We start from the raw sequence: 72,089 nt of genomic DNA, 5'->3' as shown, positions 1-72,089 counted from the left end.
CAGGCTACCCTGGAGAAATCCTCTACAAACTTCCTGTAATATCCTGCTAATCCCGAGCTCCCGATTTCCTTTGGCGTTCTTGGCCGCTTCGCATTTATCGCTTCTATCTTGCTGGGATCCACCATAATACCATCCTTTGAGATGATGTGACCCAGAAAGGACACCTGATCTAGCCAAAATTCACATTTCGTGAACTTGGCGTAAAGCTGGTTCTGCTGAAGTGTCTGCAATACTAGTTTCAGGTGCTCTGCATGTTCTTCCTGAGTTCCTGAGTAGATAAGAATGTCATCGATAAACACAATAACAAACTTATCTAAATACTCCCTGTCTGCTATAATGACCGGCACTGCTCTGAGCCAGTGCGTGGACGCCATGATCTCTCCTGAAGGTAGCGCCGTCAAAAACTGACCGCTGAGTATCTCTGGGGGTACCTCTAATTTTTCGGAGAACATCCTGGCTATATATGAATGGGTTGCCCCAGTATCAAATAGAACAGTAGCACTATACTGAAAAATGCTAATCTGACCTGTGACGACTGTCGAGGCATTTGCTACGTCCTCTCTGGTGAGTGAGTAGATCCTCGCATTCGCCATAGCTGGGGGGCTTCTAATCTGCCCTGGCTGATGACATGTAACTGAGATGGCTGGCCTGCATACTGAATCTGCTGTGGCTGAGGAAGACCGGCCTTGTTCGGGCACTGCTTGGCCATGTGCCCTTCTTGTCCACATTCAGCATCCTCGTGCCCTTGACAAACCCCGGGTGGAATTTCCCACAAGTAGCACACTTTGGATAACCGGGTCGCTTGCTAGATGGCCCTCCTCTTGGGTCACTCCGATTTGCTGCTGTTGGAGTTCCCTTTCCGGTTGGAGCTGTGGTGTTTCTGAGTGTGAGAGCTTCCTTGGCCTTTGGACTCGAGGAGACTTGCTTGCTTCATGCCGTCGTAATGCTCTGTGGTCAAGGCACGCTCACTAGCTCCTCCGTGGTCTGTGGCCTATGAATGCCACCGCCACGCTCACGCGATCTCGGGCCTCGGATCTTGAGCATCAACCGGACTCGTTCCTTCTCGGTGCTGACTAACTCTGGACATAGACGAGCCAACTGTTGAATTTCTTCACGGCTTCCTCCACCGAAAGGTTGCCCTGACGAAACAGTGAACTCGTCAGAGTGGCGGTTTGTAACCCGCATGTGAAAGAACTCCTCGAAGAATTCCTCTCGAAGTCCCCCCATTTCATTGGGCGCTTCGTTCGATCCTTTCCCACCACATGCGTGCATCTCCTGTCAGCGGAGGCACACTTCACCTTCTCGTGTTCTGCCCAGTCCAGGATGCTCTCCAGTGTTTTGAACCAGGCTTGAGCATCCCATGGTTCACTAGTGCCTGAGAAGTTCTCTGGCTTGACTCGCTGCCACTGGATTAGATAGGCTTCCTTCCTTGGCTCAGCTGCTGGGGCTGCTGGTGCTGGTGCTGGTGCTGTAGGCTGAGCTGGTGGAACCTCTAAGACTACCGGAGTTGTCAAATTCGGTTCCGGGGTGACTGTGGGGGTACTTTGCTGATTAGCCTTTAAGGTGGCTATCTCCGTAGCTGAGCCACTAATGCTGTAAGGTCTGGAGGAGGCACTGAACTGCCTGCCTCTTGCTGGGGCTCAGTAGCTAGTGCCCTTCTAGCTGGGCGTCCTCGTGCCATTTCTAATGACATAGAGAACATATGTATAACTAATACTATCACAGTTATATAATTTCTGACATCATGTTTAAACTATCATGTACTAACCGGCAATAAGCATATAACATGAACTGTAACTATAAACAAGAACAATTAAGAGAGTAGAGGTATTCTTACTTGGAAGGCTGCAAGAATGATGATGTGTGTGTAGGAAGTATGGAACCTCGCTCGATACCACTCTGTAACGACCATATACGGGTACTAAGTCAGGCGAATCGCTACAATCGCTAAGCTATCCGGAAAGTGGGCTAATTAAAATTTTGCTAACTAATTGATTCTTATAAACTAATCGCCTTACATCGATCTCGTCGATACGGTCACAAGACCACGGATCGGTCTGCGTCCGATCTGAAGCTTCATTGCTTTTCTGGTGGATCGGTCATCGATCAGAGTGCCTGATCGGTCGGTAGACCGATCGGTGGCTTCAGTGCTCGCACCTGGATCGGTTGGTCGACCGATCCTTAAACCCTGCGAATCTGGGTTCGCTCTTGTCCGTCTTTGGATCGGTCGGCCGATCCGGTATCTGGATCGGTCGGTGACCGATCCGTGCACTCGCGCCCTTGGAGCTATCGTCTTTGGATCGGCCGGACCGATCCGGAGAGGATCTGATGTTATCAGCTGGATCGGTCGGTGGCCGACCGATTCGACCTCCGATCGATGCGGAGACCGATCGAGTTCGATTTCAAGTCCGGACTCGATCCCAAAGACGCTTTCGTACAAACCCATACACGGCAAACATTTAAGCATAATACACATCCTACTAACATGTGACTAACATTCTAACAACCTAAACTAGTAATCTAACTTAACATGGGGCATAGTTTAGGAATTCATGGCAACCCACAACTACAAGTGCATAGAACATGAAAGTCACAACCAATGGGTAAAATGCTAAAGTAAATGCTAATGAGTCAAATGCTCAATTCGCTATGTCCCCTAAGACCTTTTATTCCAGTTCCTGCCACACACACCACCTTCGCATTGACCCCCAGCCTCCACTGCTAGTCCATTTTCCTTTTACCTGTATCTGCAGTATAAGTCAAATAGTATCTTGAAGCCAACGAGCTTAGTAAGAAACCATCTACCTCACAAAAACATGCAACGATGCAATCATGGATTTAAATCATGCTATTTGAAAACATGCACTGAAAAGCTAAACCATGGCATACTGAAATCTAATGGCATAACATATAAGCATGGCATATACACTGGAATCATGGCATAGCAAGTAATAACACTAAGCTAATCATAAGTTAAGCTAACTGGAACTAAAGCTGTAACTGAAACAAACTCCACTAGCATATCTGATTTTGAGTTTGAAACTAATACATAATAAGTGAAAATAATAAACATGCTGTAGGGCCCGGCAACCGTACTTTGCTGTGCGCGCATCCCTAACTAGACCCGGGTTTGCAAGTCCCGAATTTAGTAGGGTTAACTAGGTTATCTAAACCTAGGGACGACTGTGGGAGCCCAACCCAATGGATATCTAATCCAGTACAGTGCCAACTGAAAGTAAAATAATCTGTTTTGCTGAAACTAGGTTATCTGAACCTAGGACTAGGTTATCTGAACCTAGAGGCGACTATGGGAGCCCACCCATTGGATATCTAATCCATATAAGCTGAAATAACTATTTTACTGGTTTAAATGCTTCTAATGCATTTATCTAAGCTGTTAAAATGCCTAAGTTGCATTTTAGCTGATCTAATCATTTTATCGAACACTTGGTGTGCCTAAACCCTCCTCTCCATTAGGGAATCGCTTCTAGGCACCCAACAGCATCTGTGATCCCCAACTGAAGGAGAATAGACGTATTCGGCCCATCTAAAAGCGCTAAACTAATCCCTAATTGGCGAAGAGAGCTAAATACACCCTAGGTATCGATAAAAATCTGCATACATCCTAACTAGAGCATAAAAACTCAAGCGGAAACTATTATACTGCAGGTGAGGGGTTTCTTACCTTCTAATCGTAATTTCTTACGATTCTATTCGCTAGAACTCCGGTGGAGGTGGTCCTCTCGACGATCCGATCACGTCTTCGCGTTCCTCTCGCGGAGAAGAACCTCTTTCGTGTTGGAGTCGTCGCCGGAAAGTGAACCTATGGACCCTTGCCTTGGTGTGCCGTGCGTGAGGAAGAGGAAGAGGAAGAGGAGTGGGCGGCGGTGAGGGTTTGGAGAGGATCGGCGTGAGTTAGGGTGAGGAGAAGGAAGTTGCCGAACCAAAACTAAAATAAACCAAACCCCACTTAAACCCTCTATTTATATTAAGTGGGTAACCCGAACCAACTCTAATATAAATTTAATTGTCTCCCTTTCCTTTCAGCACGGCCCTGCTGGGTTCAACTGGTTACTAACATTATCCTCTACACGATAGGTCTCGGGTTCGATTCCCGCTTAGACCGTTTTCGTTTATATTTATTTTTGCTACTTCCGCTACTCGGAAAATTCCGGAAAAATATCTAAAAATTCCAGAAAAATCATACTATATTTCTAAAACAGTTTTGAGAATTTTTCGGGCGTTACAAGAGGTTCGACAGTTGCTTCCGAAAAAGGTCTCGTCTCATGAGCTTTGTTTCAGACGTTCCTTCGTGTAGCCCCAGGAACTTTTCTCAAAGTTCCTTTGCTGATTTATAGGCTCCAATTCTGTTGATTTCTTAAGGTGGCATCACGCTTAGCAGGTAGAATTCGGCTCGTCCATTCACTGCAAAGTCCTCTTGCTCTTTCTTTCTCTAAAGGTTCTCTTCTTTTTGTTCAACTTTTTGATCTTTTGAAACTTCAAAACCATATTTGACTATTAATAAAACTGTAAAGTCAGTTTTAAAAAATACCTCTATTCTCTTTTTCCATAGGGCGAACTCACCCTTAAATTTTGGTGGGTAGATACTCGGTTCGGCTATCATCTTGTTTGCTTCGGTCGATGGTTAGTCCTTCTAAAGCGGTTGGACTCTGATATCACTTATTGGTCTTGGTGCGACTGGTTAGAGGGGATGAATAGCCTGAAATAAGAGTCATAAATAATTTCTTGCTTTTACTTAGTAAAGATGCATAATTTAATTAAGAAAAAATAATTAACATAAAAGAAATAACAACTTATAAAAACAATAAATAAGAATGCTGGGATTTTTACTTGGTTACAACATAGGTAATTGTTAATCCAAGATAGTTTGTAAAGCTCCACTAAAAATATCTCCTTTGTTGAAGGCGGAGAAACCTCTTACACTCTTTGAAAAGCTCAGATATTAGGTAGGAAATGAATACTGAAGTTATTGTTTAAATTTTAGCTTTAGGGGTCTTTTTATACCCCTTGGAAAAATCCTATCTACTGCTCGAAGGCGCCTTCAAATAGGTCCAAGGCGCATCAATGTGATAAGTTTTATCCGCCAAAGATAAAAGTTTATCTTCGGTTAACGACTATTGAAGGCACCTCCAACAGGCCGAAAGGCGCCTTTGACATTGTTCATGCGAGGCTCCTTCCAAGCCATTGAAGACACCTTCCATGAGGCAAATCATCCTTTTAGCTGATCTTCTTCACATGGGTGATGCTCTAATTTTCCAGAGTTGAGCTCACCAGAACCTAATTCCGACCTTCTCCTCAAGGAGGCTTCTGAAGGGATATGCCTGATCTGATGTGTGCTAAAAACACATTTCATAAACTTGCACAGTGGAAGACTTAACAATAAATAAACTATTTTATTACATCACACATACCACACGCATGCAAGATACAATCGGACAAATAAGATGTCGCACCCCAGAGGAGTCCCTGTCCGAGAAAAATTTCGGCAGCATCTCCCCTGTATGGTGGACAATCTGAAACTTTTCTACATCTCATATACCTCAGCCACAGGCGGCTGGAATAATAACAATAAATAAAAGCATTCACCACGCAGTTTATAATAGTAACATCACAATACTACACTGACTCGAAATCCACGCTACTCCACTACACTCGTAAAACTCAAATCCGACGAAACTCACCTCTTCTACCGTCCAGGCAGGCATGTAGTAAAAACATATCGAATAGAACATCCATCAATATCAACAGAAAAACATACGATGTCCAAGTATCCAAATAACCAAGTACACACATAAGCAAATAAAAACCAAACCAAATGGTAAATAAATCCTCGAGGTCTGCAGGGATCTAGCACTACGTGCAGTGAGGACTAGCGACTGGAACTCCCTCCGGACAGCATCAACCTGAAAATAACAACAATGGAGGCGGGGTAAGTCCAACATTCAGCAGGTACAATTGATATGCAAAGTAAAGAAATAACACCTAGCACTAATCATGCGTACAGTCTCCTGATAAAAATAAAGATAAATGCAAACCGAAGTAGACAGGAGAGAATCTATACTAACCAGGACCCGGTATAAGGACAAACAGTCCGAAAGGTATAGAAGACCTGTATGCATGTCAAACATAGGTATCCAAACAATATGCAGCATATAAATGCAGCAAACACAATCACAAACAATAAATGCATCATGCATATTATGCCAATGTCATGGTCACCCCTGACGCCAGTCAGCCAACTCACAACAAAAGTGGAACCGAGTGGGTAGGGCTGTGACGACCGTGCACTCTGCATCACTACCCCTGATGAGTGACCGAGTGGACGGGATGCTGTCGGAGTACACACATACTCCTACCCCAAATCATAAATGGGGGAGCGCAATGCTCTCATCTCCCGGTACGCTATGACGAGGAGGGATCTCTAACGTGCTACACGCTGTGTCACACTACCCATGAGCGGACCAACGGAGCACCGGAAGAGCCAAACTGACGTGCTACCACGCTGTGTCAGGCTACCCATGAGCGTCACAACGGAGCACCGAACAGTGATGAAAATTGGCAAAGTGCTCAACAATAATGGAGCAATCTATCGCACAACATGAAATCATGCAAATGGTGCATGTCACTAAGCATGGTAATATACTAAACCAACCTCTGGACATATAACAATGGGCACCATAGCGAATAAATCATATCAAGGTATACTGATCAAATAAGGTATCAAACCTAGGTCCTGACATGGTAAAACATGGTTATATCACTACCCCTATGAGCATGTGTAATCAGGTACATAACAACACGAAATGCAAAACAAACAATCAATCAAGCAGGTAACAGGTAATCGGGTAGTGATCAACCGAAACAAATGAGGAACATAATTAATGCAACTTGTTAATTTCATTACTATGCATATCAAAGACAATAAGTCAAAAGTACCCGCCTCCAATAGGAATGTCCAAATCTGACATCGAGCAACTCATCTCGCGTCAAAGTCCTAAGTCACGAACAAATAAATATATTTTATTTAGCTATAATTTACATAAATAGCTAAATAAATTCTTAAAAATTATTTAGGGCAAAACCCTAAACCAACCTACTAACCATATATTCCAAATTCACTACAAAATGTATCACGATCCTACACTTTGCCTCAAATCACAACCGTTGATTGTTGCCGATCATTTACTGCTGAATTGCGAGCCGCCGAAATAGGGCAACTGCTGGAAACAAAACAAACAATCAAATCAACAATTTCCTTCAAACCATGTTCCCAAAAACATAACCACTACAAACCTATACAGAAAATGCTACTTCATTTTCTACAAGTCTGATGCCAACCACAGCTTGATTAACAAACTCACCTACTCTGTATCGGAGGTAGCTGCTAGTGCTAAGGCAGAGGTAGGGCAGAGGGGTTCGCTGTGGAGAAACAAACTCGCACTCGGAAGTGGCACGCCAAGGAAGAACTAGGGTTTGATTCGTTGTTCTTGGCCGGATGTAATCCAAGCAGAGACGCACTGACGAAGATGGGAAGAAAGAAAAGGGCCATGGCACTGTGGTGGTCGGCGCTGGGACTCCAGGGGAAAGGCAATAGGTCGGCTGTCGGCGTGATGCTCGTCTCAGGGAAGATCGTCGACAAATGAAGGGGTCGGCTAGGGCAGAGAGCGAAACCGCCGGAGCTCTTGTGGCTGATGCTCGGCGTCGGCAGAGGAGAAGATGTAAGAGGAGAGGAGGAAACCGAGAAGAGGAAGTGGCCGCGGGGTTTAAGGCTTCGGCGAGGAAGAAACCGTCGGCCCGGCAGTTAGGGCTCGGAGGAGAATCGGGCGCACGGCTGGTTTCGGGGAGAAGCAGTGAACGGCGAGAAAAATAAAAGAGAAATAAATATAAAAAGAAAAGGAAATATATTCCTTTCCTCACTTAAATAGGGTAGCCTAAACAGGCTTTTCCGGCCCCATTTTTGTCCCCGTTAACTCGTCCATACGAGCTCCGAAAAATTCCTGAAAAACGTCCAAAAATTTTGAAAAATTCCCTTATTCATATTCGCCTATTTCCGGTATTTTACATAAGATCATAAAATAAAACAACATTGAATAATAATTATTCTAAGTATACCTTACGGATGACTTATAACCAGAAGGGCATCAACCTTTTGTCATGTTATCGAACCCCACCTTTATTTGTATCCACGTCGAGCTCTTCAAGACAACTCCAAGAGAATAAGCTTCTCCTTCGGAAGGTACTAGCCATGAGCGAAGGAGAAGGATTAAGAAGAGGAAGAAGAAGTAAAAGAAAGATCTTCTTTCTTTGGGTGGTTCATGGCAACAAGAGGAGACCCCTCTTGTTGTGGTCGGTGGCAAGAGAGAGCGAGAAAGAGAGAGAGAGAGAGAGAGAGAGAGAGAGAGAGGTATTGGGTTTAGGTTTCCAAAAACTAATCAAGCTAATAATGAATTGTGTATTAATTCTCTCTTAACCATATCAATATATAGTCCTCTTTAATGAGTTTCATTAGAAGGTTCAAATCCAACCCATTATGCCTTAACAAAAAATTATCTCATTAACCCCTTGGTTGATTCACAACTAAATCAAGTTGGTTCATTGATAAACTAAATTGGTTCATGACTAAACCAAATAGGGTCCAACTCTTTCATAAGAGATGTGACCTATCCGCGCTTCCATTCTGACAAATATTTCCATATTTGCCTTATGTATGATCCAACCAAACATTTATCTCTTGATCCGAGAATCATATTCTCTAACTTATTTTACATCTTTTAGAGACTCATAGTGTATATGACCTAATAGGTTTTCGATTTATCTTGGTCATCCATAATTAACTATTTAATTATGGAATAATCATGAGTAACACCTAGTAGTATATTATAATCCTCAATTAACCAGAAAATCACAATTGATCTCAGAACTAATTCTAAACTCTTCAACAGCTACAATGAGTCATGTCTCATTCCTTTCACTTGTCTTATATCCACTTTGGTTCAAGACATGGTCAATGTGTCTGCCTCCAGTAGGCTAACTACATCACACCTAACCCAAGAAATACTTCCTTGTTGTACAGATTCAAATTACTTGTACATGTATATAAGAGTCTCATACCCCTAACATGTGATGTTTTGGCTAAAGACTTTTAGTAATAATCGTAACGAGTTGTCATAGTGTATACGTCTCCTTGCAAGGAGTAGTGAATCCTCTATGGACTATCCAAACATCTTTGAGTACTTCAACTTATACCAATCATCTCAGGTTCACACCTCTAAGAGATACTTGCTTAAGATGTCAAAGTATAAGTCTTCATGACCAAGATGACTTGTATGCCTCAAGTTGAAGGAAACTTGCACTCAAGCAGTAGTAAGAACTTCACATACATAACCATATATGTAGAGAACCATATGAAGTCTTACAGTAAGTCACTCCAATGAACTAGTTACCATAACTAGCATCCACATTTAACTTTCAACATCTCAATGTCTCCAACTAGTGAAAAACATTTGTTTGGCCAAACCAAGGACTAACCCGTACTAGTCTTATAGACTTGATGATATCCGAATACACCAATTTGATGACTAGGGAAATTTTAATATGTTTATAATTGCATATGTAGAGATAATCACAAGTTGTGATTCAATCATAAGTTCTCTCATGCTATGAATTGTATTACAGATATTCAGTAAATAAGCTTAAGACTATTCAATAATATAATATACACTCAAATAGTGAATTTATATTTATCAAATAAATAGTAGAAATCATAAGACGATTGCCTCAGGATATCCCTCAAAATCTAACACTCCTACTTGGCCTAATGTCAATCACCACGGTGTTCTAAACTGTAAGCCTAGATGTGACTCTCAAACTTACTTTATGGTAGATCCTTTGTCAAATAATCTGCTAGGTTCCTTTTAATGAGAATTTTCTCGAGTTGTATTTCTTTCCTACTAATGATCTCCCTAATCAGATGATAGCGGCGAAGCATGTATTTGGATCGTTGATGAAACATAGATTCCTTTGCTTGTGCAATGGCTCCAGTGTTGTTGTAGTAAACAGGTAATTCTTCAACAGTGAATGGAACCACACCAAGTTTGGTAACAAACTTCTTGATCCAAACTGTTTCCTTTGCTACTTCTGAAGTTACAATGTATTCTGCATCACATGTAGAATCTATAGCAGTATCTTGCTTAGAACTCTTCCAACTAATTGTGGCTCCATTTAATATGAATATGAATTCAAATTGGGACTTGGAGTCATCCTTGTCCGTTTGGAAACTGGCATCCATATACCCGTGTATGATCATATCACCATCTCCATATACCAAGAAACATATTCTTAGTTCTTGTTAAGTACTTAAGGATTGTCTTGATAGCCACTCAATGATCCATTCCTGGATCTGACTGGTATATACTCGTAATACTCAGAGCATATAATAGTACATAACATAGCCTACATGATAAATCCTATTGCAGACGCATAAGGTATCTTATTCATGCATGTCCTCTCATCTTTTGTGCGTGGGCACATAGACTTCAAAAGGTGAATTCCTCATAAGTATGAAATCTTTCCTGGATTTAGAAATGCTAAATCATTTTAGGACTCTATCTATATATGTCGACTGTGAAAGACCAAGCAACCTTTTTGGTCTATTTCTATATATCTTCATCACTATGATGTAAGTTACTTCTCCCATGTCTTTTATAGAGAATATCGTGGATAGCCAAACTTTCACTGACTATAGAACTGGCACATCATTTCCTATAAGTAATATGTTATCAATATATAATATTAGGAATACGACTATATTCCCACTAATCTTTTGATACACACAAGGTTTGTCTGGATTTTACGAGAAATCAAACTCTTTGATTATCTCATCAAAACAAATATTCCAACTCCTAGATGTTTGCTTTAGTCCATAAATAGACCATTGAAGCTTGCATGCTTTATTCTTATTAACGAATGTGAAACCTTTGGGTTGTATTATATACACATTCTCAAGCAGATTTCTATTAAGGAAAACTATTTTCACATTCATTTGTCATATCTCATAATTATGATGCGCTGATATGACTTGGAGTATCCGAATAGATTTAAACATGACTATAGGTGAGAATGTTTCGTCATAGTCAATGTCTTGCCTTTGATTATAACCTTTCACCACCAACCTTACCTTGTAGGTAATTACATTACTATCCATGTCAATTTTCTTATTAAAAATCTACTTTCACCCTATTAGCGTAATGCCTTCAGGTGGGTCCACCAAATTCCAAACTTGATTTTCGTACATGAAATCCATTTTTGACTTCATGGTTGTAAGCCACTTGTCCTTCTCTGAATTATTCAAAACTTCTTCGTAATCAGTAGGTTTCTCATCCTCAATGAGTAGCACGTTATTCAATTCTCTTAAGAGATCAATATCTCTCAGGAATATTGCATATCCTGCCTAATCTATAAGGAGGTTATGTCATAATCAGTTACGGTTCTTGACTAGGCATCTCATTAGTGTCTATTAGAGTTTCTTGAACTTCATCAAGTTCAACTATACTCTAACTTGCTTCCTATAAGAGAAACTCTTTCTCTAAGAATTGAGCATGCCTTGAAACAAACACCTATTGTTCCAAGGGGTGATAGAATTGGTAACCCTTAGATGGTGTTTGATTCTTTCCTAAGAATCAGAATGGAAATAAGTATGAGCATGAGTATCACTTTTAAAATAATATTTAATTAGTTAAATATTTTCTATAGGAATGAACCTAAATTTTCTTTTTTACCCTTAAAGAAAAAATTAGATGTGAAAGAAAGTTGAATGTAAGAGAAAAATATGATGAGAGAGAATGGTGAAAGAGAAAGTGTGATGAGAGAGAAAATATGATTGGAAAGAATAGAGAGAGAGAAAGTATGATGATAGAAAATGAGGAAAGAGAGTATGGTGAGAGAAAGCATGATCACAGAGAATAAGGAGAGAGAAAATATGATGAGAGAGAAAGTATGATGGGAGAGAAAGAAGAGATAGAAAGTGTGATGAAAGAAAATGAGGAGAAAGAGTGTGATGGAGAAATTGAGAGAGAAATATGATAAGAGAGAAAGTGTGATAAGAGAGAAAATATGGTCAGAAAAAAATATGAAAAGAGTGTGATGGGAGAAAAAGCATGATGAGAGAGGATGATGAGAAAGAAAATGTGATGAGAGAAAATAAGGAGAGAGTGTGTGATAGGAGAGATTGAGGAGAGAGAATATATGATGAGAGAGAAAATATTATAAAAAATGATAAAAGAGAGTGTGATAGGAGAGAATGAGGAGAGAGAAAGTATGATGAGAGAGGAAATATGATGGGAGAAAATAAAGAGAGAGAAAGTGAGATGAGAGAAAAAAGGAGAGAGAGTATATGATGGGAGAGATTGAGAAGAGAGAAAGTACAGTGAGAGAAAAAGTGTAATGATAGAATGAGGAGAAAGAAAGTATAATGAGAGAGAATAATGAGAGAAAAAGTTATATGAAAGAAAAATCGAATAAATATATTAAGGGTATTTCGTCCAAAACTTAATTCTCATTCTCATTCCCATCAAAACCTAAGGGAGGAGGTGGGTTCCATCGAAACCTAAGTTTTTGGGTTTCATTCCAAAATTTTAATTCCATTCCCATCAACCAAACACAAGGTTTGGAAATGAATCCATTCCCTCATTCCCAAACCCCTAAATCAAACACCACCTTAGTTTCCTTAGGGTATCCAATAAATAAACACTTATCAGACTTAATGCCCAACTTGTTTAATACAGTCCTCTTCACATAAGCAAGACATCCTCATATCTTCAAATAAGATATAAGGGGTTTTTTACTAGTCCATACCTTATATGGAGTAGTTGAAATTGCCTTCATCGGAACTCCGTTTAGCAAGTAAATAGCTGTCATGACTACATAACTCTAAAAGGTTTTGGGAAGACTTGTACGATCTATCATTGATCTAACTATGTCTAACAAGGTTCGGTTATGTATTTCTGATACACCATTGTGTTGTGGTGTATAAGGTGGAGTCTATTGAGACAATATACTATTATCCCTTAGATAATCTTGAAACTCTTAGCTTAAATACTCACCACATCGATCAAAGTATCTTAATACTTTTACCAAGTTGTTTCTCTACTTCACTTCTGAATTCTCTAAACTTTTCAAAGGTTTCAGACTTGGGTTTCATTAGATACACCTACACATAATGAGAGTGATCATTAATGAAAGTAATGAAGTAGCTATAGCCACATAATGCGTGAGTTGACATTGGTCCACATACATTGGTATGTATGAGCCCAAGTAACTCATCAACTCGTTCACCCTTTCCAGATAAAGGTAACTTTATTATCTTGTCTTTTAAACATGAATCACATGTATCAAACGTATCTAATTCAAATGATTCAAGAAATACAATCTTTTATAATTCGAACATGTGTTTCTTGCTTATATGGACAAGCTGACAATGTCATGAGTAAGAGGTTAATTGATTATCTATTCGAGCATGTTTATTGCTCGTTTCGATATTGAATACATCAACAGATATATCATAATGCATAGATGTCATTACATAAAGTCCCAGTTCCATAAAGAACACATTCAAAATTATATAATAACAATTGTTACTAAAAGTCAAATGAAAACATTTTTATTCGAGTAAGCAATAGAAACAATGTTCTTTATTAATGTAGGAACAAAATAACAATTATCCAGTTCTATGGCAAGTCCATTAGGAATCTTTAATAACTATGTTCTGATAGCGACTATAGCAACCTTTGTTCCATTCCCAACTCGTAGACTTGATTCTCCCTTGATGAGTCTTCTACTATTTTTTAGCCCTTGTATGTCATTACATATATGAGAGCTACACCCAGTATCCAATATCCAAGTGTCTGAGGAAATAACATGATAATCAATAATGAAAATACCTGAAAGGATGGGGCATCGATGCCTTATTCTTCTTCACAGACTCAAGATAAATCTTATAGTTTCTTCGCCAATGTCCCATTTTGCCATAATGATGGCATGGGCCCTTTTGTGCTGATTTTACTGTTTTAGCTTCCTCTTAGAACCTTTCTTAGAGGAGTCTACTAACATCACAGTTTTCTGTTCACCTTTAATAGAAGGTTCCATAGTCTTAAGCATATTAATTATCTTGGTGATGGTCAATTCAAAATTGTTCATCCGATAGTTCATCTCAAATTGTGAATAACTTTTTGACAAACTATGCAAAATTAAGTCAATATTTAACTCATGATCCATCGTAAAACTGAGTGATTGTAAACGCTCTATGTAGCCGTTCATCTTTAGTATAAATTATACTGCTAACGAACACTCCTGCATCTTTGAGAAAAAGAGAAGTTTGGAGACCTCGAACCTTTCGGATCTAGCTTGCTCATCAAATAGCTCACGAAGATGATAGACAATATTATAAGTATCCAAATACTCATGTTGTTTCTATAGTTCAGGAGTCATAGCGGCTAGTATGATGCAACTTGTAATTACATAATCATTCTTATGTTTATGATGGGCCAACAATTGATCCGTAGTTGCATCAGCATCAAGAATTGTGGGAAGAGTCTCATCAAGGGCATAAGCTAGCTTCTCAGCTTTGAGAATAATTCTCAAACTTCAAAACCAGTCTAAGAAGTTCAGCCCAGTCAGTTTGTTCGAGTCCAAAATTGAACACAGATTAACAGAAGTAATAATTAAATGATTAACCTAAAAATACAAAAAAAAAAATAGAATGTATTAGAGACATAATTTTATTTATGTAAATAATTTACAAGTAATAAAAGTCTGCTTATTTATAAAATTTAAATACCCTTATTTTGAATTCGGGAGATTGTAGGTTTTCTCTAAGTGGGTTAATATCCACTATAGATAAGAACAACCTTAACTTTGGTCAACAAGTCATTCTTAGATATAGTGGTTGGTAACAAGTTTATCGATTGCATATCGCTTATATTCAACTATCACATTATTCTAACAACTAATTGATTTTTTACATAAATATTGGGTTGTTAACACATTAACTGTTAGGTTGCAAGATTGCAAATAAAGTTCCACATTGAAAATACATGAGAAAGATCATAGATTTATAAGGGAAAGATATCTTCATTAGCATGACGCCTTTTCGGTAGAGCCCAAAAATAAAACCATGAGGGCTTAGACCCAAAGTGGATAATATCATGTGATTATGGAGATATCTAAATTCTTTTTGGTCATAACAATTGGTATACAAATCCAGACTACCAAAAGGTATAACCACTGACTGTGCACAAGAGTTATGGTCTAGTTGAGCCATATGAGTATAATATCGACCTCGAACAAAGGAAGCGGGGGCTCCTATATCTGAATCAAGAGGATCATACATCAAGCAAGAAGTCTTAGTTGTGGCTAGGCAAGGAAGTCCTAGTATGTCGAGTGGACCAAGGGGCAGGAAGACCTTGTGGGTCGAGGATCGGATGTGGGAAGTCTATAGTCCTTCGTTTGAGGGGGGAATTGTTGGGTTACAAGGAAATAAACAAAGTCCCATATTAAAAATATATAGGAAAGATAATAGATTTATAAGGGAAAGATATCTTTATTGGTATGGGACCTTTTGGATAGAGTCCAAAAACAAAACTATAAGGGCTTAGGCCTAAAGTGGACAATATCATGTTATTATGGAGATATATTTTAAGTTTAAAACCAACCCGTTAATCATGAGATTGCATCTCCATTGTTTGAATATATTTAATTTCAAGTTGAGCTTGACTTTGGCCAACAACTGAAACAAGAACTTAAACTCTAGTTCTTAATATATTAATGAAAGGTGTAGGTTTTAATATTGTGTAAGGAATTTGGTCTCATTTTCATCATGCAAATATTCTATCTATATGACATTATATGCATGGCATAAATGATGACACAACACATCACACGCATAGCATATATGATGACACATCACACGCATGACATATCATACATACAACAAGATCTAATTACATCGCACACATGGCAAAATCTAATCATGCCATAATTAATGCATTTACATGACATACAATGTGGCATGAATATGACATAAATTTAAATATGTTATAATTCTATTTTAGAAATAAAAATATATTATAAATCTAATTTTAATAAATCAAGATTTATTTAATCAAATTAGGAAACCAATTTCTAAATTTAATTAACATATAAAATCTTTCTATCAATCAAGAATCTTTAATTGATTTTGAAAAAAAAATAAATTAATTTCCTAATAATTTAGGAAATAAATAATTAATATTTTTTAATTTATTATAGAATAATTCAAATCTAGATTTTTTTTTAATTAATTTTTTAAATCTTTCCAAATTTGGTACAATTTAGGGAACTTTCCAAAAAAAGAATATTTTAATAAATCTAAAAATTCTATAAAAGACTATTTCTATAATTTAATTTAAAATATCTCAAATCTAGATTTTTAAAAATTTCAGAATCTTTCTAAATTTGGTATTACCTAACAAATTAGAAAATTTTTTTAAAATAAAATATTTCTTGGAATTCCAAAAAATTCTAGAAATGATCATTTCTAAATTAACAAAATATTTCCAAATTTATTTTTTTAAAATTATTTCATAAACTTTCTAAAAGTGGGATTTCCTAACAATTTAGGAAACTTTCAAAGATGGAAAATTCTTAATAATTCAAGAAAAATCTCAAAATTAATTAGAACACTAATTACTAATCGTAAAATAATTTTATGATCATGTCACAGCACGATCAGGTTCTGATACCACTGAAGGGATATGTCTGAGTTGGTGTGTACTAAAAATACATTTCGTAAACATGCACAGTAGAAGACTTAACGATAAATAAACTAATTTATTATATCACACCACAGACATGCAAGATATAATCGCGTAGACAAGATCATAAAATAAAAAAATTAAATAAATAATTATTTTTGGTATACCTTACGGATAACCTATAATGAGAAAGGCATCAATCTTTTGAGACGTTATTGAACCTCGCCTTTATTCGTATCCATGTCGAGCACTTCAAAACAATTATAAGAGAACAAGCTTCACCTTCGGAAGGTACTAGCGATGAGCGAAGGAGAAGGATCAAGAACATGAAGAAGAAGCAAAAGGAGGATCTTCTTCCTTTGGGTGGCTCACGACAACAAGAGGAGACCCTCTTGTTATGGTTGGCGGCAAGAGAGAGGGAGAAAGAGAGAGAGAGGTATTGGGTTTAGGTTTACAAAACCTAATCAAGTCAATAATAAATTATGTATTAATTCTCTCTTAACTATATCAATATATAGTCTTCTTTAATGATTGGATTAAAAAGCTTAAATTCAACTCATTATGCCTTAACTAAAAATTAGTTCATTAACCCCTTAGTTTGGTTCATAAATAAATCAAGTTGGTTCATTACTAAACCAAATTGGTTCATGACTAAACTAAATTCGTTCATGACTAAACCAAATAGGGTCCAACTCTTTCATAAGAGATGTGGCTCATCCGCACTTCCATTCTGATAAATATTTCTATATTTGTCTCATGTATGGTTCAACCAAATATTTATCTTTTAATCTGAGAATCCTATTCTCTAACTTGTTTTACGTCTTTTAGAGACTCAAAGTGTGTGTGACTCAATAGATTCTCGATTTATGTTGGTCATTCATAATTAACTACTTAATTATTGAATAATCATGAGTGACACCTAGTAGTACATCATGATCCCCAATTAACTAAAAAATTACAGTTGATATCAGAACTAATTCTAAACCCTTCAACAGTTACAGTGAGTCGTACCTTATTCCTTTCACTCATCTTATACCCACTTGGTTCAAGACATGGTCTATGTGTCTGCCCCCACTAGACTGACTACGTCACACTTAGCCCAAGTAATACTTCCTCGTTGTACGAGTTCAAATTACTTGTACATTGTATAAGAGTTTCATACTCTTAACATGTGATGTTTTAGCCAAAGACTTTGAGTAATTATCCTAACAAGTGGTCATAGGGCATCTGTCTCCTCGCAAGGAGTGGTGAATCCTCTATAAGCTATCCAAACACATTCAGACACTTCAACTTATATCCAATCATCTCGGGTCCACACCTCCAAGAGATGCTTGTTTAAGATGTCAAAGTATAAGTCTTCATGACCAAGATGACTTGCATATCTCAAGTTGAAGGAAACTTGCACTCAAATTGTAGTAAGAACTTCACATACATATTCATATATATAGAGAACCATATGAAGTCTTACAGCAAATCACTCCAATGAACTAGTTACCATAACTAACATCCACGTTTAACTCTCAACATCTCAATGTCTCCAGCTAGTGAGAAACAACTGCTTGGCCAAACCAAGGAGTATAACCCATGCTAGTCTTACAGAATTGATGATATCTGAATGCACCAATTCGACGACTAGGGAAATTTTAATACGTTCATAATTACGTACATGTAGAGATAATTACAAGTTGTGATCCAATCACAAATTCTCTCATGCTATGAATTATATTGCGGACATTCAGTAAATGAGTTTAAGACTATTCAAATATATAATATGCACTCAAATAGTGAATCTATATTTATCAAATAAATAGTAAAAATTATAAGGTGATAACCTTAGGACATGCCTCAAAATCTAACAGCTTCTTCCCTAGCTTCTTGTCCCTCGAACATTGTACACATCTTTCTCAACCACTAGTGTACTCTTCCACAGCTTCCTGTCCCTCAGATGCTCCGAGCCCGTCGGCTCCTTTATCGTGCATTCCTTCTTATCTACTACATCTTCTACTCAACTTCTTATGCTCCTAAGTCATGTACACTTAGACACAAGATAAATACAAACAGTACCTAATTTAACTTGATTGACCACATCAAAACTATCATGAGTATTTACACTAACAACAAAAAGGAGTAGAAGCTTGGTCATTGGTTGTCGAAGCAATCTTTCGATGTAGTAGGAGTCTTCTTAGAGTATCACATGAGTATAAAAGTCGGAGCGAATGATGTTTTAAAGCTTCTGGTCAAAGTCTTTTTATAGGCCTTTTCCAAGCACCTAGAACACCCTCGGGCATCTCTAATAAGGCCTATCCGATCCTAGGACTTCACTAACTTATCCACCTCCGAGAGCCTAGACCACTCTCGGACGCCTAGAGCGCTGTCGTGGTTGTGCCTCAATGAAACTCTATCTCTGAAAATTTATCCATCTCTGGGCACTCAGACCAGTCCTGGTGCTTGAATCGTGATGTGTGCCGACTTATCAGAGTCTGCCACCTCAGTTAGTCGCCTGCTTGGTTTGGTCGCTTACCGGGCGCCTAATCCAACTCCGAGCCTCCGGACCTCCGATTCCTAGACCTCTTTTTCTAGCTTTTTGATTTCCTGCATCACAAGGTTAGCACAACAAGCAATAGCATTGAAAGAAGAGTAGTAATATATTTGACAGTCTCTGAACTATTTAGTCCTGACTTTGAATTTCGCTGAAACTCTAGGTTGGACTGACATCTATTATTCCCTCAATTAGGAATACGCCCTCATTGGATCTTTCCTCTAGTTTCTTACCTTCACTTACCATTTACAGTCACCTGACTTACCTCTTGACCCACTAGGTCTTCCTACTAGTTGTCAGGTTTGCAAGCCCAACTGGACTTCAGTTAGCTGTCAGGTCCGGCAGACCTAGCTGGACTTCTTCCTAGATATCAGGTCATACCTTGATTTATCTAGACTTTATGCCAGTTATCAGGTCCTCAGACTTAACTGGGCTTCAGTCGTCAGGTCCTTTAAACTCATTAATTCCTGCACACTCGGTAAAAGTATCATATCACACAGAATCTAACTTTAACCATTTTTCATTCATCAAAATAAAAGTTTGATTGTCAGTGTTAATTGCACCAACAGATATATGATAACTAACAAGCCGACGGAGGTTGGAGGCTTACTAAGGCATGGAGGTTTGATGAGGTTGCTTTAGTCTCCGAGGAGGGCATTATAGGACCGTTGTGGCTGGCTAGAAGGGGGGGTTGAATAGCCCTGTAAAAATAAAACACAACCCTTCCCGACTTTTCAAACTAACACTTGCATATAAAATAGAAAAGCAATAAATCAAAACAGAAAAAGACGAGGCACCAGATGTTTACTTGGTTACAACCGGGGAGGTTGTTAATCCAAGAAAAATTATCGCACTATTGTCTCCTTCAGGTGGAGAAGCCTCTCTTACAGCAATGTAGGCACAGAAAGAAAGAAGCTATTCTAAACAGTGGAAGTGCACAAGCGTTGTTACAATTTCTGAATTAATGAAAAGCTTCTGGACCAAGACTATATTTATAGTCTTGGTCGGGGCATCCCGAAGGGTTCCGGGCGCCCTTGGGGGGGGGATAAAATCTTATCTCCCAATGTTCAGATCGCGTTTGACACGATTTGGTCAACAAACCAGGTCCAGGCGCCCGGAGCCATTCCGGGCGCCTCGGGCTGTTCCAGGCGCCTCGGGCTGTTCCAGGCGCCTCGGGCTGTTCCAGGCGCCTCGGAGCCTAAAGTCAACCAGTGTTGACTTTTTCATCCGGGGACCACTGCTCCGGTTCAGTTCGCCTCGGTCCGGGTCTTCAACTCCGGATCCGCTCGCTTGGGTGATCTCGAACATCCGGAAAAGGGCTCACCCGAACCCAACTTCCGGTCTTCTCGAGTGGGCTTCCGCTCCGGCTTCTCGTCCCTCGGAATTGTCACGTGTTTCCTTCTCGTCTGCCGGCGTACTCATCCGCAATCATCGTCCCTCGGACGCACCGCATGCCGTCCTTCTCGCTAGCTGCGTCTCTTGCTCCTCAAGCAGTCATCTGCTCCGATTTTCGTCCCTCGGAACCACCGCACGCTTCCTTCTCGTCCTCTAGTGTACTCTTCCGCAGCACCTCGTCCCTCAAACGCACCGCGTGTCATCCTTCTCGCTAGATGCGTCTTCCACTCGACTACCTGTGCTCCTAAGCACCTGCACACTTAGACACAAGGTTAGAAACACACAGGATCTAGCTTAACTTGTTGATCACACCAAAACAACCTTGGGGTTCCAATAGGCATGCCACGTGGACCTTAATGTTAAGATCTCTAGAGTTTCTAATACAACAACCGCCTAGTTAGTCGGATTTTTCCTCCGTCAACTAGATTTGAAGGGGAGACTTATAATATGGCAGGAACAACAAGCTTCACATGGCAGGTCCATGACTTGGTTAACATGAATCCCGATTAGTCTAACTCAAGACAGAGCTCATATCAAGTCGACCTAAATCATGGCAAGCTTGAGTTCTTCCGAGTTCAACTCGACACATGTCTGACTTAAGTTTAACCAGCCAGGTAATGGCTGATCTCAAGTTATGTCAGCTTGAGTTGTGTCTGAGTTAAGTCCGACTAGTTGGACTTAAGATTGGGCTTAACCTATACATCACCTAATTTTAGACACGACACAATGACTACAAAAAGGTGTTGGCGATTATGATGGTGCTACTTATGGAAAGATGCGCACCAATTACAGAGATATGTCCTTTAGGAATACTGCTCACCCTCTCACTCCCTATTTAAGGTAATGGTTACAACGACAAGAGGTATTATGATTAAGATATGAGTCATTGAGTACAATTACTTTTCATTTCTTTACTACTTTCTCTCCGACTCTCTCTCTTTTTCTATGAATCTGACTTAAGAGTCAGAGGGTCACACCAAGGTATGCCTTGCCCTAATATCTCTCTCTAGTCCTTTCATTCGCCACTATAGGAGACCCTCACTAGAGTCCTCGCGTCGCTCTATATGATAAAAGTTGAACCAACGATTGCCAACCTGATAATTGCCAGATTTGATAAAAGATGACTTGACAGAAGCCCACCCAACATAAGCTAACCTGATAATTGCAGACCTCCAAAGTGTTGGTGCAGTTAGCACTAACGGTATAACTCAGGTTTTGATGAATGACAAATTAGGTTAAGTTAGGTTTGTCGTTGTCTAACACTCTGATCGAGCGTGCAGGCGAAGTCCAGATAGGTCGACGGGCTGACCGGATGTCTGGCACGAAGCCCAACTAGGTCGACGGGCCCACCGGATAGCTGACACGAAGTCCAAATGGGTTGAAAGGATGACCGAACATTTGGCACGAAGTCCAGCTAGGTCGACGGGCTGACCGGATAGCTGGCACGAAGTCCAGACGGGTCGAAGGGCTGATCGGACGTCTGGCAGGTAAGTCACTGGAAGGGAGTGACTGTGAGAACGCATTCCCGGGAAGGGAACTTAGGTGTCGATCCGACTTAGAACCATTTCGGAACTCTAAGTCGAGATCTTGACTAGATTTCGGTCTCGGATAGACGGAATCTAATTAATACTCTCTTTGTCAAATTATAAGCTGTGCTAACAATTTGTTTTGCAAGATATACATTGCCTCGGACTAACCTTATCTTGCAGGAGAAGGAGTTTCTAAAGAAAGGTGGTCTGGGCACCCGGAAGGGATCCGGGCACCCGGAGGCAAACTTTATCCCCTGACGCGACATCGACAGGTGGAGTTCACTGGTTGGGCCTTGGAATAGGAGTCGACACAGGCTCCGAACCAAGTAAAAAGAACTTGTGTTAGCCTTGTTTCTTTTCACTTATATTTTCCACTACGCTTAACTCTTTTCGACAAAAGTTTGTATTCGATATTCCCCCCCCCCCCCCCCCCCTCTATCAAAATTCATGGTCCAACAAGTGGTATCAGAGCAGGTATCGCTCTGATTTTGTGCAACCACCAATCAGACAAGGGGGTGAAGCTTTCCTTTTATTCGTTTTTGGTTTTCAACTTTTTTCGTATAATTCCAAACTGGTATTATTACCTTTTTGGAAATATTTTCCGTTGCAATTAAATCTAAATTAGTGCAACACCAATTTAGTTCTTTTTATTAAATCTTAATTCTTCTCGCACTACTAATCCAAGACCAAGTCTTGGGATATTTTGTCTATTTGTTTATTTGTGTACAGGGAAATCATGTCTCATCTGGAAGGATTCAACACAATACGTCCTCCCCTATTCAACGGGGATGACTTTTCGTACTGGAAGAAAAAGATGGAAGTCTACCTGAAGACGGACTTCGACCAATGGTTCAGCATCACAAAAACCTACAGAGCACCTGTCGACAACTCCGGAAATCCACTAGACCCGGAACAGTGGACTCCGGACATGAGGAAGTAGGCGTCGACGGAGAACAAAGCAATCAACACTATACAATGTGGACTAACAAGGGAAGAGCTGAACCGGGTCGGACCACATCAGAACGCGAAAGAGCTATGGGATTAATTGATAGAGCTACACGAAGGAACTAGCGACGCTAAGGTAACAAAAATGGATTTGTTATTAAATAAAATATTTAATATAAAAATGCAGGAAGGAGAAACGACGAGTCAGCTGCACGCGAGGATCAAGGATATCCTCAACGGGCTCCACGCGATAGGCCACCAGATGAAAAACAGAGATCTAATCAGGTATGCATTAAACGCATTTCCACGCAATAACTTGTAGGCATCTATCGTGGATGCCTACAAAATTTCTAAGAATTTATCTAAACTTAAATTAGATGAATTATTTTGTGAATTAGAGTTGCATGAGCAGACTAACGCTGGAGCCGAGAAAGGTATTGATTTATTTGCAGGTTCGTCCAAAGAAAAGAAGAACACGCCTGAACCTGAAGAAGACTTTGACCAGAACTCTGAAGATGAAGAGCACCTAGTGAGTCTGGTAAGGAAGATGTTCACCAGGAGGAAGAGAAGCCTCAGCAAGAAGGACCTTCAGAAGAACAATTCTCCAACAGAATCAAAGTACGTGACATGCTTCGAATGCAACAAGAAGGGACACTACAAGAACGAGTGTCCGAGATTGAAGATCGACAAAACAAAGCCAACCAAAAAGAAGACCCTCAAAGCGACATGGGACGACTCCTCCTCGGATGAATCGAAGGCCAAAGATCAGAAGCACCAGAGCCACCTCGCCCTGATGGCCCGCGAAGCAGAGTCGGAAGACGAATCGGAAGACGGGTCTGAACCCGAATCAAGCCACGAGTCCATACTCGTTTCTGAAGGTTCCGAAGAGGTATACCTAACTTTAAATCGAAAGTTTTTTAAAATTATTTCTTGCTTAAATAGTAAATTAGTTAAATTAGAAAATGAAAACAAGTTACTCCTCGAGGAGAATCAAAACCTTAAGGAACAAATTGTAAATAATAATCCAGCTCAAGATCTAACACTTGAGGAGGAGAATCTATCACTAAAATTAGAAATTAATAATTTAAAAGAAATGTTAGAAAAATTTACAACATGATCAAAAAAACTTAGATCTAATTTTAAATAATCAAAAAGTATGTTATAACAAAATCGAACTTGGATATAAGTCAAACTCAAATAAAACTTTTAAATCGTTAATAACCCAACACAAACCAACGAGTAAAGCCTGGGTTTCGAAAGCATGTTTGATCACACAAGTAGGACTTAACCAATACTATATACCTAAAGAAAAAATAAATTATATAAATTCGAATAAACCAAATCAAAAACCAAAATACAAACCTAAACAAAAAAAATTCAAACTCTAAATATTTTAAAACTCACCAAAACTTAAACTATCACCAAGTAAATTATAACTATAAAAGAAATAGACATAAACCTATAACTAAAAATTAAATTAACGGCCAATAATTCAGGGGGAGGCTCCAGAATAGTTGGCACCTCCAAAAATAACCTACCCGGAAGGGTAACCCGAGCTAATCTACCCAGCAGGGTACTTAGGACCAATTAGAAAGGGGACTCAAGTTTAACTTGAAAAATGGTATTGGTGAAATTTTGGATGATAGTATGTTAGGGAAGCTTAGTCTATGCATGTCTAGGAAGATATGGCTTCGACCTAGTGCATTTGGCTAAGTGGAAGTAACCGAAGCTATCTTTTATGGATCCTAACCAGTTAGACCAAGGTATTGTACTAAGTCTAGTGGATAGGACTATTTGGAAAACCTTGAAGGCATGGTTACTCTAATGATGTCCAAGTGACTCACCATAGCCCAAAAGTTTATCCAGAGAATGTCTATCTGTTGAACCCAAAGCTAAACCTGAATCTAACACAAGTTAAAATCAAACCCTAAAATTGAAACTAATTCATCTCACTAAATTATAGGATTCCTTGATTGAAAACGTAGATCGGGTGAGATGACTAAGGACTTAAATAAAATTCAAATTAAATTAAAATCAATTAAATTAAAACTAAATTTTTTAAAAAAAAATATTTTAAAATTAACTTAATTTTTTTTTAATTGACTTAAATTTTTTACTTAAAAATTTATTTTAAAAATTAACTTAAATTTTCTTTTAATTGACTTAATTTTTTTACTTAAAAATTAACCTAATTTTTTTTAACTTAAAAATTTATTTTAAAAATTAACTTAAATTTTTTAATTAAAAATTTATTTTAAAAATTAACCTAATTTTTTTTAACTTAAAAATTTATTTTAAAAATTGACTTAAATTTTTTACTTAAAAATTAACCTAATTTTTTTAACTTAAAAATTTATTTTAAAAATTGACTTAAATTTTTTACTTAAAAATTTATTCTAAAAATTAACCTAATTTTTTTTAACTTAAAAATTTATTTTAAAAAATTAACTTAAATATGTTTTCTTAAAAATTAACTTAAATTTTTTTTTAACTCAAAAATTTATTTTAACTTCTGTGTGCGTGAAAATTAACTCACACTCTCACATAAAATAATCAACCTGAAAAATAATTTTAAAAGAATAAAATTAGACTAACTTTAACTTCTACCTATTGTAGGAAACCAGGTGGATTTTGGACAGTGGTTGCTCCAAGCATATGATTGGAGATCACACCAAGTTCACCCAACTTACCTACAAGAGTCTAGGAACAGTTGTCTTTGGAAATAATGGCAAACTCAAGGTAATCGGTATAGGTAACATTCAATTAAAAATAGATTTCATTATTACAAATGTTTTACTTGTTCAAAATTTTAAATATAATCTTCTAAGTATAAGTCAATTGTGTGACACTAGGTATAAGGTTAAATTCTTATCTACAAAATGCTTAATCAAACATTTAGATAATCCTACCATCAGTCTAAAAGGATTTAAAAAAGACAACATCTATGCAATCAATTTAACCACTTCTTCAGTTAAGTGTTATTTAACACAAAAAGAAGAAACTTAGTTATGACATAGAAGAATGTCACACACAAATTTCAGAAACATAAACAAATTAAATGGATTAGTTAGAGGCTTACCAAAATTACCTAACTTAGACTCAACCATATGTAATGCTTGTCAACAAGGTAAACAGACAAAATCTACCCACAAACCAACTAATCAATCACAAACCAACTCAATATTAGAACTTTTACACTTAGACCTATTTGACTCCATGTATTTGACTCCCATGGAGTCAAATCAATAAATGGAAGCTTATATTGTCTAGTAATAATAGATGACTATTCTAGGTTCACTTGGGTCAAATTCTTAAAAAATAAAGATGAAACCTTTGAAATATTTACAAATTTTTGTAAACAAATTGAGAATGAAAAATATATTAAAATTAAAAGAATTAGAAGCGGCAATGGGGGAGAATTTAAAAATCACAATTTTAGTAATTTTTGTCTTGAAAACGGATATCATCACGAATTTTCGTGTCCGAAAACCCCCCAACAAAATGGAATTGTAGAAAGAAAAAATAGAACCCTACTTGAACCTTCTAGAACTATACTAAATAAGTATAATCTACCTAAGTATTTTTGGGCAGAAGCTGTTAGTACAACCTGCTATGTGTAAAATAGAACAACACTAAATAAAACACACAATAAAACCCTCTTTGAAATTTACTATAATAAACAACCCAATATAAGATATTTTAGAGTACTTGGGTGCCCAATCTTCATCCTAAACATAAGAGAACATTTAGGAAAGTTCACTTCTAAAGTAGAAAATAAAATTTTTGTAGGCTACTCCCTAAATAGTAGGGGCTACAGAATTTATAATAAGGTTACCTTAAGAATTGAAGAAACTACCAATGTGAAATTTGAAGAATCCAAACAAAACCTAGAACAAACTCAACTATAACCAATTGAATTTGTTCAAGAAAATAATAATTCTGAAGGAACCAACCAACCCCTAAGTCATGAAGAAGAAAAACAACCTCAAGAGACTCAACCTCCTACAACTATAAGAGTCAACCCTAATCATCCAACTGATCAAATAATTGGTGACCCAGACCTAAGGGTTCAAACTAGGTCAGTGTTTAGAAATCTAAGTCAAATATCTTTAATCTCAAAAAGTGAACTCAAAACCATAGCTGAATCCCTACTTAACTCAGACTGGGTCATAGCCATGCAAGAAGTGTTGGAGCAATCCCAATGGTCCGCGGGACCATGTGTTTTGGTGTTTGGGCAAAGGGTTTAAGTTAGGTTCACCCTTGTATTTGATATGTGTATTTGAGTTGTGCAGGTTTGCAGGATACACATGTGACTCAGGTTGATGGCTTCGGGTCCGGTGAGGATGGAGCATCCGAGGGACCGTGGACAAGGCAGCGAGGACAAGGGCCGAGGGAAGCGACTTCGAGGCATACGCGAAGGATGGCATTAGGGACGAGCCGCAGGCTTGAATGCATCCGAGGGACAAGAGCCAAAGGAAGTAGGCTTGAAGGCAAGAGGTCAAAGCTGCAAATGAAGTGTCAAATGAGTCGTAAGGGTGAGGGTACGAGTGCATGAGAGATTTTACTCGGAGTAAAATCCTAGTTTTAGGGTTTTACTGTAGCGTACTGTAGCGTTACTGTAGCAGTCGACTGGTGCAGTCGACTGGGGCAGTCGACTGGCAGTGAACAGAATGTCTCTGTTCGTATGGAATCGAGCCGTTGAGATGTAACGGTCGAATTTCAACTGAGGGCAGTCGACTGCATGTTTTGGCAGTCGACTGCATGTTTTGGCAGTCGACTGGTAGTCGGGGTTTTCAACCCGCGGCCTATATAACCAAGGCTTGGAAGCTTGGTTATCCCTGACAAAATTAGACTTGGTTAAGGTCTAATTAGTAATCTACAAGTGCTCAAGAGTTTCCCTTGTGTCCAAGAGGTCTTGGTGAGTTTGTGGTGAGGTTTCTCCACCCACAAGGAGGTTTGAGCTAGCCGGAGGTCTTCCGGGGAGTAATCCACCGACGGATAGGGATCGTCCACCTTACGGACAGCCGTGGAGTAGGAGCTTTATCTCCGAACCACGTAAATCGGCGTGTGTTGGTTTGCTTGCTCTTTCTTATTCTTTGTATTTGTATTTAGCTTTCGTGTTTGTGTTTGTATTATTTGTATTCCGCTGCGCAACTAATAAATACGTAGAAAGCGATCGATTTGGGGGCGCCGTCTATCCAACCCCCTTCAAGCCGGCCACCGATCCCCCAACAAGAAGAACTAGCTCAATTTGAGCGTAATGAAGTTTGGGACTTAGTACCACCACCCAAAAACAAGAAGGTAATAGAAACAAAATGAGTATTTAGAAACAAATTAAGTGAAATTAGGGAAATTACTAGAAATAAAGCCAGGCTAGTTGCTAAAGGGTTTAGTCAAGTAGAAGGACTTGACTATGATGAGATTTATGCCCCGGTAGCAAGATTAGAGTCCATTAGAATGTTACTTAGTTATGCAGCCCACAAAGGGTTCAGATTATATCAGATTGACGTTAAATCTTCGTTCCTAAATGGACTAATAAAAGAAGAAGTCTATGTAGGACAACCACCTGGGTTTAAAAATTTAGAACACCCTGATTATGTCTTTAAATTGAAAAATGCTTTATATGGACTTAAGCAAGCTCCTAGGGCATGGTATGAAAGACTTACTTCGTACCTAATTTCTAAAGGGTTTAACCAAGGTCAAATTGACCCAACTTTATTTGTTAAGTCAATACAAAAAGATATTTTCATAGCCCAAATCTATGTAGATGATATTATCTTTGGGTCAACAAATTCAGAATTTTTAGATGAATTCACAAGTCTAATGGAACAAGAATTTGAAATGAGTCTAGTAGGAAAGCTAACTTATTTTTTAGGTTTACAAATCAAACAAACAAATGAAGGAAACTATATTTATCAACAAAAATACACTAAAGAATTATTTAAAAAATTCGGAATGGAAAACAATAAAGAAATAAAAACTCCTATGGTTGTGAATACAATCCTAGATAATGACCCAAATGGAAAACCCGTTGACTTAAAATATTATAGAAGTGTCATAGGCAACCTACTATACTTAACTGCAAGTTGACCAGATATTTTATTTGTAGTTAGTATATGTGCTAGATACCAAACCTGTGCTAAAGAATCTCATTTGACTCAAGTCAAAAGAATCTTTAGATACCTTAAAGGAACAACAAATGTAGGAATTTGGTATCCCAGGACCAACAACTTTGAATTAATAGGATATTCTGACTCAGATTATGCCGGGTGCAAGTTAGACCGCAAAAGCACAAGTGGTGGATGTGAACTACTAGGTCCATCACTTGTCAGCTGGTTTAGTAGAAAGCAACACTGTGTTGCCTTATCTACAACTGAGTCAGAATATATAGCTATATGAGAGTGCGTTGCACAACTACTATGGATGATGCACACCCTAAAAGATTTTAACTTAAACCTTACAAATATAAAAGTTTTAATTGACAACATTAGCTCAATTAATTTAACAAAAAATCCTATGCATCATTCAAGAACCAAACACATTGAAATTAAACACTACTTTATCAAGGATCACGTTACTAAAGGTGACATTGAACTCGAATACATTGAGTCCAAGTCAAATTTAGCTGATATTTTCACCAAACCACTCCCTGAGAGTGAATTTAGCAATCTACGTAGAAAACTAGGAATGTGTCTAATAGATTAGGAATTTTAAAATTGTCTTAAAAAATAGTTATTTTAGGTAAAATACTTTTATGGTTTCAAAATTTCCTATTTTTAGAATTTCAAAATAATTTTAGCCTTAGATTAGAATAATTCCTTAAAAATCATGTACCCCTAGGATTAGTATTTGAGCATCTCACCACACCCTAGGATTCCCTTGTTTGTGATTGCCAAACATAGAAAGGGGTGAGATGCATAGGCAGATTGCCTGGACTTAAGATGCTTATTTCAATGCATCGACATAAGTCTGGGCGTTAAGTACCAAACAAATTGTAATACCCTGGTTCTGAGATTCTGGTTAAATATGACTTAAAAGGTTAGATGGTACTATCCATATCACCAAGGTGCACCTTCCTTTTCGGAAGCCCAAACTTAAGAACTCCAAAGTTAAGCGTGCTTGGCTTAGAGAAATCTGAGGATGGGTGACCTCCTGGGAAGTTTTCCAGGGTGCGTGCGAGTGAGGACAAAGCACGCTGAAAGGACCTCCGGTGGTCTGTGGAGCTAGTCATCAAACCGATGGACAATTATGGGTAGCGTTCCCGGTTCGGTCTGGGTGGGGCCGCCCGGGCTAGGGCGTTACAGATGGTATCAGAGCGACCTTGCGACCGTGAGTGCACCTGTGGTAGGAGCACCCAGGGTACCACCTAGCGAGGGAGATTCTGGGATTTGCCTGTGGTGTTATTCGTGGTTACACAACGAGGACGTTGTGTCTTTAAGTGGGGGTGATTGTAATACCCTGGTTCTGAGATTCTGGTTATGTATGCCTTAAAAGGTTAGATGATACTATCCATATCACCAAGGTGCACCTTCCTTTTCGGAAGCCCAAACTTAAGAACTCCAAAGTTAAGCGTGCTTGGCTTGGAGAAATCTGAGGATGGGTGACCTCCTGGGAAGTTTTCCAGGGTGCGTGCGAGTGAGGACAAAGCAAGCTGAAAGGACCTTCGGTGGTTTGTGGAGCTAGTCATCAACCCAATGGCCAATTCTAGTGGCGTTCCCGGTTCGGTGCGGGTGGGGCCCGCTCGGGCCGGGGCGTTACAGAACCCTAAGGTGAGGATTCACTTAGTTCTAAGCAACAAACAATCATGAAATATCAAGTAAATATTCATATCATATCATGAGAGAAACCCTAAGCATGTTGGTTTTGGTTTTAAGCTTTCATAAGTCTTACAACTCATCATGGCCGAAAGTTTCAAGGGAAACCCTAGGTTTTTAAGCCATCTAAACTTGAAGAAAACCACATAACCACTTGTACCACAGGTGAGGAGATACTTACATCCTCTTGCTTGGTCTTTTCTTAAGATAAAGATACCCTTGAGAAGAAGAAGAAGAGAGCTCCTCCTTCTAGTATTTCCTTTGCTTCTATTGCTTGTAAGAAGTAGGTCTTGAGGCTTTCTTCTTGAGGTTTAGTTTTCCTTAGGAAGAAAACTAATATTGGATTTCGGAAATTTGGGATAGGGGAGGCTCTAGGTTCGGCAATGGTGAGGAAAGGAAGAAGAAAATAAAATCCCTTTCCCTTTTTCTCTCTTATGCTAAGTGGGAGGAAGAAGCAAAGATAAGTTTTGCTTTCCCTTCCTTATTAACTCATTTCTTATTTTCTTAATGATGAAGAATGTCCCCATTTATTCCCTTAATTCCTCTCCTCTCATTCTCTCATGTATCTCCACGAAAATGGAAGAGAAGGAGGAAGGAAAAGACAACTTGTCTTTTGCTAGCTTTCTTCTTAATCATGAGAAGGAGGAAGAAAGCTACTTGATGTTTTCTTGCTTCCTTCTCTTAATCATACTTCTATCTTTATCTACAATTTCCATTCTCTATTCAACAATAATTTATGATGGCCTAGTGGTCAATCCATAATCCTTAGCTTAAAAAGGTTCAAGGTTCAATCCTTGACCAATTCCTTTTCTTATATATATTTTTGGTTCTATCTTATCTTTTTATTCTAAGGGAAAATCTTGACATAATTAGCTTAAGAAATTCATGGGTGTTACAGTACCCCATACCTCATAGAAAGTTCGTCCTCGAACTTTAGAATAGCTCCGGGTACTTTTATTTCATATCGTCCTCACGTTCCCAGGTTGCCTCTTCGAATCGTTGATTTTGCCATAGAACTTTTACTAAAGGTACTTCTTTGTTCCTTAATCTCTTGACTCCTCTATCCAGTATTTGGATGGGTTTACTTTCATAACTTAGGTCCTCTTGAACTTGTACTGTCTGTGGCTCAATCACTTGATCTGTACTGGAGATACACTTCTTGAGCATTGAGACGTGGAATACGTTGTGAATAGCCGCCATCTCCTGAGGCAGTTCTAACTCGTACGCCACTTGGCCCACTCTTTTCAGTATCCGATATGGTCCCACATATCGCGGACTTAGCTTGCCCTTCTTTCCGAATCTCATTATTCCTTTCATCGGAGCTACCTTGAGAAATACCGAGTCTCCGATACTGAATTCTAACGGCCTACGCCGTTTGTCGGCATAGCTCTTTTGTCGGCTCTGAGCAGTTTCTATTCTCTAACGAATATTCTGTATAGCTCGGGTGGTGTCATCGATGAAGTCCGTTCGGAGCCCCATTTCTTTCTTTTCACCATCTTCGTACCAGCATATAGGTGACCTACATTTCCTCCCATACAGAGCTTCGTAAGGCGCCATTCCAATGGTAGTTTGGTAGCTATTATTATAAGCGAATTCCGCCAAACATAAATATCGGCACCAACTTCCTTTGAAATCTAAAGCGCAAGCTCGTAACATGTCTTCTAGCACTTGGTTCACCCTTTCTGTTTGTCTGTCAATCTGAGGGTGGAAGGCAGCTGAACAATAGCCTTGTGCCAAGAGCCTTCTGAACACATTCCCAAAAATGTGAGATAAAGCGACCATCCCTGTCAGAAATAATGGTCTTAGGAATCCCATGTAATCTGATAACTTCCTTAACATATAATTGGGCTAATTGCTCCGTTGAATAAGTCATCTTGATTGCTAAGAAGTGTGCGGACTTCGTCAGTCTGTCCACGATTACCCATATAGCATCATACCCATTTGTTGTCTTGGGTAGTCCCGAGATGAAATCCATAGAAATGTCTTCCCATTTCCATTCGGGAATCTGAATTGGCTGCAGTAACCCTCCAGGTCTCTGATGTTCTGCTTTGACCTTCTGGCAAGTCAGGCAAGAACTGACATACTGAGTCACATCTCTTTTCATACCGAACCACCAGAATTTCTTCTTCAAATCTTGGTATATTTTGGTGGATCCCGGATGCATTGCATAAGGTGTTGCATGAGATTCCGCAAATATATTTTTCCGCAACTCTGGGTCATCGGGAATACATAACCGATCTCGGAGATAGAGTACTCCATTATCAGCGATATGAAACCCATTATCCTTTCCTTCTAGGACCTCTTGCTTGATCCTTTGGGGTGCTCGGGTCGCGACCTTGCTTCTCTAATATGTCGTCAAACAGCGTTGGTGCTATCATCAGAGTAGAGAGCCTTTCTGAAATAATTCCGACCCCGTAACACATCTTTTCCCGTTGCTCCCCAATAAACTCGAACTTCAGTTCGGCTTCCGATTGGAAGACTACTTTTCTTTTACGACACTCGATCGAAGCGCCATACTTGCTCAGGAAATCTATGCCTAGTATTATATCAAAATCCTGCATGTCGAGTATTATCAGATCGCAGTAGAGTTCTCTGTCTGCGATTCGGATAGGCACAGCTCGCAGCATCTGATCGAATGGCATCACTTCTCCCGAAGGCAAGGTTGTTAAGAATTTGTCATTTAAGACTTGTGGTGGCACTTCTAACTTTTTCGTGAAGGGTGTGGAGATAAACGAGTGGGTTGCTCCAGTATCAAATAACATAGTAGCATACTGACTGAAAATAGGTAGCTGACCTGTGACAACTGTAGAAGCACTCGCCACGTCCTCCTTGGTGAGAGAGAAAACCCTGGCATTCGTCGTCACTGGTGGGGCTTCTAATCTCCCTTGGCTAATCGGAGTCCCTTCCAGAGCCGCTTGCATCTGATGTAGCTGTGCGGGGGTACTCCTATTCTGGTCATACTGCCGAGATGGTACCTGGAACCAGGTAGGGCAGTCTCTGACCATATGTCCTTCCTGTCCACAATTGTAGCACTTTCTCGTACCCTAGTGGCATACTCCGGAATGCTGCTTTCCACAAGTGGCACACAGAGGGTACCTCGGCTGCTTATTTGCTGGACCACTTTTAGTGTTGTTCCATTGTTTTCTCTTTCCAGTGGAGTTTCCCTTCCAGTTTGTCTTGGTACTCTGCGGTTTCAGTCCTTCCGTCTGTGCCGGATTCTTTCCCTCGTTCATCGCCTTCTGATAATGTTCGGTGATCAAGGCACTGCTGACTAGCTCTTCCGTGGTTTGCGGTCTATTAACTCTGCCGACCACATTCAAAGCTATCGCAGGTCGGAGAATCTTCAACATTAGTCTGACCCGTTCTCTTTCCGTGCTGACCAACTCTGGACATAGGTGTGCGAGGCGGTTGAAGCGCTTTACTGCTTCGTTGACAGATAAGTCACCTTGCCGGAACTCGGTGAACTCATCGTAATGTCGATTCGTCACTCGCGTATGGAAATACTCCTCCAAGAATTTTGCTTCAAAATCTGCCCAATTCATTAGGTTGACTTGTCTTTTGGTCTTAACTCTTTCCCACCACATTCGTGCATCTCCGGAAAAACAGAATGATACACACTTGATCTTTTCTGATATTGGCCAATCCAGCAGCTCTACGATACTTTCCACTGTCTTGAACCAGGCCTGGGCGTCCCATGGTTCGCAAGTCCCCGAAAAATTCTCCGGCTTCAGCCTTAGCCACTGTATCAAGTAGGTTTCTTGTCGGACCACTAGGGCAGGGGCTATCGGTAGTACCGGCGCAGTTGCAGGTATGACGGGCGGTGTATTCTGATTTGTTGGTGGGGTGACCTGATTTCCTTGTTGATTCATCAGAGCAGTGATCACTTGTTGTTGTTCCGTGATCTGACGTTGGAGGTCTGCAACCACTTGGGTCAGATCTGGTGGAATCACTGTCTCCTCGATCCTGTTACTGCGTCTTCTAGTAGCCATGTTTATCTTCATAAATGACAACAAGGCTAGCATAAGTCATCATAATTTCTAACCAGACTAACCTAAGGTGATTATTATTCTTAACAAGTCTTAGCCTATGTTATAGTCAATTCTATCCTACCTTCATGTATCCCTAGACTAAAACGGTGAATCATAAAAAAAAAAATGGATATTAGGTTAAAACATTACTTATCATGCATAAAAGAAATAAAGTAAGTATAGAATTTCTTACTTGGAGCGGCAGAGTAGAGGCTTGATGTGTGTGTAGTGAGATGGCTAACCTCGCTCTGATACCAACCTGTAACGCCCGCCCTCCACTCCTGCCTAGTGAGGACGGGGTTACTTTCTTCTACTTTACACAGCGTACGTACAAATAGTTTTCTTTTTCATTTTTTCTAATCAAAATAGCGGAAGTAATTGTTCATTTAAAACATAACGAATCATACCAATATGCTCAGCATGTTATAAACTTAAGGAATTATAATCATCCATTCCTAACATAAGCGTAATAAGAATAAAATAGTCATGCAAGTCATCAACATAAAATAAACATAAGCAGGTCATTTATTTTCTTTAGCCAAGCCACCACCACACACATCTTTTGCCCATCCTGCTGCTCCTTTAGTTTATCCATCCTTTACCTTTATCTGTGGTACAAGGAAAGTAAGCTATGAGCACACAAGGCTCAGTAAGATCCTTTCCTACTCACAAAAACCGTACATATCATATAAGAGTAATCATATCACATATCATAGCATGAATGAAACTCATATCATGGCATAAATGGAAATCATATCATGGCATAAATAAAAGTCATATCATAGCATAAAGTGAGCATCATATCTTGGCATGAACTTATCATATCATAGCATAAAATAAACATTATATCATGACATAAACTTATCATGGCATAAATGACATTCATATCATAATGTAGAGTAAGCATCATCACACATCATGTCATATCGTAAAAATAAGCATCATGACATATCATATCATAGTATAAAGAACATCCTATCATAGCATGTGAGAAAGCATCATATCATATCATTCCATATCATAAACATATATGCAAGATGTCCTTTAAATCATGGATGATGTCATGTGCAAGATGCTTTTCAAAACATGCTTCATGTCATGTGCAAAATGTCTTAAAAACAATATCATATAGTACTTAAAAATAATCTCAACATGAGGGGGCCCGGCTTAGTACCACATACATACATAAATGCGCGCATCCTAAGTAGACCCAAGGTAGCTAGTCTTGAACCTACTAGGAAACTAGGCCCGTAGCTCGACCTAGGGGAACGTAAGGAGCCCACCCTTTACTAGGCCCGTTTCTTAGTCCATCGACCTAGGGGCGCATAAGGAGCCCACCCTTTTGGTACAAGCCATACAAAGTAAAATATTATGTCATATACATATCATATACATGTCATTCATAGCATATCATATTCATGTCATTCATAGCATATCATGTACATGTCATTCATAGCATATCATATTCATGTCATTCATAGCATATCATGTACATGTCATTCATAACTTTTTATAACATAGAGAGTGCTCTTAGTCCCACTTGATAGGGAAGCAACTCTTAGGCCTTTCACTTAGCTTGTCATAAAGAGTGCTCTTAGTCCCAACAATAGGGAAGCATCCCTTAGGTCTTTTCTTTTCATTTCATAAAGCATACATACTTGAGCATTTTACATATCATAGGAGACATTTTCATGCATGATTCATAAGCATACATAAATGAGCATTTAACATATCATGGAAAACATAAGCATGCATGGAACATAAGTTAGCATCTCCTAATTCATATCATGGCAAGGTGAAGCACATAGAGAGTCATAATTGGGTCTCAACATCAACCTACTAAGGGTGGCCGAAACATGCAAGGGTCCACCTAGGTTGCAAGCAATCATAATAGCATATAACCCTAAATCAATTTCATAACATTTATCCTAAGGAACATCATAAGCATATTAAATTTTGGTTCTAAGCTTCCTAGGTCTAAACTTCACAATGTGGCCGAAACATACAAGGCCTAGATCTAGGTTACAAATAGCATATAAACATGTGAACCCTAAACAATTTTCATAACATTTATTCTAAGCAACAACATGAGCATATTGAGTTTAGGTTTCAAGCTTCCTAGGTCTACAAACTATAAGTGGCCGAATGTTATAAGGTGTGGAGCTAGGTTCTCAACCAAATACAAGCATGAGCATATCATGTTAATTTTATATCATATCATAGGGAAAAACATGAGCATGTTAGAGTTGAGTTTAAGCTTGTCTAAGCCTTAAATTCTAACTTGGCCGAAAGTTTTCAAGGTGGAAACCTAGTTCTAAACAACGTGAAATCTTAAGTATATCAAGTTATCTTCATACCATATCATGAGGAAGATCATAAGCAAGTTAGATTTGAGTTTGAGCCTCATTAGGGTTTTTAATCCTTTCATGGCCGAAACCCTAAGGTAAGGTTCACCTAGTTCCAAACAACATACAAACATGCAACATCAAGGAAACATTCATAACATATCATGAGGAAGGTCATAAGCATGTTAGTTTGAGTTTTAAGCTTCTCTAGGGTTCTTATTCCTTCCATGGCCGAAACTCTCAAGGTAAGGTTTACCTAGTTCCAAACAACATACAAGCATGAAACCTCAAGAAACATTCATAACATATCATGAGAAAGATCATAAGCATGTTAGTTTGAGTTTTAAGCTTCTCTAGGGTTCTTATTCCTTTCATGGACGAAACTCTTAAGGTAAGGTTTACCTAATTCCAAACAACATACAAGCATGAAACCTCAAGAAACATTCATAACATATCATGAGAAAGATCATAAGCATGTTAGTTTTGAGGTTGAGCTTTCCTAGGATTTTTAATCTCTTCATGGCCGACCCTAAGGTGAGGATTCACTTAGTTCTAAGAAACAAACAATCATGAAATATCAAGGAAATATTCATATCATATCATGAGAGAAACCCTAAGCATGTTGGTTTTGGTTTTAAGCTTTCATAAGTCTTACAACTCATCATGGCCGAAAGTTTCAAGGGAAACCCTAGGTTTTTAAGCCATCTAAACTTGAAGAAAACCACATAACCACTTGTACCACAGGTGAGGGGATACTTACATCCTCTTGCTTGGTCTTTTCTTAAGATAAAGATACCCTTGAGAAGAAGAAGAAGAGAGCTCCTCCTTCTAGTATTTCCTTTGCTTCTATTGCTTGTAAGAAGTAGGTCTTGAGGCTTTCTTCTTGAGGTTTAGTTTTCCTTAGGAAGAAAACTAATATTGGATTTCAGAAATTTGGGATAGGGGAGGCTCTAGGTTCGGCAATGGTGAGGAAAGGAAGAAGAAAATAAAATCCCTTTCCTTTTTTCTCTCTTATGCTAAGTGGGAGGAAGAAGCAAAGATAAGTTTTGCTTTCCCTTCCTTATTAACTCATTTCTTATTTTCTTAATGATGAAGAATGTCCCCATTTATTCCCTTAATTCCTCTCCTCTCATTCTCTCATGTATCTCCACGAAAATGGAAGAGAAGGAGGAAGGAAAAGACAACTTGTCTTTTGCTAGCTTTCTTCTTAATCATGAGAAAGAGGAAGAAAGCTACTTGATGTTTTCTTGCTTCCTTCTCTTAATCATACTTCTATCTTTATCTACAATTTCCATTCTCTATTCAACAATAATTTATGATGGCCTAGTGGTCAATCCATAATCCTTAGCTTAAAAAGGTTCAAGGTTCAATCCTTGACCAATTCCTTTTCTTATATATATTTTTGGTTCTATCTTATCTTTTTATTCTATGGGAAAATCTTCACATAATTAGCTTAAGAAATTCGTGGGTGTTACACAAATACATTGAGTCCAAGTCAAACTTAGCTAACATATTCACCAAACTACTCCCTGAAAGTGAATTTAGCAATTTGCGTAGAAAACTAGGAATGTGCCTAATAGTCTAGGGTTTTTCAAATTTCAAAAATGTTTTCAAAAATGATTATTCTCAAATTATAGGTTAAACATGTTTCATTTTCAAAACTTTCCTATTTTTAGATTTTTAAAATATATTTTTAGCCTTAGACTAGTTCAAAATCTTTAGAAAACATGTACCCATAGGACTAGTCTTTGAGCATCTCACCAAAACCCTAGGCTTACCTTGCTTGTATTTGACAAACATAGAAAGGGGTGAGATGTATAGGCCACTTGCCTAAGACTTAAGATGCTTATTTCAGTGCATCGATATAAGTCTGGGCGTTAAATACAAAATATACATTAATCAAGTTAAGGTTGAACTTAACTTGACTAACCAAGTGAAAGCTACTATCTTCTGATAAGTAAGTCAGTAACTAACTGGTTAGACATTTGATTTAATGTCAGGTTCAGGGGGAGAAATAAAACTAATTCAGTTTTTCAAATTGAATTTTAAACTTAATTTTGAAAATCAAAGTTTAAAAATCAATCTTCAAAATCAAATTGTTTAAAATTGTGAAAATTCTTTTCACTTCAAAATTATTTGTGTTAAATCACAAACTTTTTATCCTTTTTACTTAGTCTTTGAAAAATGAACTTTTCAAGTATTTTAAACCATGGTTTTGAAACTAGTACTTTTGAACTTTGAAAATTTGATTTTGGAAAAAGAATCTTACAAAATATTTGAAAACTCCTTCATTTTAAAAATTATTTTACTTTACCAAAATTAGTTTTACCAAACTCCTTTGAAAACTAAAAGTAAAGTTCAAAATCATTTTTCTTAATGTTTAAATTTAATTTACCTTCACTTTGAAAATTATCCTGAATCCAGTTCTGAAAAATTATGTTTAACTTAATTTTGATAATTTGATTTGCAAAAATTTAGTGTTGAAAATTACCTTTTTGAAAGTAATGTTTGCAAACTTAAATATTTTTTTTTCAAAGTTACTAAGTTATAAATCATCTATTTTTCAAGACTTAGTTTTATTTAAGAAGTAAAGATAACCCTATCTTTTAATTTTAAACTCCCCTACGTTAACTTGACATTATTTTGTCTGAAGTCTGTATTTATGCTTACTTGACATTAGTTCTTTTGATGAATGCCAAAGGGGGAGGGTTAGGTGGTTAAGTTAGCTAAAACCAATTTGAAAACACAAAACTTAATCTAAAAACCATTTACTCGTTTTTCGTTTTTACTTGTTTTTCTTGCATCTATTTCACTAACTTAACCAGGTTGTCATTCCATCAAAAAGGGGGAGATTGTTGGTGCGGGTAGCACTAACGTTCTAACTCAGGTTTTGATGAATGACAAATCAGGTTAAGTTAGTTTGTTGTTGTCTAACACTTTGATCGAGTGTGCAGGAGAAGTCCAGACAGGTCGACGGGCTGACCAGATGTCTGGCACGAAGCCCAGCTAGGTCGACGGGCTGACCGGATAGCTGGCACGAAGTCCAAGCGGGTCGACGAGCTGACCGGACGCTTAGGCACGAAGTCCAGCTAGGTCGACGGGTTGACCAGATAGCTGACACGAAGTCCAGACGGGTCGACAGGCTGACCGGTCGTCTGGCAGGTAAGTGAGGTAAGTCACTGGAGGGGAGTGACTGCGAGGACGCGTTCTCGGGAAGGGAACATTAGGCGTCGATCCAGCTTAGATCCATTTCGGATATCTAAGTCGAGATCGTGACTAGATTCCGGTCTCGGAAAGACGAATTCTAAGTCATACTCGTTTTGCTAATTCATACTCACTTTGCTTATCTATAAAACTGTGCTAACAATTTGTGTTGCAGGGTATATTTGCCTCGGACTAACCTTTTCTTGCAGGAGAAGGACTTTCTGGAGAAGAGGAGTCCAGGCGCCCGGAGGCAAATTTTATCCAAGCCGAGTCGTTGCCACGTGGAGTTCGCTGATTAGACTTGCCACGTCGCACCAGGGCACCCGGAAGGGATCCAGGCGCCCGGAGCAGCATATAAAAGAAGCCCCAGGGGTGGAGCTTCCATATCAATTCAGAATTGAGAATCTACTGCTTGCTCTGCTGCTCTATGCTCCTGCGACTCCGCGAGGCTATTCCGACAAAGCGCTTATTTAATTCTTCTTCTCTTGTCGGTATTTTATTTCTGTCAATTCTTGTACTTAATTATTTTGTAATCATCATTCGAATTGATAGTGATTGCCCAACGAAAGTACTCATGAAGTACGGGCCTTCGAGTAGGAGTCGTCACAGGCTCCGAACGAAGTAAAATTACTGTGTCTGTTCCTTTAAATTCCGCTGCGCTTAACTCTTTTCAACATTGTTTTTTCGAATCGATATTCGCCCCCCCCCCCCCCTCTATCGACACCTCACGATCCAACACCAACATCACCTTGTGACTACTAATTGTGACTCCTCACTATATATGACAAGTGTCCTTCTATCCTAGACATGTAGATTGATCAAAATGAGGCATAGACCGTGTCATCCTCTAATCAATTTAAATCTTGAACTCCAAGTAGACTCACTAAATTAAATGAGCTCAATATCTCATATTGATTCATTTGGGCATGGCCATGCACTTCGTGGTCTCACTCTATCAAGAATATTGATGTCGCTCCCGTCATATAGGAGGGATAGATCCCATCTACATCACTCATATCCCTCTGCATAATTCATTTACCCAGTAATTTCCTTTATAGTCCACCTAGTTACGGGTGAGGTTTGACGAAACCAAAGTACATAACTCCTTATGTAGGGAACCATGGTGACTTCAGGTCTAAGGACTAGTAGTCATACTAATAGCCACATGAGAAAGTATATGACACTCATATAACGATCCATGATACTTTCTCATGGCGGGTCATTCAGTATACATTCTCCAATGCATACCCATGTGTCAACTTGATATCTCTATATCCATGACTTGTGAGATCAAGTCATCGAGTTGACCTACATGCTAGTCTTATTGCATTAACATTGTCCCTGAATGTTAACACTCGACTAGGAATGATTAAGAGTAGTGTTCCCTATATCATCTCACTATCAGTTCAACTAACCGATTGATATAGGTGAGAACCTTCTACTCAAGGACGCTATTATACTTAGTTTATTTGGCACTAATACAAGTAAGTATAATAACTAAAAACAAATGTCTTTATTTATATAAGAATATGATACAACAAGTCCATAATACAATTATCAAATGATTGGCTCTAGGGCTCTAACTAACATTAACAAGTATAAGAAAGAAAAAGGTCAAGGCCTTAGTAGATCCCAAGGTCAAGACTTTAGGGATTTTGGCACACAAGGTACTTATTAAAATGTCGAGGCATTATATATTAGAAGTAATAAAAGATAACAAGTATTTTATTTTAAAAAGGCTAGTACCTTACTTCCAAGGTTGTCGTTAAACAAATCCAGGTGACCAATTCCAAGGTCTTGGCCCTGGTAAGACCAAGGTCTTTACCCTCCTAGGGCTGGTGACTAGCTACCACAACCCCTATTAGGGAGCGCGCATTGGTACTAAGCCTGGGCCCCAGAGAAGCTTTATTATTATTTTGAAGTATAAAAGTATAAGTTTTCAAACAAGTAAAACAAGCTTCATTTAAGTTTAAAATTTAGCAAGTTAGTTTCTTTTAATTCGAAGCATGCAGTATTAGTTTTATTTGTTTCCTAATTAGTTTATTGAGCATGATTAGCCTTGTCTTCCAGCATGCAGTTTTATTCTTGTATATGATGAGTATGCAAATTTTAGTGTTTTGCTATTTGATGAGCATGAGTAGAATTTTCCTTTGAGTATTCAATTTTCAGATTTCTTTCAGCTTACATACATATTCGAGTTTTTGTGAGTTAGACAGCGCTTACTAAGAATTCGCTTATAGTTTGCATTTCCTCTTACTGTAGCTAAATATGTCAGTACCTGCCTGACATGTCAGAGGGTCAAAGCAGAACACCAGAGACCGGGAGGAGTTCTACAACCTCTTCCAATACCAGAGTGGAAGTGGGAAGACATATCCATGGACTTTATAGTAGGTCTCCCAAGAACCACAAATGGATATGATGCGATATGGGTGATAGTGGACAGATTGACCAAGTCTGCTCATTTTCTAGCCATCAGGGTGTCTCACTCTATAGAGCAGTTGACACAGTTATATGTTAAAGAGGTGATCAGATTTCACGAAGTTCCTAAATCTATTGTTTCTGATAGAGATGGACGCTTCACCTCTCACTTTTGGGAGTGTGTTCAGAATGCACTAGGCACCAAACTCAAGTTCAGCACAGCTTTCCATCCACAGACTGATGGACAGACAGAGCGAGTAAATCAGATTCTAAAAGATATGTTCAGATCTAGTGCACTAGATTTCAAGGGAAGTTGGTGCAAGTACCTGTGCTTAGCTGAATTTGCCTACAACAATAGCTATCAGGCCACCATCAAAATGGCACCATATGAAGCGTTGTATGGCAGGAAGTGCAGATCACCCATTTGCTGGCAAGAAGCAGGTGAAAGAAGAGAAATGGAAGTGGAGCTGGGCATTCAGACAGAACTGATAGATGAGACTACTCAGGCTATCCAGAAGATCAGACAAATAATTGAGACTGCCCAGAGTAGACAGAAGAGCTATACTGACACACGCGGTAGGCCACTTGAATTCCAAGTAGGGGATTCAGTCTTTCTCAAGGTCGCTCCTATGAAGGGAGTGATGAGATTTGGAAAGAAGGGCAAATTAAGTCCTCGTTATGTAGGACCTTACCTGATCACAGAAAAGATTGGGAAAGTAGCTTACAAGCTGGATTTATCACAAGACATGTCAGCAATACACAATGTGTTTCATGTCTCCATGTTAAAGAAGAGTCTCCATGACCCTAGCCAAGTGATTGAGCCTCAGTCAGTGCAGATCCAAGAGGATCTTAGTTATGAGAGTAGACCTACACAGATAGTGGACAGAGCAGTCAAGAGACTGAGAAATAAAGAAGTGCCACTAGTGAAGGTCGTCTGGCAGAACCAGAAGCACGAGGAAATCACTTGGGAGCGTGAGGACAGTATGAGACAGAAGTATCCAGAATTGTTCTAAGTTCGAGGACGAACTTTTTATAAGGTATGGGGAATTGTAACGACCCAATTTTTCCAATTTCAAGTTCTAAAAGTCCATAAAAATATTTGGAAATACTTTTAAAATATTCTAGAGATTTTTAGGAATTTTTAGAGTATTTTTACGTAATTTTTGGAGGTCGTTTAGTAGGGTTATAAAAAGAAAGAAGTTTTAAAGAAAAATGTTGAAGGTGAGATTTGAACCCACGATCTCGGGTTGGACTGACCCAAGCAAAACCGGCCCCAACCAGCTGAGCTAAACAGTTTTGTTAACCTTATATGGTGAGAACTAAGTTTATAGCATAGTTAATGATTAGGGAATAAATTGGGAAAAAGTGCGCGGCTGAGGGATTGAAGCCGAGACCCTGGACTCGGTTAAAACCCAGCCAACCAACCGAGCTGCGCTCGATTTGTTAATTAAATATGGGAACAAATTGATTTAAGGTATAGTTCGATTTAAACCCTAGTATAAGAAAAGGAATTTAGGTTTCTTTTCGGAAAATCAACATTTTCTCTCAAAATCTTCTCCTTCTCTTCTCTGGTGCGCGACGGCGCCGACTCACGGGCGGAAACAAAGGAGGACCTAGGGCTTGATCTCCGGCGCCGGCGAAAGGCTTTTTCCGGCCGGTCTTCACACCGCCGAGCTCCTCTCGACGAGGAACACACGAAGGCGCACGAAGAGGAACCGGAAGACTTGAGTTGACCGAAACCCTAGGGCTTTTCTTCTTCCTTTTCGGTTGTAAGTCCAAGAACAGCGAGGTGAGTTGCTACTCACCTGCAGTAGGAGTAGTTCCGCGATTTCGTTTTTCTTCTTTGCTTTGCTTTCGGATTCTTGTTTCCTTCTTTGATTCCGGAGCTCCGAGGTTTATTCCTTGATTCCTTTCTTTGTTCCCGAAGTTTTGCCTTCTGTTGAAGTTGCTGCCGAGAATCTCAAAGAAAGGAGATAGTTTTGTTTGCTTAGCATGTGGTTTGTTTTTCTTGAGTTGCTGCCGTGAGAAATTCTTGAATTGGATGAAAGGTTTCGATCTTGATGTTCTCATGGTTTCCTTGAAGTGGAATTTGTGTTCACAGAATCGGAACATAGGGTACAGAATTGAGTTGCTAGGAATATAACTTATATTTAGCATACCATTTTTGGATTCCATGTTCCATGTTACTGCCGTGAGCAGGATTGAGTTGCTAGTCTTCATCTATAGTAGCATGATTAAATAATCAGAAGCTTGAAGGGATTTAGGTTCTTTGTTACTATGTTGAGCAGAATTGATACATATATATGTATAGTATTTGAGTTTAGGCTTTCTTTGCCGTAATATGTGCTGTGAAAGGGACACGAATTGTATCTTTTGAGCTTACTGTTTAATTCAGGTTTGTAGGGGGAAAGTGATAATGATGAAGCAATATGGTCCTACCCAATGTCTTTTATGAGTGCGAGAGGGCCCTTGCAAGCATGACACTGATAGTAGATGCCGGTGATGTGATACTAAATAAAGGATTGTTGTTATCAGATATGTGTTCAGAAGTTCTAAAGTAGATGGCTCAAAGTACGTGCTAGGAATTAGTGAAATTATCTCCATTAGTTAAGAGGGATAGAGAAATGAGTGGGGGTGTCGACTGTAGCTAGAGCTGTAGTTTTCGAGCCTACTCTTTAATAGAGATGAAGACAGTGTAACTGGCATTGGATGGCTAACTAGTGGTCCATCATTTAACATTGGATCTGACCGAACCATGTGAGAGATGATTATAGGATGAGATTGTTTTTATAAGTATGCAGATTTTATAAGTGTGCAGATTTTATTAAGCTTAGTATAGTGCAGATTTTATAAGTATAAAGTGCAGATTTTGTAAGCTTATAGAATGCAGATTGTTGTTAAGTGTGCAGATTTTAGTAAGCTTAATATGCAGAATTTTATTAGCATAGTGGGCAGATTTTTGGTTTAAGCCTTTCAAAATTAGAATTTGCTTAAACATTTCAGTTCCTTTTAAAGAAGTATTCTTTTAGAAATATTAGAAAAGAATAAGAAAGATAAAGAAAGGAAAGAAAAAGGCCAAGGCCTTAAGTAGATCCCAAAGTCAAGACTTTAAGGATTTTGGCACACGAGGTGCTTATTAAAATGCCAAGGCATTTAAAGAAGAAGTAAATAAGATAATAAGTATTTTACTTTTAAAGGGCATGTACCGGACACAAGGTCCAAGGGATGGGCTCCAAGTTGCCCCTAGGCACAAGGCCTAGAAGTATCTTAGTAGTTTCGGGATTAGCTACCTCGACTCTTATTAAGAATGCGCGCAAAGTGGTACAATGCCGGGCCCAAGAGAAGTTGATTATTATTTTGAAGTATTAAAAGTATAAGCTTTTGAACAAGTGAAAATAAGTTTTACTTAAGAATAGAAGTACTAAAGAATAAGTTTTAAACAAGTGAAATAAAAGATTAAGCTTAGAGCAAATGAAGTAAGTTTCACTTTGTTTTAAAGATCAGCAAGTTTAGCTTTCTTTTATGCTAGCAGCTTTTACATGTTTAGTTTCTTACATGTTATTTATTTGCTAGTTGATGAGCATGTTTAGCTTTACATGTTTAGTAGCTTTACATGTTTAGTATTTCAGTTAGTATGATTCCTTTGCCATTTATGAGCATGAGTAGCTATACATGTTAGCTTTTCAGTTCGTTGATTTCTTTGCTATTTATGAGCATGAGTAGCTTCACATTTTAGCATTCAGTTTTAGCATGTTCTTATTTATATACATGCATATCGAGTTTTTGTGAGTTAGAAAGCACTCACTAAGCTTTTAGCTTATAGATACTATTTTCCTCCTACTGCAGATAAAGGAAAAGTATAAGAAGGAAGGCGACAAGGAGATGCTGTGACAGTGTGTGTGATGCCAGGACTATGGAGAGATCATGAGTTTGCTAAGGAAACTGTCAAGACTCCTTTTGAGTTTTCTTTCAGTTATTAAGTTGATATAGATTGTATTAGTTGTTTCCTTTGTCTATGTTGATTAATTGAGTCTATTCCGCATTGTTAGTTGGGTTATTTCCTATTGTCGGAGTTCTATAGTTTTCTATTGCTAGAATAGTTTCTTTTTAGTTGTCGTGGCATTATTACTGTGTGGTTGTGAAAAAAATATGTTCCAGCCGCCTGTGGCTGTGTATATAGTGTTTGTATTGTTGATTTGGTCACCGGTACAGAGGAGACTCTGCCGAAATTTTTCGGTAGGGATTCCTCGTAGTTAAGTAGCGTACCGGTTAAGTTGAGTTAGTAGTTAAGTAGCATCCACCCTTAGAGAGTAGTAGTAGTAGTAAGAAGGGTGGTCGTTACAGTTGGTATCAGAGCAGTTCCCATTCTCCAGCATCACACACGCATCAGCATCATCCTTGCCGTCTTCAAGTAAGAAAGTATTTAAGTTTTTCCTTTTATGCTTCTTTATTATTTGCAGTATGGAGAAATTGCTTATATGTGCTTCTGTAAGATAGAAGTTTGGTTCTCTTTTATTCATATACCTAAGTTGGTTAGAAGGGATAAAGAATATATCAAGTTTTTTCTTTCTTTGCATAATTAGATGTCAAGAAGAGGACGTCCCCGTACCGTTCGTACTAAGAACCAAGATCAAGAGAACGAAGAGTCCAGAACCCTTGGGCCTATTCTCCCTGAAGTTGTTACTCAACTTCAGAGACAAGTAGCGAGTAACAACAAGTGATTGCCAATTTAATGGCCAATCAGAAGCCAGCTCCTCCCACTCCCCCAAACCATTAATGTAGAGACCCCAGTGATGACTGAAGTCCTATCAGTTGCCCTGGAAGTCGCCACAACACCTAGGAGACAAGAAGCATACCTTATCTAGTGGCTGAAGCTGAAACCAGAAAGTTTCTCAGGCACGACTGAGCCCTGGAATGCCCAGGCTTGGTTCAAGACATTTTAGAGCACAATGGAGCTTCTTGACTGACCAGAAGTTGAGAAGGTTGATACCATTAAGTGTGCCTCTTTCTGTCTATCTGGAGATGCTTGTATGTAGTGGGAGCGAGTTAAGAGTAAGAGAGAAGTCAACCAGATGAGCTGAGTTGACTTTGAGATAGAGTTTTACTAAGAGTTCTTCCGCCAACGGATCACCAATAAATATTATGAGGTGGTTATAGAATTTAGATCAGGTGACTTACCAGTAGAAGAAGCGGTTAAAAGATTTAACAGGCTAGCTCACCTTTGCCTAGAGTTAGTAAGTACAGTGAAAGAACGAGTCAGACTGATGCTCCTAATGCTGAGACCAGAAATAACACCTAATGTGATGTAGTGAAACTCACCGACCATAGATTGGTGAAGAGCTAGTCAGCAGGGCATTAGTGAGCACTATCTGAACAGCAACAAGGCACAACAAACACAACACAAGCCAGTCAAGATAGAAGACAAGACAGTGGGGAAACAGAGACCCTAGTCAAGTAATCAGAACTGGAGTACAGAAGAAAAAGAAAGACCCAAGCAGGAAGGTGTTCGGGTAGTCTGTGAGTATCCAAAGGTATTTCTAGAAGAGCTACCTGGACTATCTCCCAACAGAGAAGTGGAGCCAATTTCAAAAGCTCCGTACCGAATTTCTCAAGCAGAGCTAAAAGAGTTATAAGAACAATTTCAGGAGTTACTTGACAAGGGTTTCATCCGCCCTAGTCACTCACCTTGGGGAGCTCCTGTGTTGTTCGTCAAGAAAAAAGACGGATCTATGCGGATGTGCATAGATTATAGAGCTCTAAATCAAGTGACAATCAAGAACAAGTACCCCCTCCCCATGATCGACGACCTATTTGATCAGTTGAGAGGGGTGACAGTATTCTCAAAGATAGACCTGCGCTCTGGGTACTATCAGCTAAAAGTGAAGGAAAGAGACATACCCAGAACGGCTTTCAGGACCAGATACGGACACTACGAGTTCGTAGTCATGCCTTTTGGTGTGACTAATGCAGTTTTCATGGACCTGATGAACAGAGTGTTCAGAGAATACCTTGACAAATTTGTCATTGTGTTCATCGACGACATTCTAATCTATTCCAGAACCCCAGAGGAGCATGACACGCACTTGAGAATAGTCCTACAGACCCTACAGCAGAAACAACTTTATGCTAAGTTCTCAAAGTGCGGATTCTGGTTAGATCAGGTGGCATCTCTAGGCCACATAATTTCTAAAGAAAGTATCCAAGTGGATTCAGCCAAAATAGAAGCAGTCAACAACTGGAGTAGACCCAAGAACGCCAGGGAGATCAGAAGCTTCCTTGGTTTAGCTGGGTACTACCGGAAATTCGTGGAAGACTTTTCCAGAATAGCCTCTCCACTTACAGCCCTCACCAGAAAGAACAAGAAGTTTGAATGGTCAGATAAATGTGAGCAGAGTTTCCAAGAGTTGAAGAAGAGACTGACCAGTACTCCCATTCTGACAGTCCCAGAAAGTGACAAGAGTTTTGACATCTAAAGTGATGCTTCCAAGATGGGTCTAGGAGCTGTACTCATGCAAGAAGGAAAAAAAAATTATAGCTTATGCTTCCAAGCAAAGCTAATAAAGTGGTAGATGCACTAAGCAGAAAATCCAGTGCATCCCTGATGTCCCTGTCATCATTAGCCCTGCCACAATAGAAGGAGTTATCAGATTTCGGACTTGAAATTATTTATGGGCAATTCTCTGCATTGACCTTAGAGTCAACCCTACTCGAGGACATACAGAGAAAGCAAAGTGAAGATTCTGATATCCAAAAGATCAAGCAAAGGATACAGGAAGAAGGAAATTCGGAGTTTCGAGTATCAGACAGTGGAATTCTTTATCAGGGGAGTCGCCTTTGTGTTTCCAATGATGAAGAGCTGAGAAATAAAATTTTGGAAGAAGCTCATAGTACACCTTATTCCATGCATCCTGGTTCTACCAAGATGTATCAAGACGTGAAACAAAGATTCTGGTGGTCTGGACTCAAAAGAGATGTAGCTAAATATGTCAGTACCTGCCTGACATGTCAGAGGGTCACACCAGAGACCGGGAGGAGTTCTACAACCTCTTCCAATACCAGAGTGGAAGTGGGAAGACATATCCATGGACTTTATAGTAGGTCTCCCAAGAACCACAAATGGATATGATGCGATATGGGTGATAGTGGACAGATTGACCAAGTCTGCTCATTTTCTAGCCATCAGGGTGTCTCACTCTATAGAGCAGTTGACACAGTTATATGTTAAAGAGGTGATCAGATTTCACGAAGTTCCTAAATCTATTGTTTCTGATAGAGATGGACGCTTCACCTCTCACTTTTGGGAGTGTGTTCAGAATGCACTAGGCACCAAACTCAAGTTCAGCACAGCTTTCCATCCACAGACTGATGGACAGACAGAGCGAGTAAATCAGATTCTAAAAGATATGTTCAGATCTAGTGCACTAGATTTCAAGGGAAGTTGGTGCAAGTACCTGTGCTTAGCTGAATTTGCCTACAACAATAGCTATCAGGCCACCATCAAAATGGCACCATATGAAGCGTTGTATGGCAGGAAGTGCAGATCACCCATTTGCTGGCAAGAAGCAGGTGAAAGAAGAGAAATGGAAGTGGAGCTGGGCATTCAGACAGAACTGATAGATGAGACTACTCAGGCTATCCAGAAGATCAGACAAATAATTGAGACTGCCCAGAGTAGACAGAAGAGCTATACTGACACACGCGGTAGGCCACTTGAATTCCAAGTAGGGGATTCAGTCTTTCTCAAGGTCGCTCCTATGAAGGGAGTGATGAGATTTGGAAAGAAGGGCAAATTAAGTCCTCGTTATGTAGGACCTTACCTGATCACAGAAAAGATTGGGAAAGTAGCTTACAAGCTGGATTTATCACAAGACATGTCAGCAATACACAATGTGTTTCATGTCTCCATGTTAAAGAAGAGTCTCCATGACCCTAGCCAAGTGATTGAGCCTCAGTCAGTGCAGATCCAAGAGGATCTTAGTTATGAGAGTAGACCTACACAGATAGTGGACAGAGCAGTCAAGAGACTGAGAAATAAAGAAGTGCCACTAGTGAAGGTCGTCTGGCAGAACCAGAAGCACGAGGAAATCACTTGGGAGCGTGAGGACAATTGTTTTAAGTTCGAGGACGAACTTTTTATAAGGTATGGGGAATTGTAACGACCCAATTTTTCCAATTTCAAGTTCTAAAAGTCCATAAAAATATTTGGAAATACTTTTAAAATATTCTAGAGATTTTTAGGAATTTTTAGAGTATTTTTACGTAATTTTTGGAGGTCGTTTAGTAGGGTTATAAAAAGAAAGAAGTTTTAAAGAAAAATGTTGAAGGTGAGATTTGAACCCACGATCTCGGGTTGGACTGACCCAAGCAAAACCGGCCCCAACCAGCTGAGCTAAACAGTTTTGTTAACCTTATATGGTGAGAACTAAGTTTATAGCATAGTTAATGATTAGGGAATAAATTGGGAAAAAGTGCGCGGCTGAGGGATTGAAGCCGAGACCCTGGACTCGGTTAAAACCCAGCCAACCAACCGAGCTGCGCTCGATTTGTTAATTAAATATGGGAACAAATTGATTTAAGGTATAGTTCGATTTAAACCCTAGTATAAGAAAAGGAATTTAGGTTTCTTTTCGGAAAATCAACATTTTCTCTCAAAATCTTCTCCTTCTCTTCTCTGGTGCGCGACGGCGCCGACTCACGGGCGGAAACAAAGGAGGACCTAGGGCTTGATCTCCGGCGCCGGCGAAGGGCTTTTTCCGGCCGGTCTTCACACCGCCGAGCTCCTCTCGACGAGGAACACACGAAGGCGCACGAAGAGGAACCGGAAGACTTGAGTTGACCGAAACCCTAGGGCTTTTCTTCTTCCTTTTCGGTTGTAAGTCCAAGAACAGCGAGGTGAGTTGCTACTCACCTGCAGTAGGAGTAGTTCCGTGATTTCGTTTTTCTTCTTTGCTTTGCTTTCGGATTCTTGTTTCCTTCTTTGATTCCGGAGCTCCGAGGTTTATTCCTTGATTCCTTTCTTTGTTCCCGAAGTTTTGCCTTCTGTTGAAGTTGCTGCCGAGAATCTCAAAGAAAGGAGATAGTTTTGTTTGCTTAGCATGTGGTTTGTTTTTCTTGAGTTGCTGCCGTGAGAAATTCTTGAATTGGATGAAAGGTTTCGATCTTGATGTTCTCATGGTTTCCTTGAAGTGGAATTTGTGTTCACAGAATCGGAACATAGGGTACAGAATTGAGTTGCTAGGAATATAACTTATATTTAGCATACCATTTTTGGATTCCATGTTCCATGTTACTGCCGTGAGCAGGATTGAGTTGCTAGTCTTCATCTATAGTAGCATGATTAAATAATCAGAAGCTTGAAGGGATTTAGGTTCTTTGTTACTATGTTGAGCAGAATTGATACATATATATGTATAGTATTTGAGTTTAGGCTTTCTTTGCTGTAATATGTGCTGTGAAAGGGGCACGAATTGTATCTTTTGAGCTTACTGTTTAATTCAGGTTTGTAGGGGGAAAGTGATAATGATGAAGCAATATGGTCCTATCCAATGTCTTTTATGAGTGCGAGAGGGCCCTTGCAAGCATGACACTGATAGTAGATGCCGGTGATGTGATACTAAATAAAGGATTGTTGTTATCAGATATGTGTTCAGAAGTTCTAAAGTAGATGGCTCAAAGTACGTGCTAGGAATTAGTGAAATTATCTCCATTAGTTAAGAGGGATAGAGAAATGAGTGGGGGTGTCGACTGTAGCTAGAGCTGTAGTTTTCGAGCCTACTCTTTAATAGAGATGAAGACAGTGTAACTGGCATTGGATGGCTAACTAGTGGTCCATCATTTAACATTGGATCTGACCGAACCATGTGAGAGATGATTATAGGATGAGATTGTTTTTATAAGTATGCAGATTTTATAAGTGTGCAGATTTTATTAAGCTTAGTATAGTGCAGATTTTATAAGTATAAAGTGCAGATTTTGTAAGCTTATAGAATGCAGATTGTTGTTAAGTGTGCAGATTTTAGTAAGCTTAATATGCAGAATTTTATTAGCATAGTGGGCAGATTTTTGGTTTAAGCCTTTCAAAGTTAGAATTTGCTTAAACATTTCAGTTCCTTTTAAAGAAGTATTCTTTTAGAAATATTAGAAAAGAATAAGAAAGATAAAGAAAGGAAAGAAAAAGGCCAAGGCCTTAAGTAGATCCCAAAGTCAAGACTTTAAGGATTTTGGCATACGAGGTGCTTATTAAAATGCCAAGGCATTTAAAGAAGAAGTAAATAAGATAATAAGTATTTTACTTTTAAAGGGCATGTACCGGACACAAGGTCCAAGGGATGGGCTCCAAGTTGCCCCTAGGCACAAGGCCTAGAAGTATCTTAGTAGTTTCGGGATTAGCTACCTCGACTCTTATTAAGAATGCGCGCAAAGTGGTACAATGCCGGGCCCAAGAGAAGTTGATTATTATTTTGAAGTATTAAAAGTATAAGCTTTTGAACAAGTGAAAATAAGTTTTACTTAAGAATAGAAGTACTAAAGAATAAGTTTTAAACAAGTGAAATAAAAGATTAAGCTTAGAGCAAATGAAGTAAGTTTCACTTTGTTTTAAAGATCAGCAAGTTTAGCTTTCTTTTATGCTAGCAGCTTTTACATGTTTAGTTTCTTACATGTTATTTATTTGCTAGTTGATGAGCATGTTTAGCTTTACATGTTTAGTATTTCAGTTAGTATGATTCCTTTGCCATTTATGAGCATGAGTAGCTATACATGTTAGCTTTTCAATTCGTTGATTTCTTTGCTATTTATGAGCATGAGTAGCTTCACATTTTAGCATTCAGTTTTAGCATGTTCTTATTTATATGCATGCATATCGAGTTTTTGTGAGTTAGAAAGCACTCACTAAGCTTTTAGCTTATAGATACTACTTTCCTCCTACTGCAGATAAAGGAAAAGTATAAGAAGGAAGGCGACAAGGAGATGCTGTGACAGTGTGTGTGATGCCAGGACTATGGAGAGATCATGAGTTTGCTAAGGAAACTGTCAAGACTCCTTTTGAGTTTTCTTTCAGTTATTAAGTTGATATAGATTGTATTAGTTGTTTCCTTTGTCTATGTTGATTAATTGAGTCTATTCCGCATTGTTAGTTGGGTTATTTCCTATTGTCGGAGTTCTATAGTTTTCTATTGCTAGAATAGTTTCTTTTTAGTTGTCGTGGCATTATTACTGTGTGGTTGTGAAAAAAATATGTTCCAGCCGCCTGTGGCTGTGTATATAGTGTTTGTATTGTTGATTTGGTCACCGGTACAGAGGAGACTCTGCCGAAATTTTTCGGTAGGGATTCCTCATAGTTAAGTAGCGTACCGGTTAAGTTGAGTTAGTAGTTAAGTAGCATCCACCCTTAGAGAGTAGTAGTAGTAGTAAGAAGGATGGTCGTTACAATAGTAGTTATGTAACGGACACCTTTAGAGAGTAGTGAGAAGGGTGGTCGTTACACAATAACCGACTTATTTTGGGTGGAGGGACTAAATTCCAAACTTAGTTTCTTTTAAATTGACCTGACTCCTCTTGCATTGCAATTATCCAATCAGGTTCAGATAATACATCATCTATAGTTTTGGGTTTAATTTTAGATATTAGTGCTATTTGGCTTAAGTTCTTAAAAGTTGATCGAGTTTAAACTCTTAACTCAAGATTTTTTATTATTTATTCAATTGGATGATCATGGTTTAGTCGTATTGTTCTTGGGTTGGTTTTTTGAATTTGTTTGTTTTATGTTAATTGTTCTTCTTCTTCTTGATTTGTTGAATTAGGTTGATTATTAATTTTCTCAAGGTTAATTACATCGTTATTAACGTTTTCATCAAAAGTGGCATTAGTTGTTTCCTCAATTTTTTGAGTGGATTTGTTATAAACTCTATAGACTCTACTTATAGGAGAATATCCAAGGAAAATTCCTTGTTGGACTTTTGGAGTAAATTTCCCTAAGTAATCTTTAAGGTTTAAAATATATATATTACACCCAAATACTTTAAAATATTTTATGTTTAGAATTTTATTAAAATAAATTTTATATAATGTTTTATTTAGAAATTTATTTATTATAATTCTATTTTGGACATAACAAGCCGTATTAATAACTTCAATCCAAAAATATTTACGTAAATCATATTCATTTAGAAATTGATTTTGTAGCTTCTTGTATGTTACTATTTTTACGTTCTACTATGTCATTTTATTGTGGAGCCTTAGGGCATGAAAATTCATGATGGTAACCATTTTCTAGACAAAAATTTATAAAATTTTGATTTTAAAACTCACCACCATTATCACTTCTGATTTTCTTAATTTTGATTTCTTTTTTATTTTCTATTTATTTGTAGAAATTACTAAATATTTCAAAAGTTTCATATTTATGAGTTAAAATTTTTACCCAAACATATTTAGAGTAATCACCTATTATAACTAAGTAGTAAAGACTTCTATTTAGTAATTTAATTCCATAGGAGTCGAATAAGTCTAAGTGTAATAATTCAAGAATTTTATTTATTTTGTTTTGATTAGTTCATTTATGAGTTAATTTAATTTGTTTTCCTTGTTGACAAGGGTTACAGATTTTATTTTTAAGGATTCCTAATTTTGGACTAAACTATTTTTGTTTATTTTTTTAGAAAATTTCTAACATGGGTGTAAGCTAATCTTCTATGCCACAACCATGTTTCTTTATGTTGTGTCAAAAGACACATGGGTGAGGTTTTTGGTAGATTTATTGAGCAAATATTTTTATCTCTAAATCCTTTCAATAATATATTAGTTGAGTTTGTGTAACTTATTTGACATTCAGAAGATAAAATTTTACTTTAAATCTAGAGTCACATAATTGACTTATACTAAGCAAGTTATAATAAAAATGTTTAACAAGAAATACTTTCTTAATTGAAATATGTTGGAGAAATCTAGGTGCCCTAGGTTTTGATGTTTGGGTAAAGGTTTAAGTTAGGTTTATTATTGTATTTGATATGCATTGTGAGTGTACAAGATACAAGTACAACAACGAAAGTCCAAGTGTGATCTTGGCAAAGGAGAAAAGTCCAAGAGGAGTCTTGGCAGTCTAAGTCCAAGTATGTAGTCTTGGTAACGTAAATCCAAGTGTGACTTGGCAATCATTGAAGTCCCAAAGGTGAGGAGCCTCTTGGTAAAGGAAGACCTGACAATATGGAGAAGGCCGAAGGAAGCTCCAAAAGGTAAGATGTGAAGGATGGGGAGGCATTCGAGGGACGCAAAGCTGATGGAGGAGGCTAGAAGTCTAAGTCTAGGTTGGTTGGGCGAGGACGAGTGCTAAGTGAATATACTCAGGGGGTCAAATCCTAAGGTTAGGGTTTGACTAGTTGACTGGGGTAGGGCACAAAATGTTTTTGTGCTCAATGGTTGCGAAAATAGTCATTTGGTACTGTAGCAGTTAACCGCCACTGTAGTAGTTAACAATTACTATAGCAATCGACTGTTACTATAGCAGTCTACTAGTATATTGTAGTAGTCGACTGATACACTGTAGCAATCAACTGGTATCGAGCTGTTGGCTTGTAACAGTCAAATTTCACTTAGCACCAATTGACTGGTGTCTTTACCAATCGACTGGTCGCGGAAAAATAGCTTGGTGTTTTTCTCCCGAGCTCTATTTAATAGAGCTCGGGTGCTTGGGTATGGTTGACAAAATTAGTGGTGGTTAATTCTACTTAGAGTCTCCAATTGCTCAAGTGATTTAGTGTGGTCTTGCATGAGTTGTGGTGAGATTTTTCCACCCACAAGGAGCTATGTGAGCTAGCCGTAGTTTATCGGGGATTGATCCATTGGCGGATTGAGGTTTCGTCCACCTTATAGACACGTCGTGGAGTAGGAGCCCTAATTTTCGAACCACGTTAAACAAACGTGTATTGGTTTACTTTCTTGTTTATTATTTTCTAGAGTTAGCTTTCCTTTTGTTTGTTAGTATTTTTGTTTCCATTGCGACTAACAATTGTAGGAAGCTATTCACTCTCCTCTAGCGGGTGTCAAAGTCCCAACAAGTGGTATCAGAGCGAGATGCTCTTCTACAGACTAATCATTGAGGGAACAAAGTGCTAGAGGAAGATGGAGTCTGAAGGACCTCTTGGATGAGATATTCGGATCCCATCTCCATACGAGAATGATGATTTCAAGTATTAGAGGAAGTAGTTGAAGATTTGATTCTATATGGATTGGGACCATTGGACCGCGTTGGAAGTTCCGTTTGAAGCTCCGACGAACAAGAAGGGGAAGCGTCTCCGACCTCGGTATTGGACCAAGGAGTAAAGGGAGCAATCAGAGATGGATAAGGAGGTAACTAAAATTGTATTATATCTATTACCTTATACTATTATGTCACGTGTAGGTGAGTACAAGTGTACTCATGAGCTTTGGAGTAAGGTGATTGCACTCCATAAAGATCCTACACAACTCTAAGGAGTGGAGGAACCCAAGGAGAAGGGTTCATTGGTCCAAGGGAAGGACCAATCAGACGTTGAGGAGCACTCAACATCTGAGGAGGAGAAGGAAGATGAGGAGTGTCATCCACATCTTCAAGGGAAGAGGATGTGGAATCATCCATATCTTTAAGGGAAGAGAAGAAGAGCAATCCAAGGATGAGGAGGTCTTAAAAGTTTAACTCTCAACCTCAACTACCAAGAAGAGTGAGAAGAGCCACATCAAATGCTTTGAGTGTGGTAAGATGGAGTACTACAAGAGTAGGTGTCCTTCGCTTAAAAAGGTAAAGGAGGTAAACCCTAAACTCACTAAAGTTAATTTAGAAACTAATGTAAGTTGTAGTAGGAAGAAAGAGAAGAAGCATATTAGATGCTTCATGTGTGGTGAGTATGGTCACTATCACACTAAGTTGCCAAGGAGAGGAGAGCTCAAGAAATTGGTACATTTGAAGAAATGGGAGAAGAAGAGGAGCTCAAGTCAAGGGGGAGCTCCAAAGGTAAAAGGGAAGGTAATCCCTATTTTAAATTTTAATCCAAATTCAAATTCCTACATGCTTGTTAGGAAAAATGGAAATTATGTACCCATGCATAATTATAGATTTAGGTATAATGATAGGAATAGGGTTAACACGGTAGATAACCCAAGAAAATCATGTACTAAGGTTATACTTAATAAGACCCAAACCATTTTTGCCTAATGGAAGGAAAGTGGGTGAAAACCTAGGCATTAATCCCAAGAAGGGGAGACACATGCCTAGGAAGGGTAGGTTTAAGAATGTCCATGATGGACATGTTGATTCTAGAGTTAAAAACCTAGAATTGGGAAATCAAACTTTAAGGGAAAAGCTTTATAGGTTAGAGAGTCCTAGATAGGTTCATTATTGGACCTAAAGGACTTGACATATATTTGGATGGTCAAACATCCAAAAATGTCAATTTGGGTTCCTCCAAGACCAAAAGAAGGTTAAGTACTAGGGTGACAAATGACATTGGTAAGGGAGGAGTAACCAAGGACAAGATAGTGTCATCCAAAGCCAATGAGAAGAAATATGCTAGGGTTGCATATAATTATGGCAAGGATGAGGCATCTAAGGTTAAGGACAAGAAGAAATTAACCAAAGATAAGGTGTCTAAGGTTAAGAAAGTCAAGTTTGTAGGCTAAGTGTCACCTAAGGTGTATCGAAGTGGCCAAGCCTTAGTGGATGAGTCACCTAGGGAGGTGGCTAAGGTTAAGAGCCATATGGTTAGGAGCTCAAAGAGCCTTTGGGACCCATGGTAGATGGGTTATTATATGTGCAAAGTGGTTAAGAGACAAACTTGAGTCTCTAACCTAGTGGGTTGATACAATTGGGATGTGTTTTATGCATAAAAATATGATTTGGATTCATATTGCATAAAAATTGGTTTTAGATGTATAGATGTCATATAAACCAGTGCTAAGGATGCATTATGGTTTAGTATGGGTAGATACATCAAGAGGAAGCCAAAACTAGGACTTTAGGTTAAGGTTCAATTAAGTCATTTAGATAGTTTTAGATTTTGTATCAATCTTAAGATTTGTTATAAATATATTTTTTTATATATTTTTTCCAAGTATACAAGGGTAAAATAGAACTCTTCATAAAATTTAAAAATTTTTAGAGGTCTGTGGAATTTCTGATGTATTTCTGAAGTTGGGTCAAAAATATTATTTTTGACTAAAATAGTGTACCAGTCGACTGATACAGTTACCAGTGTAAAATATCGGAAATGGGCGAATCACCATAACGGAATTTTCAAGATTTTTTAGAAATTTTTTGAGAATTTTTCGGAGCTCATATGACGAATTTACGGGGATAAAAACTGGGCCCAGTAAAGTATGTTTAGGCTACCCCATTTTAACTAGGAAATGTTTATTTTTTTTATTCCTTTTCTTTTCTTATTCTCCTCGCCGCGCCTTAAGCCCAACGCCGTTTTCCCTTCCTCTCCTTCCCAACCTGACGGTTTCCATCTCCTCAAACCGTCGACGTCGAATTCTTCTCTACTCCTATTTCTTCTCCCTCCTCTCCCCTCTTGCGTCGATCGGCCAGCATCGACCAATGTCGAATGCCGACACCAGCTGTCGACAACCCTGGTCTCCACCTCACCATGCCCTAAGTGTCGCCCTCCCGTTGCGTCGCTCTACCACCGCCGCCGCAGCACGGAGCAGCGCCGATGCCCTAGGTGTCGATGTTGATTTATTCTTCTCACCTCTCCACCCGAGCACCATCCTCTTCTCTGACTAATCGCCGAGCTCCCTCTCGCGTCGCCACTGACCACCGGTTGCCGCTGTCCATGAGCCCTAACCCCAGCCGACCCGCGACTCCCCTCTCCCCTCTAGCGACGCCAACCACCGCTGTGCCCTAGATTGGGTTCACAGTCACCTGATCGCTCGCCGACGCTGACTTCACTGTGTGTTGCCATTTCCGTGCCCTAGTGCTGCTTTGGTTCATCTCTTTCTCTCGGGTTCCTCAGCTCCTTTGCCCTAGTTCACCCCCACAACAATATTTGGGGTTTCCGGCCTGAATTCCGGCTAAGCAGCACTGTTCCAGCAAGGAAATCAGAGATACAAGGGATAATTGTGTTGTTGATCAGTAAATCCACCTTGCTGCGGACACTGGATCCGACAGCAACCTCCTTTAGCAGTGGGTAAGTACAAATTTAGGTGAGTTTTTGTGTTGAATCTGTGATGGATTATGTTATAGTAAGTCCTAATTAGAAGGTGGAACGATTAGGGTTAATGAAGTTAACCCTAATTGATCAATGGATTAGATTTAGTTAGGAATTTGATTTAGCTACTGGATACATATCGGAATTAGCTAAAATTATATGGTATAGTGTATCCAATTTGTAATTTCTTAATTTGATTAGGATTTAGTTTAGTTAATGGATGCATGATAAAATTAACTAAACTAAATATATTGGTGACACAGGTCTTTGACGCGAGACGAGTATCTCGATTACCGGATTGAACCTTTCTATTGGAGGCGGGTACTTTGACTTATCATTTTAGATATGTCATTTGATATGCATAGTAATGTTTTTAACAAATAGTAATAATTATGTTTCTTATCTGCATCGGTTGGTCACTACCCGATACATGTTACATGCTTGTTTTGTTTACTTGTTATACACTTCATGTTAGTACCTACCTGATTATACATGCTTATAGAGGTAGTGACATAATCATGCTTCATTATGTTCAGGACCTAGGTTTTTATACCTTGTCTTATCTGTGTACCTAGACCTTTGATTTGATTCATTGTCCTATGGTACACTTTATGTAGAGATGGATATGTTCAGGATATTCCTATGCTTAGTATCATATACCATCTCGCATGATTGCATGTTGTGCGATAGTCGGCTCCATTATTGTTGAGCACATCACCAGTTACATGGATCTGCACACACAACCACTCATGGGTTAGTAGTTTTTATCAGGCAGGGTGTGTTACATCAGGTGCTCTGTCAAGGGCTCTGTTGGTCCACTCATGGGTAGTGTGACGTAGCATTGTAGCAGGACAGGGATCCCTCATCTGAACTTGCTCAGGGAGATGAGAGCATTGAGCTCCCCCACTTATGATTTGGGATAGGAGGATAGGTGTACTCCGACAGCATCTTGTCCACTCGGTCACTCATCAGGAGCAATGATGGTAGAATGCACGGTTGCCACAACCCTACCCACTCGGTCTCACCATCGTGTGTGAGATGACTGACTGGCAGTAGGGGTGACTAGGACATGTCATTGGCATCATACGCATTGATGCATTTATTGCTTATGTTTGTTGCACTTATATGTTGCATATTGGATGGATGCATTTGTTTGACATGCATACAGGATTTCTATACCTCACGGGTTTTTATCTATACACCGGGTCCTGGTTAGTACAATATTCTCCTATTTATTTCAGTTTACATTTATCCTTCTTATATCAGGAGACTGTACGCATGGATAGTGCTATTTATTATTTTCTTTATTATGCATATCAGTAGTTACCCGCGGAGGAGTTAACTCACCCCGTGGATATTTACTATTTTCAGGTTGAGGCTGTCTGGGGGAGTTCTAGTCGCTAGTCCCCTATAAATCGCAAGGATATTTTTATTGGGTCTTTTGATTTTATTTCTTATTGCACCATATGAACTTGTACTAGTTTTGCTTTATGGATATTGTATGGTTTATTTTATTGTCGATGGATTTTTATTAGATATGTTTTGCTACATGCCTGTCTGGATGGCAGAAGAGATGAGTTCATTGTGATTTGTGTTTTATGGGTGTAGTGGAGTAGGATATCGGATTTGAGCTTTATGAGTGTAGTTGAGTAGGATTTTTGAAATGACTTTTTCTTTATCGTTACATTAGTGTAGTTTTACTATTAAACTGCGTGGTGATTGCTTATTTTTATATATGTATATTCCGACCGTGTTGGTCGAGATATCTGGATGATGTAGTAAGTTTCAGATTGTCATCCGTACAGGGGAGATGCTGCCAAAATTTCTTCTGATTGGGATTCCCCTGGGGCATGACAATTTATTTGGTATCAGAGCGCAGTTTTACGATCCTTTGTTTTAGTGTTTCAGATATTTGAGTTAACCTGATACCAATTTATTTGGTATCAAAGCCAGGTTTCAGATACTTGGTTTTCGTATTTTAGTTTTGCGTGTTAATCTGATACCAATTTATTTGGTATCAAAGCCAGGTTGGCGATACTTGTTTGATTTCCGTGTGTTGGATTTTCGAGATTTAATCTGATACCAATTTTTTGGCATCAGAGTGGGTTACGATACCTGCTTTTGGTGTTATGGATTTTTAGGGTTAGCCCAAGTTTGCTAGTTAACTTGGGTATTTATTTTCGAATTTGTACGATTTCCGTCGATTTTCTCGTCTGGAATTTTGAGGTAAAATGGGGACTGGACAACGACGGAACATCTCCAGACGACAAATAGGTATAAAGGTAATTTTATAATTTTTATACTTGTAGTGATATTTGTTATATAACTTAACAGATATGAGGAGATCTATACGAGTAGCTGTGAGATGTGGTGCGGGGCGGCCACGTAAGAGGACTTTGGAATCTCTGGCAACAGACTCGCCAGAGATCCCTACTGAGTTTGAGCCTATCGGTCAGGGACAGACTCAAGATACTGCGGGTGCGTCGGGCTCTCAGACCTCAATGGCTCCTTTAGAGGTACCTACTTCGGCTGCAACCATTGTACCCACCCCTACCGTATTTACGGTACCACCAGGGGTACCACTGCCATACCCGTCACCGACTCCGGTAGAGACTACGGCGTACCAAGCACCACCGCCTCTTGGACCTACAGTGGACCCAGCACCCACACCAGTGGTACCGGTTGCTCCATTTCCGGTACCACCACCTACCGTATCTCCAGCCGCAGCCACCCATCTCGACCTTGTAGTACTAGTGGTATATTCCCCAGTTTATGCAGCAGCGCCGGGAGTACCTCCCCCAGTCTATCTAGCGGTGCTACCTACTGTAGCACCAGCTCAGTGGTTCCGCCAGTTCCTGCAGCCGTCCCTACTCACCTCACTGATATTGTCGCGGCACGAGCTCGGATCCCAGCATTAGCAGAGTCAATGAAGAGTCGATTCACACTCTTCTGAGGAGAGACCGATCCGAGTGTGACCCAGTCTTAGATAGAGACTATGGAGCAGACCCTTCCCAAGTTAAATTTCGACACCAACATTTAATTCACTGAGCATGATAGGTCAAAGGATGACCTATTATCTCAGTTGGTTAGAGCATCGTACCTTTATGAGGGAGATTGGTAGATTACCCACTATTAGACCGTAGCGACTGACCGTCTCTCGACCATCCGGTGATACTTTGGACGTCACCCAGGAGGTCAAAGGTTGTCCGTTAGATTTTGGCAACATGTAACTTACGGTAGATCTTTTAGTATTGGAAATGGTCGACTTTAATATTATTCTTGGCATGGACTGTTTGTCAGCATATCATGCCACTATTGATTACGAGATGAGGGTGGTCATATTCCGGCCTCTGAACTAACCCTCATGGGATTTCACTAGCATCAGAGACGATGACATATCGACTATTTCGACGATTCAGGCTCAGAAACTGCTGTTACATGGCTGTCAGGGTTTTCTATTATCCTTGATTCATACTAAAGACGACAGTAGTTCTCAACTCTCCGATGTTCTAGTAGTCCAAGAGTATCCGGATGTATTTCCAGAGGAGCTACCAGGTTTGCCTCCTAGAAGGCAAGTGGAGTTTGCTATTGAGTTGATTTCGGGAACCACACCGACATTGAAAGCTCCTTACCGTATGACACCAAAAGAGTTTAACAAACTAAAAGTTCAACTCCAGGAGCTTTTAGACAGGGGATTTATACGCCCTAGTGCTTCTCCGTGGGGTTCTCCAGTACTATTCATCAAGAAAAAGGATAGTACTCTGAGGTTGTGTATAGATTATAGACAGCTGAATGCAGTAGCTGTCAGAAATAAGTACTCCTTACCACGGATCGAGGATTTGTTTGATCAGCTTAGAGGTACATCAGTGTATTCTAAGATTGATCTGCGGGTCGGATATCATTAGCTGAGAGTCAAAGAATCTGATATTCAGAAGACAACATTCCGTACCAAATACGACCATTATGAGTTTTTGGTAATACTATTTGGGCTTACCAATGCTCCAGTGGTATTTATGAATTAGATGAACCACGCCTTCCTGGAGTATCTTGATCAGTTTGTTATCGTTTTCATCGATGACATATTGGTCTACTCACGTTTCAAGGAGGAACATGCACAGCATCTTCGCACAGTCTTGGAGACTCTTCGACGACATCAGCTATATGCGAAGTTCAACAAGTGTGCTTTCTAGCTATCCTCAGTCAGTTTTCTAGGACACGTGGTCTCTAGTCGAGGTATTTCAGTAGACCCTCAGATGATCGAGGCTGTCACCAGTTGGGAGCAGCCGAAATCAGTATAGGAGATCCGTAGTTTTCTGGGACTAGCAGGATATTACAGACGATTCGTCGAGGGTTTCTCTTGGATTGCTATGCCGCTGACACGCCTGACCAGGAAAGGCGTAAAGTTCACTTAGACCGAAGATTGCGAGACCAGTTTCCAGGAGATAAAGCAGAGATTAGTGTCAGCTCCGATTTTAGTTTTACTCTCTCGAGAGGATGGATTCGTGCTATACACCGACGCATCTCTTTAGGGTTTGAGCGATGTCCTGATACAGCACGGTAGGGTAGTCTCCTATGCTTCTCATCAGTTAAAGGAGCATGAGAAGAACTACCCAGTACATGATTTGGAGCTAGCTGCCATCATCTTTGCTTTGAAGATTTGGCGGCATCATCTGTATGACATTACCTTTGAGATTCTTACGGATCATAAGAGTCTCAAATATATTTTCACTCAGAAGGAACTCAATCTCTGACAGAGGAGATGGATGGAGTTCCTGAAGGATTACGATTGTACCATTAGCTACCACCCGGGGAAAGCTAATATAGTTACCGATGCACTCAGCAGGAAGTCTAGAGGGACTTTTGCTTGCCACTGGGCTTCAGTTACAGACTTGATTTAGGGTTTCTCTGAGTTAGGCCTTGAGGAGAAGGGACAGACAGAGCAGAGTATTCTTGTTATCATGGTTGCTCAGTCGTCGATCAGAACGAGGATCCTAGAGGCCTAGGCCGGTGATCAGTATTTTCAGTTCATTGGCAGCCAGATAGCTTCCAGGCAGCAGACCGAGTTCACACGAGATGAGGAGGGTATTATATACTTCCGAGGTAGATTATGCGTACCTCAGTCTCACTCGGTCTTACAGGAGCTACTTCAGGAGGCTCATCACTCTTTTGCGATCCATCCAGGTGGAACCCGCATGTATCGAGATTTGAGGCGTTCCTACTAGTAGAACGGTATAAAAAAAGACATCGCAGAATTTGTAGCTAGATGTCTTGTCTGTTAGCAGGTAAAGGCTGAGCACCAGAGACCTGCCGGATTACTTCAGCGGATTCCTATTCCTGAGTGGAAATGGGAAAACATTACCATGGACTTTGTGGTGGGTTTTGCCTAGGACACGTCGAGGCTATGACGCGATTTGGGTAATCGTTGATCGATTAACCAAATCTGCGCACTTCTTAGCGATCCGGAAGACTGATTCCCTAGATCGATTGGCAGATCTGTATTGCCGGGAGATCATCAGATTACATGGTGTTCCTTTGAGTATTATTTCGGATAGAGACCCACGGTTCACGTCTCGATTCTGGCAGAGTCTGCAGCAGACCTTGGGCACTCAGCTCTATTTCAGTACAACTTTTCATCCCTAGACAGATGGACAGTTAGAGCGGACCATTTAGACTCTAGAGGACTTGCTGAGGTCTTGTGTATTGGATTTGGAGGCAGTTGGGATGACCATTTGTCATTGGTAGAGTTCGCCTACAACAACAGCTTTCATTCGGCTATCTAGATGGCACCGTTTGAAGCATTGTATGGTAGGCCTTGTCAGACACCCACCCTCTGGGATGAGGTTGAGGAGGCCTAGTTGTTGGGACCTCATAGAGCTCAGCAAGAGGCAGAGTGGGTCTGTACTATCAGACGGAGGATGTCAGAGGCGTAGGACCGCCAGAAGAGTTATGCTGATCGGAGACGAAGACCCCTGGAGTTCTCTACTGGCGACCATATATTTCTGCAAGTTTCACCCACAAAAGGGGGGAAGATATTTGACCTCAGAGGTACATTGGCCCTCGGTACATTTCCTTTTCCAAATCCTGGAGAGGATAGGAGTAGTAGCTTATCGTCTGACACTACCACCGTCCCTGGCAGGCGTCCATGACGTATTCCACGTATTTATGCTGAGGAGATATATACTCGACCCGACACATGTGCTGACAGATATCCCAGTTCCCCTTCAGCCTGACGCTACCTACGAGGAGGTTCCGGTACGGATCCTGGACCAGAAAGAGCATCAGCTGCGGAATAAGACTATCCGACTGGTTAAAATTGGATGGCAGAATCATTCAGACGAGGAGGTCACCTGGGAGCTCGAGGATACGATCTGAGCTTGATACCCCCACCTTTTAACTTGAGGTATGTGGGTTATTTTCCTTTCAGCATTTATACTTTCTATCTGTTGTTAGTACTTGCTGATGATAGATAATGAAATTTGGAGGATCAAATTTTTATTAGTGGGGAGAATGTAAAATACCAGAAATGGGCGAATCACCATAACGAAAGTTTTCAAAATTTTTAGAAATTTTTTGGGATTTTTCGGAGCTTGTATGACAAGTTTACGGGAATAAAAACTGAGCCTGGGAAAGCCTGTTTAGGCTACTCCATTTTAACGAGGAAATGTTTATTTTTTTATTCCTTTTCTTTTCTTTTTCTCCTCGCCGCGCCTTAAGCCGGACGCCATTTTCCCTTCCTCTCCTTCCTAACCTGACGGTTTCCATCTCCTCAAACCGTCGACGCCGAATTCTTCTCTACTCCTATTTCTTCGCCCTCCTCTCCCCTCTTGCGCCAATCGGCCAGCATCAACCAACGTCGAACGATGACACCGACTGTCGAGAACCCTGGTCTCTACCTCACCGTGCCCTAAGTGTCACCTTCCCGTTGTGTCACTCTGCCTCCGCCGCCGCAGCACGGAGCAACGCCGATGCCCTAGGTGCCGATGTTGATTTCTTCTTCTCACCTCTCCACCCGAGCACCGTCCTCTTCTCTGACTAATCGCCAAGCACCCTCTCGCGTCGCCACTGATCGCCCGTTGCCGCTGTCCATGAGCCCTAGCCCCTGCTGATCCGCGACTCCCCTCTCCTCCTCCAGTGACTCCAACCACCGCTGTACCCTAGATTGGGTTCACAATCACCCAATCGCTCGCCGACGCTGACTTCACTGTGCGTTGCCATTTCCATTCCCTAGTGCTGCTCTGGTTCATCTCTTTCTCTCGGGTTCCTCAGCTCCTCTGCCCTAGTTCACCCCCATAACAATATTTGGGGTTTTCGGCCTGAATTTCGGCCAAGCAGCACTGTTCCGGCAAGGAAATCAGAGATACAAGGGATAATTGTGTTGTTGATAAGCAATTCCACCTTGCTGCGAACACTGGATCCGGCAACAACCTCCTCTAGCAGTGGGTAAGTACAGATTTAGGTGAGTTTTTGTGTTGAATCTGTGATGGATTATGTTATAGTAAGTCCTAATTAGAAGGTGGAATGATTAGGGTTAATGAAGTTAACCCTAATTGATCTATGAATTAGATTTAGTTAGGAATTTGATTTAGCTACTGGATATATATCGGAATTAGCTAAAATTATATGGAATAGTGTATCCAATTTGGAATTTCTAAATTTGATTAGGATTTAGTTTAGTTAATGGATGCATGATAGAATTAACTAAACTAAATATATTGGTGACACAGGTCTTTGACGCGAGACGAGTATCTCGATTACCGGATTGGACCTTTCTATTAGGGCAGGTACTTTGACTTATCATTTTAGATATGTCATTTGATTTGCATAGTAATATTTTTAACAAATAGAAATGATTATGTTTCTTATCTGCATCGGTTGGTCACTACCCGATACCTATTACATGCTTGTTTTGTTTACTTGTTATGCACTTCATGTTAATACCTACCTGATTATACATGCTTATAGGGGTAGTGACATAATCATGCTTCATTATATTCAGGACCTAGGTTTTTATACCTTATCTGATCTGTGTACCTAGACCTTTGATTTGATTCATTGTCCTATGGTACACATTATGTAAAGATGGATAGGTTCAGGATATTCCTATGCTTAGTATCATGCACCATCTCGCATGATTGCATGCTGTGCGATAGTCGGCTCCATTATTGTTGAGCACATCACCAGTTACATGGATCTGCACACACAACCACTCATGGGTTAGTAGTTTTTATCAGGCAGGGTGTGTTACCAGGTGCTCTGTCAAGGGCTCCGTTGGTCCACTCATGGGTAGTGTGACGTAGCATTGTAGCAGGACAGGGATCCCTCATCTGAACTTGCTAAGGGAGATGAGAGCATTGAGCTCCCCCACTTATGATTTGGGATAGGAGGATAGGTGTACTCCGACAGCATCCTGTCCACTCGGTCACTCATCAGGAGCAATGATGGCAGAATGCACAGTTGCCACAACCCTACCCACTCGGTCTCACCATCGTGTGTGAGATGACTGATTGGCAGTAGGGGTGACTAGGACATGTCATTGGCATCATACGCATTGATGCATTTATTGCTTATGTTTGTTGCACTTATATGTTGCATATTGGATGGATGCATTTGTTTGACATGCATACAGGATTTCTATACCTCACGGGTTTTTATCTATACACCGGGTCCTGGTTAGTACAATGTTCTCCTATTTATTTCAGTTTATATTTATCCTTCTTATATCAGGAGACTGTACGCATGGATAGTGCTATTTATTATTTTCTTTATTATGCATATCAGTAGTTACCCGCGAAGGAGTTGACTCACCCCGTGGATATTTACTATTTTCAGGTTGAGGCTGTCCGGGGGAGTTCCATTCGCTAGTCCCCTACAGATCGTAAGGATATTTTTATTGGGTCTTTTAGTTTTATTTCTTATTGCACCATCTGGACTTGTACTAGTTTTTCTTTAGGGATATTGTATGGTTTATTTTATTGTCGATGGATTTTTATTAGATATTTTTTGCTACATGCCTGTCTGGATGATAGAAGAGGTGAGTTCGTTGTGATTTGTATTTTATGGGTGTAGTGGAGTAGGATATCGGATTTGAGCTTTATGGGTGTAATTGAGTAGGATTTTTGAAATGACTTTTTCTTTATCGCTACATTAGTGTAGTTTTACTATTAAACTGCATGGTGATTGCTTATTTTTATATATGTACATTCTGGCTGTGTTGGCCGAGGTATCTGGATGATATAGTAAGTTTCATATTGTCACCCGTACAGGGGAGATGCTGCTGAAATTTCTTCTGGCTGGGACTCCCCCGGGGCGTGACAACCATGTTAGGATCTTCGGATGGTTAGAGAGGGGGGTGTGAATAGCCTCCTCTAAAACTTAACTAAATTCTTCAATCAAATCGTTAGCGCAGCGGAAATATGCACATGAAAATCTAATACAAGGAAAAGAAAGACACACACCACTAACACCAGTATGTACGAGGTTCGAGGATAACTTGCCCCTACTCCTCGGCGTGTCCGTAAGGTGGACGATCCCTTGATCTTTCGGTAGATCACACCCTGGATAGATACCGGCTAAAGATTTCTCCTTCTCGGTGGAGTAACCTCTCCACAAAGTCTCAGAAGATATGTAAATAAAGCACAAGACTTACAGATCAGTGGCTAAAGAGAATGAAGAAAAACGCTCACAGCCACGCGAAGACAACAGTTAAACAGAGCACAAGAAGGAAGCACAGCCAAGAACTCAAAGCTCAGCACCCTTGCTTGATCGACCGAGAGTTCTCCTTTTTTTTTTGAACCTCTCTTCATCCTTCTTCTTATGCCTCTGCTTCCACTGCGTTCAGCCTGTCTCGAATTGCTGTCAACCTGCACCGAATCCCTGCTGCAAGCTACGACGTCGCCAATCACTCTTCCTCCTCCTCTGGTTCTCTGAACTCACACCAATAGAACCCATGGTTTTCACTGGGGTCTCTGAGCTCGAACCAATGAGCAATAGTCAAGCTGATTCCCAACTGATCGCAGCTAGATCACAGCCTGATCGCAGCCAGTAACCGTTGATGCTCCAATTGCACCATTTGTAGCGAAACACAGTAGAAAGAATCCTTTGTCTTATTCTTCTGATGGAGCTTAATTTGAATTTTAAGCATTGGCATGATACCTGCAACCTGCAACTTAAAAAGCTAACAGCAGATGGTTATATCAGATGGATCAGAAGTTGCAGAGAAACTTGAGTATTGTGGATCGGTCGGGATCGATCCACGGCTTATTGGACCGATCGGGCTATGGCACGATCGGTCTAGAAAACTTCGATCGGTTTGTGGACCGATCGGGCTATAAATGGATCGGTCCACGATCCCCTACTCTCTCGAACTTCATTGCCTCTGATCGGTCTCGGCCGATCGATAAATCTCATAGAGTGTTCTTGATTGGTTCTTGATCGGTCTGAGGCCGTCGATGGTCTCTGATGAGTTATCGATTGGTTGCGATCGGTGCGGTGACGATCGGATAACCATATATCCTGGATCGGTCAATGACCGATCCAATGCATATGTAGGTAGGTTTAGAGCTTCCACCCTAAACCTAAAGCCTTCTGGTCTGAGAGCGAGCTCAAGGGCCCTCTCGGCCTGGTCAGGAGAGCGAGCTCACGAGGCCCTCTCCGGCTTGTCCGGTCTAGAGAACGAGCTCAGGCCCTCTCCGACTTGTCGGTCCGGAGAACAAGCTCAGGTCCTCTCGGCCTGGTCAGGAGGCAGAGCTCAAGCCCTCTCCGGCTTAGTGGGTCCGGAGGCAGGCTGAGCCCTCTCGGGCTTCCGTGGGTCCAGAGAACAAGCTACCGAGCCCTCTCTGACCTAGTCCGGAGAACAAGCTACCAAGCCCTCTCCGACTTCGTCCGGTCCAAAGAACGAGCTACCGAGCCATCTCTGACATAGTCCGGAGAACGAGCTACCGAGCCCTCTCCGACTTCGTCTGGTCCAGAGAACGAGCTACCGAGACCTCTCTGACTTCGCGTGCCAAGTTTCCATACTTGGACTTTTCCCTTCCACCTGATCAACATTGATCAATAATCAATCTGAGTTTAATTAATATCTGATACAAACTTAAATCAGTGTCAACATCAAAACAACAGCCAGGTCAGACCGTATCAACAAACCAGACGACTGGTAACACTCTTCATGAGCACAAAATGTCTCTTTGAACTCATTTTGAAGAGGATAGTCGACTGGGATTAATAGTAGTTGACTGATATAGTTTAAAAATATTTTTCAACATTAGAAAATGACCAAAAGAGTGGTGAACATATATATAATCTTATCGGAGATTAATACATAATGTTTATGGTTATTAAAGGTTAAATAGTCTAATAATTGGGATATTGTTAGAGCCTTTTTTGATGTATGACAAAGGGGGAGAAGTGCTGGGTTTAAGTGGGAAACCTACATACCTTTGCATGAAATCCTAACTCAAGGGGGAGCTTAGGTAAAGGGAGCCTAGGGATTTAGGTTCCATTATTTATGCATAAGTTGATTTGCATATTTATTTGCATATATATTGATATATTATTTCTCTAACTTAAACCAATTGCCCAATATCAAAAAAGGAGAAATTGTTGGAGTAATCTAGGTGTCCTAGATTTTGATGTTTGGGTAAATATTTAAGCTAGATTTATTATTATTATATTTGATATGCATTGTGAGTGTATAGGATACAGGTACAGTAAGGAAAATCCAAGTGTGATCTTGGCAAAGGAGAAAAGTCCAAGAGGAGTCTTGGTGGTATAAGTCCAAGTATGTAGTCTTGATAACGTAAGTCCAAGTCTGACTTAGCAATAATTGAAGTCCCGAAGGTGAGGAGCCTCTTGGCAAAGGAATACCCGACAACATGGACAAGGACGAAGG

The sequence above is a fragment of the Zingiber officinale genome, chromosome 2A (assembly GCF_018446385.1).
Source record: "Zingiber officinale cultivar Zhangliang chromosome 2A, Zo_v1.1, whole genome shotgun sequence".
In the NCBI taxonomy this organism is placed as follows: Eukaryota; Viridiplantae; Streptophyta; class Magnoliopsida; order Zingiberales; family Zingiberaceae; genus Zingiber; species Zingiber officinale.
This window is presented reverse-complemented; position numbering follows the sequence as displayed.